At 35.5% G+C, this 72,089-nt stretch overlaps 1 pseudogene; it reads left to right on the top strand.

The window, feature by feature from the left end:
• The first annotated feature begins 36,900 nt into the window (after positions 1-36,900).
• LOC120270309 lies at positions 36,901-54,256 on the top strand (annotated as a pseudogene).
• The last annotated feature ends 17,833 nt before the right edge of the window (positions 54,257-72,089 follow it).

Genomic DNA, 72,089 nt, shown 5'->3' on the forward strand with positions numbered 1-72,089 from the left:
GGAATGGGATAGGTCTTATCCAGGTTTTGGTATAGGCCTAGCACCTAGAATTATTTTCACTTATAGATACCTACATAATCTTTGCAGGACAAATGAATTACATAGACAAGCAAAGGACTTTTCATTTTGCAGAAATATTGCAGTCCCTGGACAATACTCCAATAATTGTTATCTTATGTAAACACTTAGGAAATCAAAAAGATATAATGGGAAAAATGCTCGACCAAATCAAGTGAGAAAATTTTGGTCAAATAAAACAAACAATAGACCGAGATTGCAAGTAAGTCAAGATTCCAGCCATGATTGGCAGCATCATACAGAAATTGATTTATTTAAAATTATTTGTTACTTCTGTAACACCAGAACACCTAAGCATACTAGGACTAGGTGTAGTAAATGCTCAATAGTCTTATGCAGAAATTGTGCTAAAATAAAGAAAGTGGTAGACGTCCTATTAGGTCCAGAACCTCTACCGAAAACAATAGTGGACTACAGAACATTAATTCTGCAACTAGCCCAACACATAGTAGAGCTTGATAGAGAATTAGATCATTTCAAGGAAAAAGAGAATGAGGATTATATAAAAGAAATTACTCAACAATTAGATGGTACACATTTAAACTCAGGAGTAGAAGTAGAAACTCCACCACAACCTGCCTTTGTGGTAACACAGTCAGGAGATGTTATACATATAGAAGAATTTAGAATGATTATGCCTGACTATTATATTGATAACTGCCTAACAGCAGTACAAAATAACTTGTATAATTTTGTAGCAACAATAGAGGTAGATAAAATAAAAAGAGATCTAAAAGCAATTTTAGACATAGGAGCCCCTAAATGTTGCATACATAAAAATGCAATACCATTTGCAGCATATGAAAAAATGCTACAACCAGTAATGTTATATGGCCTAAATGGTGAAGACAAATCAATTTGGAAATTAAGGCTAGCAACTATAATCCTAGATACAGAAAGATATCATATGCCTCTGACTTATGTCACAAGTGCTATTTCAGGAGAAATACAGTTGATTGTAGGAAGAAACTTTATTGACTTCTTCAAAGGGGGCACAAGATAGAAGGAAATTCAATAACCTTCTACAAAAAAGGAGAAACTCTTCAGACCTCTCCTACAGTCACTAAGGTAAATGAAAAGCTGGGAAAACAAGTAGCTATTGTAATATCAGAAAGCATAAATTTCCAAATAGAATTTGATCGATTTTCTTCCAATACGTGCAGGTATGGCCCCTAGATCAAAGAAAGTAGCTGGTAAGCGTCCTCGAGAGCCTACACCTAAGCTGGAAAGTATGGAATTTACCCTTCCCAAACATCGAGCTCGATTTGAGCGGCTGGTGAAGCTTAAAGTTCAGACAGACGCGAGTCCCGGACGTGAGCTCACTTAGGGAGGTGCAGTTAGCACTTAGCATGGCCGATGAGGTCGAGGAGGTGCTATCGGTGGGTAGTTGGCGCAAGATGTTGATTATTCGTGACCCTATTATCCGCCTACTCACGTTGGAGGTGCTCGCCTCATTTGAGTTTGACCGCTCTTATTCTCATTTCGATAGCGTCGGCTCCATTCAGTTCAAAGCTTTCGGACATCATCAAAGTATGAGTGTCACGTAGTTCTCATTTGAGTTTGACCGCTCTTATTCTCATTTCGATAGCTACCGACTGACTATTCGGGAAGCTTAACCCCACAGAGAGGCTATAGAATATTATGTGGTCAGGGTCGGCATGAACCGGGAGTGTCCAAGGCTACATGAATTTCTTGACCTAGTTACAGATATCTTTACGCCATCCTGAGTAGATAAGTGAACGGTCGCGGCGATAGCACAGGAGTCCTTAGCAGACAGGAACTTCTATATTTATACTCCATGGTGCGGAGCGAGCCGATTCATGTGGGACACATCTTAGATAAGTACCTGAAGCATCAGGGATAATATCCCAGGCTTGGTGTCATTTTCTTAGGCCCATACAGCACTAGAATCATCCTGGGATGGGTCTACGAGACACAATCAGAGGGGCCAAGAAGATGATAGTACCAGCACACCTCGGGTTAAAGACGATGAGGCTCATGGGTGTGATCAGGAAATATCTGGACGGGGTTTATGTGCTGAACATTCCCCCACCAGAGCCATTTCTGTCCGAGGAAGCTGCAAGAGAGGGGCCTCAGCCAGCTTTAGAGTCACAGCCTGAGCGAGATCAGACAGAGGCAGCCCCTACAGCGCACGAGCCCCCACCAGTACGGATATTTTCTCTGACTCGAGCCCATGATCAATTTCAGAGGCTCGAGAGTACTGTAGGGATACTATAGGCAGATGTGGTTGAGGTTCACGCTACACAGGCCGCAAACCACATCGAGTTCATGTCACGTTTCGATATCATACAGTAGTTGCTAGAGCGAGACACAAGATCACCATTTGCGATGTGACCCCGGACACCTCAGGCATCCCCAACACCAGGCGATCCACCAGCCTCGTCCTCTTCACTCGTAGCACTAGCAGAGCCAACACCGGAGGACACCGACACTTGACTTTATTTTTCATTGTCTTTATTACTTTTGCATTTCATTTTGGACTTGTACACTCAGAAAGGATCTTCCTTCTGAGTTTATCTTTTATTTTGCCTCATGTTGTATTCATTGCCTTATCTTTTATATACTCGAGTTGTTTTTGTTTTATTAAGCTTCACTGAACCCCCTTGTGTATTCGTGCAGATGGTCTTCTCAGTATGGGAATTGAGAACTAGTCATGGACACGGCCAAGGTGCTTTTGCACTTGGCCGTGTGTGCTTCACAACCGTTGGAACAACACTCCCAAGGATTTAGCTCCATAAAATGCAACACTAAGACTCTGGGGAGTATTGTTTCGATTGCTTCTCCCACATATATTCTTGATTGATATACATTATTAGTGAGCTTGCATGTGTACATTGGGGACAATGTACAACTTAAGTGTGTGTGGGATGGGGAGTTTTCATAGTGCACATGCTTTTTTTATTTAAGTTTTGATTGACATACATGTCCACATAGCCAATGGCGGTTCACCTTAGTTGCAATGATTGTATTATTGAGTTTAGGAGAATTTTTAACATTGAATGTTTTCATGCTCTAGTTCTTTCTTGAATTTCTAGGAATTTTTACCCGATTGACACTTGTTGCACTACTCACTCATTAAACTCTTTTAGAAACTCAAGTTTGATGTTAAAAGTACTAGTTAGAGTTGTTTCTTTTGTTAATTGATAAAAAAATGATGAAAAAGAAAAAATAACAAAATAGTTTTATTATTTAGTTGTGCATGTTGGGTGGAAAAAGCTTCCAACTATGATGTATGTAGTTACTCTCATAAATCAGATACTAGTTATGCCCTAATAAGAGAAAGTGCTATCTCATGGGATGAGTGAAAGCTACCACCCCGGTAGAAAGAGCTACCACCTCGAAAGTGTGAAAGCCACCTTAGCGGCCGCTTCTGAAAGGGGTACCTTAGAGGATGTGTGAAGCTACTACCATCTTTTTAATTTTAATTGCTTTGTGTAGATAAATAAGTCCCTTTTACTTAGAACTTTGAGGAGTATACTTTGGGTTGACTTGAGTGAGTTTGAACACACTTACACGATTTGGAGTTTGTTGTCCTTTTTTATTCAAGTTTTTAGGTAGAGTATTGATTTTTCTTATTTAATGTTGAAATTTCCCTCACTTGTGAACCTAAGGCCAAGCACTTCTAATATTTTTTCTTCATCTATGATTCAGTGTTTTATTTTTTCTTTAGGACAAGCAAAAGCTTAAGTGTGGGGGAATTTGATAAGTGCTTGTGTGATAAGAATACGAAGTATTATTTCCTTATGATGAGCATTATTGTTATCAGGTTTTAGCGCTATTACTTATGCATTTGTGTTACTTTCATGCATGTAGGGTTGTGAACCTGAATGTTGAAGAAAGAAGCCAATGTAGATCGTGAATGCACTATTTGATGAAATATTGGAAGGAACAAACGCAAAGACATAAGTCGGGCTCAAGATACAAGAATTGTGTGCCATCCATGTATTCAAACTAATGCAATGACTTGGAGGGGCATAGAGGCAGTCACATTCGAGTATCCCGATTTGTGCATTGATAGCAAGATCTTCACCAATGAGGTCGTTTATTGAAGAAGCGTTTATGTTACCTCGATGAAAAGTGTGGAATTAGGAGTGTTTTGGTGAAGTATTATAGCAGTTCATGTTTACAGCTGGCCAGAAAACAGGTTTCTAGAGCATCCAGAAGGGCGTGTGGAATTGCATATGCCTGTGTGGAAATTCCACAGGCCCGTGGGAAGAATTTATAGGGCCGTGTGGAATCTCGATTCCAGCCCTATTTAAAGCCTATTTTCAGCCCGATTTCAGCATTCTTTTCTCCATTCTTTCCCCAACTTTCGAGAGGGTTGCGGCTAGGGTTTTGAGAGGTATTGGCAAGGCTTTCAGAGAGGTTCTATGGCTTTGACATCGCGCTCCACTTGGAAGAAGGTTATTGGGGGAGTTTTCGTCGGCACCAATCCGCCGAGGTGTGCCTTAGGCCGGACAAGGGGACATTTGGAGGAGACGAGGCTACTCCACAAGACCATCGACATGACTACCGAAGGGGTTTTCCTATGACTACTAGTTTTTACTTTCGATTTTACGATAGATTGTATCTTGCTCCATGGAGAGCTAAACCCCCTATTGGGTACTTGGATTTGTGAACCCTAGAATGTATTTGTTTCATTAAACCTTTTATTATGCTTTCCTTAATTGATGTTTTTATTGAGTCCCAATCTTAAATGCTTGATTTTTTGAATGCTCCCTTAGAGTGACATTAGGGTTGAGAGTTCATCTTGGTAACCCTTGTGAGTGAGTGACACACCACGAAGTTAGACAAAGCTAGATTGGAGAGGGTCGAGAGGGTGAGTTGAGAGGTAGCGGAGAGTCCCCTTTCTTCTCTGATGTGATTTATCCTACCACCATTTCCTAGAGTTCTTTTCGGTTATAGTAGAGTGAATGGGTTAAGGGATGACCTTCCACTGGGGCTTAGTTGCAAAGGCAATGGAGTGAAGCGTTGAAGTGATTTTAGCACCTAGGGCTTAATTTTTGCTAGAGACCTCTCACCTGCACCAAAGGGTTAGGTCTACATATAGAAATAGGGTTTATCACTTGGAATCCGTAGAACTCCATGTAACTCTATACAGTGTGAGGTGTTGAGACTGTTCGATTTCTCCGCTGAAGCATAGTATAGGGTTAGTCACGGTTGACCTTAGATTTGGGACCGTGTATTGTAGGATCTCCATGACTCATTCAATAATGCATTGGTTAGGAAGCATAATAGTTGGTTTTGCACTTGAAATGATTATCCTAGGCGGAACAATATCTGAGTACCCCACTTCTATCAATTGCCTTATCTCTCATTTACTTGTGCTTCTCTTTCTTATTTCTTTTATTCTTGCTTACATTACATCTTATCAACATAATCATTGCTCATATTCATTTGGTTAAGTAGTAACTCAAGTATTTTTATTCCCTACTTCCTGTGGATACGATACCCCACTTACCTGGGAATTTATTACTCGACAAACCTGTGCACTTACGGGTCACACGCAAGGGGCGTTGTCATATAGCTTTGAAGTATGTCTCCTTTTTTCAAACCATTCAAATACAAAATCAAATGGATATGCTCCTTCAAATACAATTGTAACCATTGAAATTTGACAAGGGATACCACTCTTATCCCATTTCCCACAGGGGCAAGTCTAGCTTCCTGATAAGTGCTTGTGTGATAAGAATGCGAAGTATTCTTTTTCTTATGATGAGCATTACTTTTATCAGGTTTTAGCGCTAATACATGTACATTTGTGTTTTTTATGCATGTAGGGTTGTGGAGCCGAATATGAAAGAAATAAGTCAATATGGATCGTGAATGCACTATTTGATGAAGTCTTCTAAGGAACAAACGCAAAAACACATGTTGGGCTCAATAATATGAGAATATGTGCCAACATCCATGTATTCAAGCAATTACAATGATTTGGAGGGGCAAGGAGGCAATCACATTCTCGTATCCTGACTTGTGCATTAAAAGCAATATCTTCACCAATGAACCCGTTTGTTGAAAAAGCGACGCGATCTACGACATACACATGTGCCCGTTTTTGTTGCCTCGATGAAATGTGTGAATCGGGAGTATTTTTGGTGGGTACGGTAGCAGGTAATGTAATAGTTACTGTTAAAAGCCGGCATAAAATCAGGATTCTAGAGAATCCACATGGGCATGTGGAAATTCCACAGGCCCATGTGGAAATTCCACAGGGACATGTGGAACATCTACAGGCCCATGTGGATACCCTATTCCAGCCCATTTAAAGTCACGATTCAGCCCGATTTCAGCATCCTTCTTTCCATCTCTTCTCCAACTTTTGAGAGGTTTGCGGCTAGGGTTTAGAGAGGCATTGACAAGGCTTTTGGAGTGGTTCTATGGCCTCGACACTGCGATTCTCTTTGAAGATAGTTATTGGGGGACCTTTCGACGGCACCGATCCGGCGAGGTGTGCCCTAGGCTTGACAAGAGGACCTTTGGAGAGGACGAGTGTACTCCACAAGACCATTGACACGACTATCAAGGAGGTTTTGCTAGGGATTACCTATTTTTACTTTCGATTTTACTATTGATTGTATCTTGCTTCATAGAGAGCTAAACCCCCTAGCGGTACCTTGATTTGTGAACCCTAAGATGTTTTTGTTTCATTAAACCTTTTATTATGCTTTCCTTAATTGATGTTTTAATTGAGTTCCAATCTTGAATGTTTGATTGATTGAATACTCACTTAGAGTGACACTAGGGTTGAGAGTTCACATTGGTTACCCTTGTGAGTGAGTGACACACCACGAGAGTTAGACAAAACTAGATTGGAGATGGTCGAGAGGGTGAGTCGAGAGGTAGCAGAGTGTCCCCTTTCCCCTCTGACATGATTTATCCTACTTCTATTTCCTCAAGTTATTTGCTGTCACATTAGAGTGAAGTACTAGAGGATGAACTCCGCTGGGGCTTAGTTGCGTGAGCGATAGAGTGAAACGTTGAGGTGAACTTTAGTATCTGGGGCTTAATTGTGACTAGGGGCCTTTCACCTGGAGTTTCTTACAACTATACACATTGTGAGGTGTTGAGATTGATCGATTTCTCCACTGGGGCATAGTGTAGAGTTAGTCACGGTTGACCTTAGGTTTGGGACCGTGTATCTTAGGGTATCCACGACTCATTAATGCATTAGTTAGGAAGCATAATAGTTGGTTTTGCACTTGAAAAGATAATCCTAGGCGGAACAATATCCGAGTACCCCATTTATTATCGATTGCCTTTCCTCTCACTTATTTGTGCTTCTCTTTCTTCTTTCTTTTATTCTTGTTTACTTTACATCTTATCAACACAATCATTGTTTCATCTTCGTTTGGATAAATAGTAATTTTGGTGTTTTTATTCCCTACTCCCTGTGGATACGATAACCACTCACCTGGGATTTATTAATTCGACAACTCGTGCACTTGCGGGTCACACGCAAGGGGGTGTGTCACTTCCTAAGAAGACAACATGACCCTCTCTAGATGTAACACCAAATTATCATATAACACCTCATGCTTTACACTCCCATTCCATTCTACTTGTCATTTGTCAATCTTCTTCCTTTATTTTTCAATAGTTTCCACTATCCTAGGCCTACATTCAACTTTCCACTTCAGTATATACCCCTTTTTTAGAGTTATTCTATTCATCACATAATGTCTAATGTCTTCAAATAATGTTATAATAGGTTTATTCGTAACTTACATCATCACTCCATTGAAAGTTTCACACATATTATTGTTAATAACATCACATTTCACTACATCTCACTAGACCAACCTTCTATGGCCCAATTAGCTAACAACTCCTCAACATCCTTGTCTCCTCCCTGAAGATTTATCATGTTTTTTAAATGGTTTTGCATTTAATGAGGTTTGTGGACTTGCCAACATTGCAAAAATGAAGTTGTAGCTCTTTTCCCGGTGTTTCTTCCCCAAGCACACATCTGATGTTCAATTAAAGGCAAAAGTGTCCTTCCAACATGAGCAAGGCCCTAGATAATAGACAATTACAATATTTAATTATAATTTCAGTCCAAGGCAAAATTGATTATTGGCAAATCAAGGCCATCTTTAATGCCTTAAACATACTTTAGGTTTTCTATAAATCATGCCCAATTTTTAGTAGTTCCCTTTTGAATAATTACCCATGCCATATGGAACATATGATTGTTCCAATCTCAGCCGATTGCCATCAATGACTGTCCTACACTACAACAAATTGTATTTTAAGTTATAACAAAAGTTATCACCAAAAACAATCATTTTAAGTAATAGTAGCAAATTTTAGAAGTTGTCACCTCCCGTCACAAATATCTCCAATGCTAAGACAAGAGTGACCATTCCAGATAAATGGTCACAGTTACTCCATAATTTTGTCACCAATTTTATGATTCTAACAAATTTAGCATTTATGACAAACCAATGTGATTGCAATAATCTTATTTATTTATGTCAATTTTGTTGACACAAAAAATTTTAAATGTGACGAATAAAGTGGCCAAAAGAATTTGTCCTACTATGTCAATTTTGTTGACACAAGAAAAATGCTAAATAGTGATAATTAGCCATCACAATAATCCATTTTATTGTGACAATATTGTTGACACAAAAAATACAATAGTGACAAAATATTTTTGTTAATAGTAATATTTTTATTAGCGACCAATAATTCCTCATTATTTTGAAATATTATCATGTGTTTATTATTTTCACAAATAAAAATAATGTTACGCTAATTTTGTCACTAATATAATAAATTATTTGTTTGTGATAAATATAAAGTTAGATACTTTTGTCAAGAAAAATTTTTAGTATCAAAAATATTACACAAGCAAATAAAGTATTTAATATTATATGAAAATAAATAAATATCACAAAAATATACAAATTTAAATTTTGAATATATAAAATAAAAAATTTTAATATCCAAAATACAATTATAAAATTATCCTCTTTAGAAAAAGAAAAAAGTTTATAAAATTATCCTAAATTTGGAGATGAAACTATGCATTTGAATCTTCTTTTTTTGCTTTTCCGACTCAACTTTTGCTATAATTTGATTTCCTTGTTGGGACTTAAATGCTATTCCTTTGTCTTGATGCTTATTTTGCATATTTAGAGAAAAAATAAGAATGAAATGAAATAATAAAAAATTCTAATTTTTGCAACTTACACACCATTATTTCTTCTCAATTGAGACAAGTTTCATGTTACATTTGGCTTTTGTTGTTTTCAACAGATAAAAAATCATAAAAAATAAAATAAAAATCACATAATCAAAATCTAAACAATATATTCCTATGATTAAACTGAACCTAAGATTGAAAGTATCGAAAAAGAAAATATTAACAAACAATCGTCATTGAAAAATTCAACAAACCTAACTTTGAAAATTAAAAAAACATTAAGCAAAAAAATAATTATCTCTTATCCATCACATAAACTAAACAAAAGAATTTAAGAAAAGGATAATAAACAAATCTTGTGACCATTAATAACATGTATCTCTACATCAAGAGCTAGTTGAGTTACTTTAATTCTCCTAATCAAATGAAGCCGAACCATTGCCATCGATATATACATAATTACTCAAGACTTCACCATCTTCATTTTTTTTATATCTTAAGTTCATTGAGGATATATATCTTCTTAAATATTAATTTTTTTAAAAAAATATATTATCTAGATTTTATTTTGTTAGATAGGTAAATCTCTATTTAATTTAAATTTAAATTTTTTTAAATTTTTCTCTAACACTATAAATCCTAGGTATGATCTAAATTTAAAACTTGTTTTCTATGCCTTAAAATATAAATTTTGAGGAATGGGTAAACAATAGCAACTTGCAAAACAATAAATTTGTAGAATATTTTTTTTACATCGATTTTTATCTTATATTTTTACAAATATTTCTAAAATTTGAATATTTTTCTTTTAAAAAAAATGTTTATACACACATATATTGAATTTGGTCCATAAAATATGTTAAACATACTTTACTTATTATTTTTTTATTCTTTTTTGTAACAACATTTAGTAGACATCAAATAGTTGATTTTTTTTTGTGAGAAAAGATATGATCACAAAAGAATAAAATGAGTGGTGGTGGAGAACACTTCAGTCATAACAAATAAAATATTATTTATGGCACTATTATTATATTAATAGTGACAGTGTAATTGTGAGAGATCCTAAATCATCACAATTATAATAGTTTTAGTGTAAAAAAAAATCATCACAATTAACTTAAACAATAGTGTTAAATTTTTTATTACAAAACAGTTTATATTTGTGATGAAATAATTGATAGTTATAGAAAAAATTATAATGCCATAACTCTTGTAGTATGAGCATAATCTACTTGTTTTTATTAAAACTAGATTAGATAAAGCTAGACCTATATTTATATTTAATGAATATATATATACATATGGAATATTCTTCTTCGCATTGAAAATATGGGCTATACCAATATGATGATGATGATTTAGTTTTTAGGAATAATTGCGTGTAAATGTTTTAATAGGTTAATATTGTGACTTAAATTTTTAGTTACTAATAGGTTATTTCGAAGTATTTATAAATAATAATTTTGTTTGATAAAATTATGTTAAATTTTATTTTTAAAAACCTTTTAAATTTTATCTATAATTACTTAAAATATCTAATAATTTTAAAAAAAAAATTCTATACATAACCTTTGAGATTATATAGGGAAAAAAATAAAATTTTTAATATTTTATTAAGAACATAATTTTACAGTTATGTAACTAATTTATAAAAGATTATATATGTTAATTTATAATTTTATGACGACATTTATTAGACACTAGGTGTTTGAATTTTTTTTTGTATCCAAAATTGTTGACACAAAAGATAAGATGTAAAATTGTGATGGATGCTAAATTGTGACAATTGAAATTATAATAGTGACAACATAATAATGTTACAACTAATCCAAACTATTGTGTTAATCAACTTTTTTAGTGCAAAAAACCTAATAACATGCTTAAAAAATTTAATTTTTCTAAAAATATTTAGTAGATATTAAATAGTTAATTTTTTGTAACAAAATTGTCATAACAAAAAATATATGTTAAGTAGCGAAGAATACTTATATCACAATAAATAAAAAATTATTATGACAACAGTATTTCTTGTCACAATTATACATCATTCTCATCAAGAAATTTTTAACATCAAATCTTATATGCTTATAGTAATGAACATTGCATACAAAAGAAATTTTTTGCCACAATTATCACTATAATAGTGGTAAAAACATAAGTTATCACAATTAATTTAAAATTAGTATATGTTATCTTTTTTTGATACAAAAAACCTAATATTTGTGGCAAAATAATAGGGTGACAAAAAAAAAAGTTATCACTAAAAATCGTAACTCTTGTAGTGTTATAAGGAGTCCTTTCAAGCAACACCCATTAAGCCTGATGACTCTTCTACAATCAACAATAAAGCCTTCTTTGATGCTGTCAAGCATATGTAAATTTTTTTGGAAAATAGGAATCCGTTACATATTTTGCCTTTCAAACACAACACAGACATTGTTAGTACAAATGCACTTTAATTGTCATAATTTGACATCAAGACAAGGTGGCGTGGCAACCTTTGTGACGTGGCATAATTGATGACATGCCAAGGCATAGTGATAAGGCACGGAGTCTTTGCTTGGAGGCAAATATCTTGGGAGATCTTGGTAGAGATATATGTTTGGTATGTGTTACAACTTGAACGCAAGATCATATCAAGATGATATTTAGAGAGATTTGATTGGAGACTAAATACGGATGGAGCTTAATTGAAGAGATACATATTGTTAGTATGATTGAAGATCTATTCTTGGGAAGATTTGACCACCAAACTTGGGTGAATTGAAGATCAAGTTTGGAAAATCTTTGTTGAAGGCCAAACTTGGGTGAATTAAAGATCAAGTTTGGATAGTTTCATAAAAATGCACAAAGACGTGTACCCCTTGTGAGGGGACAACGTGGTGAGGAATTGAGGAGGTAGGCTAGTTGTTGATAGTTAGGATAAGGAGATCGGGCTGCACCGACTCAGATTAAGTATGACCGGGAGGTTGATGAGTCTTGAGGTCATTCGGAACGTAACCAAAACTTAGTCAAGTCAGAAGTCAGGGCCATGTTGCAAGTTGTGTTACAACAGGAGTTGCAACAGCTAATTTTGGAAGGTTCTAAAGTTAGTAGCCGCAAAGACTATAAAAGAGATTGGATATGACACTTAAGTAGGAGAGTGTGTGGGCACTAGACAATCTAGAGAGGATAGTGATATTTATTTGTGAGAGTGAGTGACAAAGTGTTTGCACTTATGTATTTTCACCTCTTTTAGTGGATTGTTTATCTCCAGGCTTGGCCCCCCAAACATAGGCAAGTTGACGCTGAACTGGGTTACCAATCTTGTATGTCTCCTTTTTGTTTGGTTTGTGTGAAATTTCTATGAGCATTTGAGTGTTCTCTAAACTCACAAACCACACCGGTAGAACTAACAGACATTACTGCCAAGGTTTGTGTCCTTCAACTCTAAAACATAACTATTCAGGACCTTAAAATCTTTTATGAACTTCTTCTCAATTTTTTTAGCACCAATGCTTTTAAATTCTTGCAAACCTTATTGGAAACTAGCATACCCAACTCTTTTCTAACCAGTACCTTCAAATGCATAGGCCTAATGAATGGCATACCCCTTATTACCTCTCTAAATATTTTTGCAACAACGTTAGATATTACCCTTCTGTTAATAGTAACCCCAAGCAAGCATGAAATGATCTACCACACAATAGTTCACAATATATGTTTTTTGGTTACCGCACCATGAACACAAAATCAACCATTTGCATTCTTTAGTAGAACACTTGGCTCTCACACTAACTGCTACATTTTTAATGTAATTAAACTCAAATCCTCTTCTAGTTGAGAACTCAACAAGCTTATCCTTAAAACAATTTGAAATCTTGAACCTAAAGTCCTAGAAAGAAATTCTCTAACGAGACATTTGCTTCATACTAATTCTTCCTTGACATATGCCCCTTGCATCATCTGCATTTGATCCCGCTGCACATCCTATAGATTTTATTTTGATATGTTTACAAGCTAAGTCTAGTAGCCTAATAGTGCATGGCAAAATTTTACAAATTAAAATCATACACTAAACTTTAATATCATTGAATTGCTAAATTTATTTCTTAAGAAATGATGCATTGGATATATTATTACCAATGAAACTTAAAGAGGAGAAGACAACTAATTGCATAGTAGATTTTAACAAAGGATAATAATTTAAAATAGAAGTTATAGGAAAAATTACAGCTAAAAACATGTACTTAGAAACTTTAGTATGATCAAAATATATTTTCATTTCTTAATTGATGATGGCCTAGGGAACATTGTCCATGAAAAAAAGGAAGTTAAAAGGAACTAACTACTTGTGTTAATTTAGTCTGAACCAACTATAGGCAAACTCAATGGAAATTCAATCCAAGAGAAGATAAACTTCATGAATGCTATCTAAGAAAACAACACTATCAAGGCCCTGATAAAAATAAAAAAGGTGGAAGCTTCCCATAGGAATCCCCAAAGACCTTGAAATTGTCATTAGTCATATGGTTAAATGGCATCATGATGCCTTGCACTTGCATTATCAATAAATGAAAAAAATAATACCCTTACACATAAGGAAATATGTAAAGAAGCAAATTCATAAATAATCAAATATGAATATCCTCGGACATAAATGTAATAAAATATTTCTCCAGGCAGGGGCGGATGTATAGTGTAGTGGGGGCAATTTCCCCCACTGAATTTTTGAAAATTCAGGGACAGTTTTGTAATTTTCTCTTATTTTTGCAATTTGCCCCACTAAAACCTAGAAATTAAACATATATGAAAATAATTATAATTTTTTATGAATACTTATATGATATTTTTTTAATATACTTTAATTTTTAATTTGATTTTCCCGTTCCCAACTAAGAACCCCAAGTCCCTGACCCTATCTTCTGATTCTTCTTCATCTGAGACTCTGAGCATTTCTCCTTTCTCCGTCTAAGCGTGTCTCCCCGTCTCTCTTGTTATAGCCTCTCTTTTCTCGGTTTCTTTTCTATAAATCCCTATATTCATTCATATTGGTGAGTTGGTGATCAGATATGGACCATCCAGTCATCTTCTGGTCTTCAAGTCTTCAACATTCCACCAGTGAGCGGGTTGATGGCGCAATGCTCACAAAATGACAAATTTCCATCATTATCAAGTTGTGTTGTTTTTCACCATTATTGATATGTAACTTCAAGAACTCAACAATCGATTCAATGAGTTGAATATGGAGTTACGTCTTTGTGTGGCTTATTTAAGGCCTTATCATTCTTTTGTGGCTTTTGATAAAGAAAGATTGATTCTCCTTGCTCAATTTTATCCATCTGAGTTTTCTGAGGCAAACCTTCTTGTTCTTGACAATCAATTGAGACTTGTATTGTTAATTTAAGATCTTATGATGAGTTTAAAAGCCTAAAAGGTATCAATGACCTTTCTATAAAACTTGTTGAGACAAAAAAAGAACATTGTATATTCATTGTTGTACTTGCTTGTGAAGTTAGTTTTGATATTGCACGTTTCTACTACACTAGTTGAAAGAGTTTTTTCTGCCTTGAAGATTGTGAAAAATAACTTACGCAACCAATAAGAAATTCTTGGATGAATGATTGTTTGATTACATACTAGAAAAAAGATATATTTTGTACTATTGATAATGAAAAAAAATCTTTCTTTGTTTTCAAAACATGAAAACACGCAGAGATCAATTGTAATATGTTACTTTCATATGAAAATTTTTTAATGCACTTATGTCTTATTATTTAAATTTTTTATATTTAGTATTAATTTTCCCCTACTGAATGAAAAGTCTGGATCTGCCTAGTCTCCAGGTCCAATGATTGCAGGAACTCTCAATATATGAATTAGACTACATAATTCAACAAGTAGGTCATGCATAATGATGTGAACCACATAATGTATGGAGATTAAATCACAGATTGATTCAAAGAAGAAGGATTTCTCATAATTCTGCTTTTCAATCTTTTCTAGGATTTTTCTAAACTAGTTTTTCCACATAGTTTAGTAGCCTTTCAAGTTAATTTGAGCTAATCTTTACCCAAATCAACACAGAAGCAATTTGTAATATGGATATTAGGACATATGATAGATTTTCAAAATTAGATTAGAAAGAAGAAAACAAATTAGCAACATAACGACACCAACCAAATGCATGCACAAAGAGGAGCAAGATGACCAGCCCAATTAGAAAAGACTTGCAACACCAATAGAATTGACCTAGCTTAACATGTGCAGAATTAAACAAACAAGACAAATCCACTATCATAATACTAGCTAATTAATCTTATACTAATAGATTGAGCATATAGGAATAATAGAATCAATTTAGACATTTTTGCTTTTTGATAACATTTAATTAGACAAATAACAATGCATGAATGGGTACCAAAAGATATATGCGAACCCATAATATATCGAAATGCAGTTGTCGCAACCAAATATATATATATCGATACAAAGTTGTAAATTTACCTTATGGAGATACCTTCCATACTGTTAGCCAAGTGTGACACTTTTTCCATTTCTAGGACTAGCAATTCACTAGAAGGTGCACCTTTTGCAACAAATAGCTTAGGGTTTGTGAGGCTTGATATCTTTTGGCCAAGATCCCAGAGTCTTGAACCTTTTTCAAGTTGTATGATTTTCTATATACTTATCTTTTGAAGCTTCACTTGGAGATCACTGAGACCAACTAAAGGATATGAACAAACAATTCAAATAACAAAACAAGAAAAATCATAAAATAAATATAAAAAAGAACTTCTACTTGTCAACATGGAATTTTTTGAAATTTCATATTTTCAAGTTATACAAGAAATTAAGGTTCTACTCCATCTTCATGAAGGGCATGCTACCCTTAGTTTTCTTCAACTTGTCATTTCCTAAGAAACTAATATTAATTAATTAATGATAAGTGCTTGTGTGATAAGAATGCGAAGTGTTCTTTCCTTCTGATGAGCATTACTTTTATCAGGTTTTAGCGCTAATATGTGTGTATTTATATTAGTTTCATGCATATAGGGTTGTGAAGTCGAATGTTAAAGAAAGAAGCCAATGTAGATTGTGAATTCACCGTTTGGAGAAAATCTTAAGAAGAATCAAACGCTAAGACATAAGTCGGGTTCAAGATGCGAGAATGTGTGCCAACCTCCTTGTATTCAAGTTAGCACAATGATTTGGAGGGGCACAAAGGCAGTCACATTCAAATATTACGGCTTGTGCATGTATAGCAAGATCTCCACCAATGTGACCATTTATTGAAGAAGCAAAGCGATCTACAACGTAAACGTGTGTCCGTTTACGTTTCCTCGATGAGAACATGGATTCGGGAGTGTTTCAGGCAGGCACAGCAGCAAAGTAATGTAGCAAAAACACTATAGCAAAACACTATTCGCAGCCGGTCGAAGAAGGAGATTTCCAGAGAATCCACACGGGCGTGTGGAAATTCCACACGTCCGTGCATTAATTCCCAGGCCTGTGTGGTGAATTCACAAGGGCATGTGGATTCCCTATTCCAGCCTTATTTAAGGCCAATTTCAGCCCCGATTACAGAATGCTTTGATCCATCTTTTCTCCAACTTGAGAGAGGGTTGCGGCTAGGGTTTTGAGAGGTATTGGCTAGGGATTTAGAGAGATTCTACGGCTCTAACATCGCGCTACGTTTGGAAGAAGGTTAGTGGGAGAGCTTTCGTCAGCACCGATCCGGTGAGGTGTATCCTAGGCTGGACAAAGGGACCCTTGGACGAGTAGAGGCTTCTCCACAAGGCCATCGCCACGACTAACGAGGGGGTTTTCTATGGGTTACTTGCTTTTACATTCGATTTCATTGTTGATTGTAATTAGCTCCGTGGAGAGCTAAACTCCCTAGTGGGTACTTGGATTTGCGAACCCTAGGATGTATTCGTTTCATTAAACCTTTTTATTATGCTTTCATTAATTAATGTTTCAATTGAGTTCCAATATTGAATGCTTTATTGTATGAATGCTCCTTTAGAGTGACACTAGGGTTGAGAGTTCTTGTTGGTAACTCTTGTGAGTGAGTGACACACCACGAGAGTTAGACAAGGTTAGATTGGAGAGGGTTGAGAGGGTGAGTCGAGAGGTAGCGGAGCGTCCCCTTTCCCCTCCAGCGTGATTTATCCTACCTCCATTTCCTCGAGTTCTTTGCGGTCATAGTAGAGTGAATGGGCTAAGGGATGACCTTCCGCTAGGGTTTAGTTGCAGAGGCAACGGAGTGAAGCGTTGAAGTGATTTTAGCACCTAGGGCTTAATTGTGGCTAGGGACCTTCCACCTGGACCAAAGGGTTAGGTCTACATCTAGGAAGAGGATTTATCACTTGGAATCCCTAGAACTCATTGCGATTCTATACGAGTCCGAGGTTGAGAGATTGTTTAATTTCTCCTCCGAGAGATGTATAGAGTTAGGCATGGTTGACGTTAGATTTGGGACCATGTATTAAAGGAACTCCACGATTCATTAATGCATTACTTAGAAAGCATAATAGAGGGTTTTGTACTTGAAACGATTGTCCTAGGCGGAGCAATATCCGGGTACCCCATTTATATCGATTGCCTTACCTCCCCTTTACTTGTGCTCTCTTTCTTGTCTCTTTTACTTTTGTTACATTACATCCTGTCACACAAATCACTATTCATTTTTCACTTAATTAAGAATTAATTCAAGTATATTTACTCCCTACTCGCTGTGGATACGATACCCACTCATCTGGGATTTTATTACTCGACAAACCCGTGCACTTGCGGGATATACGCAAGGGGCATTGTCAAGTTATTGGCACCGTTACGAGGGAGTAGGAGTTTAGAGATACTTTGCACTTTGTTTTCTTAGTTATTCATTCATTCATTCTATTTCACATCTTCTTTTCTATCATCGTTCTGATTTGTTTTCTTTCTTTGGTGTAGCTCCTGGTTATGCCCCGAGGGAACTCTTCGATATTGTTGAAGGAGATCCAGCACTTGAATGTACACTCAAAACAAAGGGAAAAGAACCTGTGCAAGAACCATCTAATTAAGCTAAAATAGAAGTTGAAGGGTCAGATAATATGGCAGAACAAAATTAGCAACAGAGGACACTTTCTGATTATGCTAGACCCTCAGTTTTGGGCACACAATTGAGTATTGTGCGACTCTCAATTACAGCTTTAAACTTCAAGCTAAAGCCGGCATTCATCCAAATGATTCAGCAGTCAGCGCAGTTCAATGGTTTGGCCGATGAGAATCCTAACAACCATATAGAGAACTTGTTGGAAGTTTGTGATATGCTAAAGATTAACGGTGTATCGGATGATGCTATCAGATTGAGGGCTTTCCCATTCCCTCCCAAGGGACGAGCCAAGCAGTGGCTACATTCTTTGCCCAAGGCCTCCATCACGACGTGGAATGTGATGGTCAAAGCATTTCTTGCTAGATCCTTTCCTCTGGGGAAGTCGGCCAAGCTTCGAAATGAGATATCGTCATTTGTACCGATGGAGTTGGAGTCATTGTTTGAGACTTAAGAGCGCTTCAAGGATCTTTTGCGGAGGTGCCCATAGCACGGATTTCCCGAATGGATAATCATTCAAACTTTCTACAATGGGTTGAATCCGAGTACAAGGCAATTGTTAGATGCCGCCGCAAGGGTACGATGGGGAGTAAAACCCCGGAAGAACCCCGATAGTTAGTAGAAGACATGGCCATGAACAGTTATCAGTGGAATGCACCAGAAAGGAAAAAGGTTGCAGGGCTCTATGAAATAGATACAGTAACTTCATTGGCGGCTCAAGTGGAATCGTTGAGCAAGAAGTTAGACCTTTTAACTTCGAATAGAGTGGCGGCCGTGACTACTTGCACAGGGTGTGGTGGAGGACATGCTCTCTCCAATTGTCCGATCTCTATTGGTGATGCATCTTCGGTTGAGAAAGTCGATTTTGTGGGTAAGGCGATGAGGAATCAAGGGAATCCATATAGCAACACCTACAATCCGGGTTGGAAGTGTCATCCCAATTTCTCGTGGAGCAACTAAGGTCCACAAAAGGCCATGGCACCACCGGGTTTCCAACAACAACTAGCCCCAAACATGGAGAACCGAGTTTTAGGTTTGGAGACCCGAATGACCAATTTGGAGAAGGCCTTGACTAGATTTACGCAATCGTCGGATACGAGGTTTCAATCAGTCGAGGCTACACTTCACAACCACACCGCTTCTTTGCACAATCTTGAGAATCAAGTGGGACAAATTGCAAAGTCTCTATCGGAGAGACCACAAGGAAGCTAGCCAAGTAATAACTAGACCAATTGTAGAGAGCATGTGAAGGCGATCACTTTTGGAAGTGATCATGAGGTTGAAGGTAGGCTTCCGAGTGAGAAACCCAATGTAGACGCACCTGAGGTCATAGAGGTTGAGGAGGGAGCAAGCAAAGAGAAGGAGGTGGCACCCCCACCTTTCAAGCCAAGAATCCCTTATCCCTCTAGATTGAAGAATGACCAAGGAGATGAACAGTACAAGAAGTTCCTGAGTTTGTTCAAGCAACTCCACATCAATATTCCCTTTGTTGAGGCATTGGCCCAAATGCCTAAGTATGCAAAATTCTTGAAGGACTTGTTAACTAATGACATGTCCGAATATGCGTGTAAACCGCAAGTGCACGGGTGTAGAAGTAATAATTACCCCGGTGAGTGGGTAGTCGAATCCACAGGGAACGGAAGTATTAGTATTAACCAATTCTTAGTTATCTAGTCAAAATCAATGAATGTGATGAAATGAACTAATTGCAAGAGAATTAATAAGCAAGAAAACAGGCAAGAAAAACAAGTAAAGGAGATCTCAATCAATAATGATGAGGTACCCGGATAATGCTCCCCCTAGGATCTAACATGAAGCTCAAGATTCACTAAATGCTTCTAAACCGAGTCTAATGAGTCGAGGTAAACCAAGAACAATCGGCCCTTGTCTCCAAACCACCGGTACTAGTCCCCTACAAGGTCCCGGCGGAGAAATCGCTCAATCTCAACACCTCACACCCCATATGACCGCAATACGCTCTAGGGACACCTAAGAGTGAAACCGATTCCTAAAGATAGATCCAACCCTAATTCACTGCAAAGGATCCCTAATCCCCCTATAAGGTCCCGGCGGAGAAATCTCTCAATCTCACGCCTTACACCAAATATGGTTTCATAGAGTTTAGGGAATACGGAGATAGGAAATACTCAATCGGAAGGGAAAGGGGACACTCCACTATCTCGTGACACACCCTCTCAACCCTCTTTAACCTTGAAGTTCTAACTCTAATGGAGACCTCTTTCTCATCAAAGTAACAAATCATGCAAATCCAATCAACCACAAGGATTAATTAAACAAGCAAGCAATGGGAATACAAGATTAAAACTCAAATCAACTCGGATTTAATAGAAACATAAAGCAAAATCATTACAAAAACATAGATCCTATGGTTCACATGCCCAAATACCTACTAGGGTTTAGCCCTCCATGGAGCAAGTTACAAAACAATGATGAATACAATGAAAAGCAATGAAAACCATGAAGTAAAACCTCCTTAAATTCGTGATGATGGCCTTGATGGGTCGCCCAACGTCTTCAAGAATCTTTCTCCAAAGCTAGGTTGCGAAGGCTCCCTCTATGCTATGACGGAGAGAAGATCGATCAAAGTTGGTGATGGACGCCCCCAATATCGCCAAAGACCTCCTCCAAAACTCTAGATGCCTTTCCTTCAAAGTGCTCGCGAAAACCCTCGCCAAAAGTCTCTAAAGAATAGGGCAAATGGCCTATTTAAAGCCCAAAACCGCACCTGTCACGTGCCCCCACGCGCCCATGTGGGCTGTAGGAATTTCCACGCTGGGGGCTACAGTACTTATGATGAGCATTACTTTTGATAAGAATGCGAAGTGTTCTTTCCTTATGATGAGCATTACTTTTATCTGGTTTTAGTGCTAATATATGTGTATTTATGTTACTTTCATACATATAGGGTTGTGAAGCCGAATGTTAAAGAAAGAAGCCAATATAGATCGTGAATGCCGTTTCGCGGAAATCTTGAGAAGAATCAAACGCGAAGACATAAGTTGGGTTCAAGATGGGAGAATGTGTGCCAACCTCCTTGTCTTCAAGTTAGCACAATGATTTGGAGGGGCACAAAGGCAGTCACATTCAAGTATTGCGGCTTGTGTATGTATAGCAAGATCTCCACCAATGTACCATTTATTGAAGAAGCAAAGCGATCTACGACGTAAACGTGTGTCCATTTATGTTACCTCGATGAGAACATGGATTCGGGAGTGTTTCAGGCAGGTACTATAGCAGGGTAATGCAGCAAAACACTGTAGCAGATACTGCTCATAGCCGGCCGAAGAAGGAGATTTCCAAAGAATTGACACGGGCGTGTGGAAATTCCACACGCCCGTGCTTTAATTCCACAACCCATGTGGTGAATCCACAGGGGCGTGTGGATTCCCGATTCCAGCCCTATTTAAGGTCAATTTCAACCCCAATTTCAGAATGCTCTGATCCATCTTTTCCCCAACTTGATAAAGGGTTGTGGCTAGAGTTTTGAGAGGTATTTGCTAGGGATTTGGAGAGGTTCTACGTCTCTGTCATCGCGCTACGTTTGGAAGAAGGTTAGTAGGAGAGCTTTCGTCGGCACCGATCCGGCGAGGTGTATCTTAGGCCTGACAAAGGACCCTTGGATGAGTAGAGGCTTCTCCACAAGACCATCGCCACGACTAGTGAACCCTAGGATGTATTCGTTTCATTAAACCTTTTTATTTTTCTTTTACTAATTAATGTTTCTATTGAGTTTCAATATTGAATGCTTTCCCGATTCCAGCCCTATTTAAGGTCAATTTCAGCCCCGATTTCAGAATGCTCTGATCCATCTTTTCCCCAACTTGATAAAGGGTTGCGGCTAGAGTTTTGAGAGGTATTTGCTAGGGATTTGGAGAGGTTCTACGTCTCTGACATCGCGCTACATTTGGAAGAAGGTTAGTAGGAGAGCTTTCGTCGGCACCGATCCGGCGAGGTGTATCTTAGGTCTGACAAAGGACCCTTGGATGAGTAGAGGCTTCTCCACAAGACCATCGCCACGACTAGTGAACCCTAGGATGTATTCATTTCATTAAACATTTTTATTTTGCTTTTACTAATTAATGTTTCAATTGAGTTTCAATATTGAATGCTTGATTGTATGAATGCTCCCTTAGAGTGACACTAGGGTTGAGAGTTCTTGTTGGTAACCCTTGTGAGTGAGTGACACATCACGAGAGTTAGACAATGCTAGATTGGAGAGGGTTGAGTGGGTGAGTCGAGAGGTAACGGAGCGTCCCCTTTCCCCTTCGGCATGATTTATCCTCGAGTTCTTTACGGTCATAGTAGAGTGAATGGGCTAAGGGATGACCTTCCGCTGGGGCTTAGTTGTAGAGACAACGGAGTGAAGCGTTGAAGTGATTTTACCACCTAGAGCTTAATTGTGGCTAGGGACCTTCCACCTGGACGAAAGGGTTAGGTCTGCATCTAGGATGAGGATTTATCACTTTGAATCCCTAGAACTCATTGCTATTCTATACGAATGCGAGGTTGAGAGATTGTTTAATTTCTCCTCCGGGATATGTATAGAGTTAGGCATGGTGGACCTTAGATTTGGAACCATGTATTAAAGGATCTCCACGATTCATTAATACATTAGTTAGAAAGCATAATAGAGGGTTTTGCACTTGAAACGATGGTCCTAGGCGGAGCAATATCTGAGTACCCCATTTATATTGATTGCCTTACCTCCCCTTTACTTGTGCACTCTTTCTTGTCTCGTTTTAATTTTGTTACATTACATCTTGTCACACAAATCACTATTCATTTTTCGCTTAGTTAAGAAACAATTCAAGTATTTTTACTCCCTACTCCCAGTGGATACTATACCCATTCACCTGGGATTTTATTACTCGGCAAACCCGTGCACTTGCGGGATATACGCAAGGGGCGTTGTTAATTAAACAAAAGAGGGAAAACAAAATTGTCTAATTGGACTATATAACAACAAATAATTTTGTAATGATCAAAAACCATATAAATCAGAGAAACAACTGATCAAATGTAAAGTCACAGTAATCCTTGAATAATATAAGATATAGTAAATTGTAATTTATAAATCTCTTGATTAGCCAAAATAATAGTTCAACACTAGTTCAATTTTCCGTTAATGTGTTAAACGAAGAATGATGTCTAGCAAGTTAATATTATTAGCTAAAGAAGAAAAATTAAAATAGCGGACACAGATAAAATTTATTTTCTCAACAGATATGTAGTGAAAAGTTAGAGGTGCATGTTTGAATAATCTCCGCCATGCAAAGACAAATGTAGTGACAACATTACAACCTACTAAACATTTTGAAAAAGATGTTGCCAACAAATGGCGATTCTTTGCAATTTTTTTGCATAGATATAAAAAAAAAGTTATAGATCTAATTAGAATACAAAATATTTTTTGAGTAATGCTATATTTACGTATAGGTATTACTAATAATTTTCCCAAATGACATGTATGCCGAATTGGTATTCACTTCAGCATCCATATCATTCTCATTCTTGTGTCAACATAATATCAGAAAATTAAAATAAATCAACATCTAAAGTACAAGTCTTTCTTGAATTCATTAATAAAATGGTTATTGTTATTATTATTTAGTAATAAAAATGACCTGCTGATTTTGAAAATACTAAGAAGTCAATTTGCAAGATCAATTCTTTCTTAATCTATTAGCTTGAACTCGAACCTAAAAACTTGAATTTTTGATAAGCCCAATTTGAATCCGATGAAAGTGGTTTAGTTTACTAAAAAAATTTTATTTGATATTTACAATCAAGTTTTTTGAGTTTTTCATGCCCATATCAAGAATTAGAGGAATTATGGGTTCTGATTGTTTTACCATAATATGAAAAATAGTAAAGTAACTAGAAATCTCCCAAACTTTATCATATCCCCAAATCATCTTTTATTTTCCTTTATTTTCAATCCACCCTTTCTTAAAAAAAAAACACTTTATTTTTCAGTACAACTTTGGTCTAACGGCGTTAAAATCTGTGTGAAAGGTGTGTGGGTTTTTTTTCTGTTAATATTAGTTCCATTTTTATCAACTTTGATTCTTCAAGAAAAACACAAATTCATGAGACTTCCCTTATTTCTAGTTTCAAACTTATCAACACTCCCTCAATACATATAAAACTAATAAAATCATTAAAAATCTTGAATTGCTAATTCAAGGTAATTATACAAGCTGTTAACAGAATCCAACCTCACACCTTCAACATCTCCATATTTTTGAAACCTAATGGCAAGTATATTAAAAAATAGGCAAAGTGAAGGACACCAAAAAATAGAGTTAAAAAAAAAATAGAAAAAGGAGATGTTCATCAAATATGCTTCTTAAATGCAAACCTAAAATCTTTAAAGCCAGTGAGCTCGCCATCTTTAGTGATGCCAAGCTAGAGGTTATCACCTTCATTATGTCTAGTAGGGACTTTTTCTTTGGCCATCCCAACAAAAATGAAAAAGAAGAAGATGAACTAAAAATAGTAGAAGAAAATTAAGAGATATAACAAGAAGGAAGAGGAGGCGAGGCGGAGGAAGTTGTTTCTCTTACAAGTAACCTTGTATAACCTCTATTAAAATGGATGTGAGTGACTACTATACTAAGGGTATTTCTAATATTTCAAAAAATTAAACAGTCTATGTTAACAGGAAGGACTTAAGAATATTGCAACTGGAAAAAAAGAGAGACTAAAAAATACATTGGATTGTCTGAGTAACTATTGGGAAAGGAAGAAAAATAACAAAGACCTACCAGCAATGTTCCCTATAAAAAAAAAAAAATCAAAGTTAATCTTTTTAAATTTAAAGTTCAATTTTATAATTAATTTCATTATTTTTATAATTAATTGTTGTTATTCAAATATATTTTTAAATGGTGGAAAGTATTTAATAGTGCCCGAGAAGTTTACACTTTCCTTATTAGTCCCTTCTAGTTTCCCATTTCCTTGAAAGTCCCTCTTTTATTGAGCTTTTTTTTCAGTCCAGATTCCAGAAATGGTGTAAAATATGGGGTTAAGTGGCAGTAGAAATTACCAGAGTCCCTCTATGAATATAGAAAATTCTCCAGCCGTGCGAAATAATGAGATTACCCTTCATCTTCTTTTTATTCTTCTTATTTATTATTTATTCTTCTTCTTCTTTATTATTTATTATATATTCTTCTTATTTTTTATTTATTATTTATTAATGTTATTCTTATTTATTATTATCATTTATTATATATATATATATATTATTTATTATTTATTCTTTTGTGGGTAAAATCTTTATTTGAGTATGTAAACATTTCCATAAATACAAATCCATAACACTAAAAACACACACACACACACACACACATATATATATATATACACAAGACAGTATAATAATAAACTGAAAAATCATATAGTACATAAGTACAACTATAATTACACGAGAACAAACATAATTACACAGAAAGAAACATACTTACATAGGAACACTATATACTACACAAGAACATCTAACATTATACAGAAACACATAAAGTATAAATACACCTACATGTAAACATACACGTAGACTGTACAAAACTTCAAAATAGGTAAAATAGCTTCATAAATTATTTTTTATTGTTAGTCCACAATACTACATTACAGGATCAACGATTATGTCCCATCTCCTCCAAGAGCACTTCCGAACTTGCTCGTAGGTTGACGACATTGTTGAGGTCATTAACCACTTCGTAAGTGTGATCGATTGATCTGTCCACCAGTAAAAACTGACTATCTTTGACAATTTGTTCAAGCTTCTTGCATATCTCAAGGCAGAGAAGTATATATCCCACCTGACTGACACTTCGCACCGCTCAGCTAGCATGTTCATAAGTTTAAATATGCGCATTAATATGCGAGAAGCTAATCAAAAGACCTAAAATAATACATAAGAATATACTATTTTACACATTAATGTTAGGTAGTATATAGGTATGAAAAGTATTACACATTAACAGTTTTATCTACACATGACCGTTTAGTACTATATAGGAACGAATAGATTTACACACTAACATTTACTAATACACAGAAAAGCGCTAAATTGTAGATTTAATCTAACTTTATAGAACCGACCATACTCGATACCTGTAGATGTCTTGCCTCTATGATCATTGAAAGACTCCGCTACATTCTAACTACATCTTGCACCACCGTATACCCTTGAACAAATAATTAGACCAATGATTGATGTTGGACTTTTGTAACAACCAAGCTTGTATATCGGTTAAAGTAGATGCAAGTTGACTGACTACATTGTCGACCTCCTTAGATGTGTACACGTACGCATTTTGACAATTAGTACCCAACATTATTCTTTCAATGCTTTCCTAAGTCTGCTATTGGCCTTCATGAAGTTGGCCTCCAAACGGCACAGACAATAACCATATGGCGATGAGAGGAAGACTCTTGCAACTACGTTCACAAGACCCTTGGATCGATTCGAGATGAATGTAATAACTTCTACATAGTCGTCTTGACCGTACAATGCCTCCCCAAGAGTAGCAAGAAACCAAGTCTAATCCTCATTTGTTTCATTGTCAACCATCGCAAATGCTACATGGAAGATACCCTCATTATCATCTTTACAGATTGCACCCAATGTTGTTAAGAGTGCAAGGTGCACCCGAGGCACTAAGACCCTTATATTGCTCGAGGCTCAAGGCGCAAAAAAAGAGCGTGCCTGATTGAAGTAAGGTGCACACGCATAAAGAATATATATATATGGTATATGATAGACAAATAGAAAGTTTAAAGCCTTAAACTCTAATATTAACAAACTTGTCTTATCTTAAAGTCAAAATTCTATACCTAAAATCATAAGACATAAGCAACTAGTAATAATCATCATTAATGTCAAACTCTAAATTCATGTTTTCATTTTCTTTTCCTTATTTAGAATCATAACCATCTACATTATGCTCTACTTCATTGTCATCTTCCTCTTCAACAGCTAAAATTATTTTTCTAGATTTTGATTGCAATCTAATTCGTTTTGATGGTTCTCCAAGACTAGCAATACTTACCACTACACCCCAAGTCAATTCATCATCTTGAAACACCAAATCATCTTCTCTTCATCTAAATTTGCACCCGTCTTTCCTGTCAACCACTCATTACTATCATCAATGTCATCTAATGAAATAGGATCAACAACTTTCTTCCTATCATTATCTTTCTTTTAGCTTTTGGTTATACTTTACATAAACTAGATCATTAGTCATTTTTGTTCTAGTTTATTCCTCCTCTTTGTGTGAATCTGCAAAATTGATTGTTTAGTGTAGTTAATATTTATTTCAAATACTTTTCAAGTAATTCAGTAACTCAAGAATAGGTAGAAATTGGAAAACTTGCATGCTGAAAAATACACCAATTATGTTCATAACCAGAAGCACTACAAGTGAAACTTAAAATTTTAATTGCTAGTTGTTGTAAGTTTGGTGTCGAGCTCCCGTGCAAGTTCCACCATTCAGCTATATAGTTGAATACAAATAAGATAACAATCAACATAAAAAACAAAAAATATGAATACCTTAGTAAACTAAAAAACATAAACTATGAATAAGTTAGTAAACTTTAAGTTACCTGGTGCTTTTGTTTTCCATGATCTAATTGCAGATGGAATCCCAAAAAGTCCACTTGCATTTTTTTTTGTAAATGTGCAATTCATTCATAATTTTATCTTGCACCTCTTGGCTTGAAACTAGTTTCTCTATGCAAGCATATAATCCCAAAGTTATTTCTTCATCAAACTCGATGTTTTAATTATCATAAAAGAACTCCGGATTCAAAAAGTATCCAGCTGCGTGCAATGGGTGATGTAGCTGCCATTCCCATCTTTTATCAATGATTTTAAAAATCTTCTTGTACTTCTCTTCATTTTCATCTAAAGCTTCTCTAATAGCTTCCTTAGCTCTATCCATAGGCTCATATATATATATCCCATGGTTGGTTTCTTTTCATTATCAACAAGTCAAAGAACTCAAAGAAGGGAACCCATAGCCTTAAGAGTAAAAGCCACACCATTCCAAAATGAAGGCATTAGAACAGTTTCAGCAACACTTTTAGCCTTCTAATTCTTTGTCCATTTGCTTGTCATCCATTTTTGAGAAGTAAACATAGTTCTTAAATTTACCTTTTTGCTTATGATCACTTTTAATGTGAGATAACATATGCAAAAGCGAGTTTTACTAGGCCTAACTAGATCTTTTTGCTTTGTGAACTGTCTCATCATGTTCAAAACATTAGTGTGGTTGTATATGAATCCAATAAGTGCAATTTCCCTTTCTAAAGTCTTGCTAATCATAGGAAGCTTGCCAATATCTTCTAGCATAAGGTCAATGCAATGTGCTGCACATGGTGTCCAATAGAGGTGTGGTCTTTTTCGCTTGCAATAGCTTTCCTATTTAAAAAAAATAGATTATAAATTAGTGAATTTATTGAATTTACTTTTGAAATTTTGGAATTGTAATTTATGAAGGAATTGAAAAATGCTAGTTTAGAATAAAAGAAAAGAATTACCAGCCATGACAAAGTTACTTGCATTGTCAGTGATTACTTGGACAACATTAGCCTCTCCTATATAGTCCACAAAAAAAACCAGCAACTCAAACATTTTCTCACCAGCTTTCACATAGGCAGAAGCATTAATGGACTTGACAAACATAGTTCTAGCTGGACAATTTACTAAAAAATTCATAAAACTTATACCCCTTATATCAGTACATCCATCTGACATGACAGAACAACCATGCTTAACCCAAGTCTCCTTGTAATTCTTAAATAGTTCATTTGTATAGTCCATCTCTTTTTGAAGTAGTGAAACTCTCAATTCATGGTAACTTGAAGGTTTCAAGTTTGGGCCATATTGTCCAATAGCTTCAATTGCCCATTTAAATGAATCTAACTTTGTAACATTAAATTGAATCCCTGCTTGATAGAAAAAACGAGCAATATATTGGCATGCTTCTTCTCTTTGCCTTTTGTTACATGAATCTTTGATATTTACTTGCTTCAATTTACCATGATTTCTCAATTCAATCACTTTCTCTGGCTTTTGTTTTACAAACACATCCATGGGACCCTTTTGCCTTGGTCTTTTGGCATTATCCCTAGATTCTTTATCAATTTCCACCATATGACCCCTAGATTCTTTATCAATTGTTGTGATAATTGTTTCCACTTAGTGTTGCCTTCATCTTCTTCTTCATCAATTTCCACCATATTACAAAAATCATCAGGTAAGTTGTAGTTTTCTTTTTGCATTTTTTTCACCTTCATATAAGAAAAAAAGCTCATCTTTGACATGATATGGAACCTTCAAACAAGGTTTGGCATTTTTGAAATTACCAATATGGTGTTTTTTGGCCCGAAAGATCCCTCCTTTTGTTATCTTTTAACAAAACATACAGGTGACTGCGTTTGGGTCATTGGGATTACTTAGAAAATTATACTTCCATGCAAGGTCTTTTTGTTGCTTACATGTCCACTTGATGCACCCACATCATTCGACATTTTCTACATAGTTTAAAGGAGAAAATATTGTGAGTGAAAAGTAAACAAATAAATGTAAAAACATAAACTTATGCTTTGTTTTGAAGATCATTGAAAACATGAATATGGATGGTTAATTATATTCTTATAACATGTTTTACGTTTTCTAAAAAGAAACCAAAAAAGGAATGAAAATGAATAGTTTCAAAGATATTTGTTTATCTCTATATTTATAAAAACAAAAAAAATAATTTGATGGCAAAACTCTTGTAAATAGATGGAAAAGAAGAAATAATATGAAGATGAAAAATCAACTGTATATTTATTAGAATGAGATAGCTACTGCAATGTTGTACTTTGTTGATCTTTGAAGTGTAGTGGTTGTTGCTTAGTTGCTCTCCCTCTTCAAACCAAGAAGACTACTAGACTTCTATTTTTAATATATTTATTGCTTAGTTATTAGATTCTATATTTTTAATAGAGTTAGAGACTTTTCAAATACCAAGGCATAGCAAACTGTGGCTCTTTTAAACAATAGAATACCAATAGTTTTTTCAATAAGACGTGCCTTTTTTGCACCTTGGGCTTCAAGAAAAGTCGCAAAAAAGCACAAAAAAACCCTCACTTGATTAAAAGCGCCTTGCCTTAGACCCTCAGAGCCACTAAGGAGGTTTAGCCTAGGTGTGCGCCTTAACAACATTGGTTGCACCTAATAGAATCTCGATGTACTAACCAAGCAAATGCGTTCTATTAACAAAAGGTATTGGCCTGTATATACCCCTACTTGAACCCCAACAAAGAAGCCCGAAATGAGAAGAACGCTTGTTTAAATTGCTCACCATCATTCTCATGGGGTACCACTGTATTACTTGTGTGTGACCTGTGCACTTGCGGAGAGCACATCACAACAAAAGAGGGACGTTTTTTGAAAATGAAAAAGTTGGAGGTACTGAACAGAAAGAATGAAACTTCATAGGTGCTAAAAAGTAATTTTCTCTATTAAATAATTAAGGCCCCGTTTGGATGGCACTAAATTCCATAGGAATGGTGTTCATTCCTATGGAATTTAATATTACATAGGAAACTTTACAAATGGGTGTTTGGACATACTTTTTATAGGGTAAAATTACAATGGAAACATAGGATTTCATAGTAATTTTTTAAAGTGGTGGGAACCAAAATATTTTGGTTCCTTTATTTTTCGGGCTAGGGGTTGGGGTTGCCATCCTATGCTTGGGCCATTAGGAGAAAGGAAAGGGGCTGGCTGCCACACCTCCGGTCGCCTCCATCACCACACCTCCAGTCACCTCCGGACTGGTATGGTTTCCTTTGCTTCTCCAAATCTACTCTCTAATCCATTTCTTCCTTTTTCTCTATTAAAGATCTCAACTTTGAATTTCAAATTTGTAAAAAATCCCAACCATTTTATATATTGATGAATGTTCTTCTTAGTCAGTCAGCCATTCTAGATATTGATGATGAATTATTTGATTTATTTACTGAGTGAACCTGAAGTTAAGAAAAATCACACAAGTTTTATATCCTTTTTTTTTATTGTTTCTTTTAATGATTTTGCCTTCTATAAGTATTCCATTGCCAGTGCTAAAGGATGTATGATGAGTTGATGAGCCTTTATGTGGGTTTCTACTCTCTGGTTATGAATTATAGTGTGTCAAATGATTGGTTTAGTTCTTAGTTTTATCATTCTTTGTTTGTTGGAGATGAAGGCTCCTAGAATATCATTAGTGGTCCGGTCCCTCCTTAGTTTGTGATGTATTTTGAGATAATTTGTTTGTATGCAAGAGTCTATTCTAAAAGATGACTTCAATGCTTATTTAAATGGATGAGAATATCAATTGGATGATAACATCAGCATCATTTTGATAATCTTTTTATGGTGATGTAGATATAATTAAATCTTTGAATTAGCCATCCACTCCTTTAGAAATTGTTCTATGGAATACTACTATATGTTGTTCCTTCTTAGATGTTCTTTTATACAAGATATTTGAGTTGTTTAAGTTTTGTCCACTTGTTTTGTTGATGGAGTTAATATCAATATGTTACTTGATTAACTGAGATTAATGTTTAAACATGTGATGTTAACTATTAAGAAATAGCAAATTTTGTTTTTGAGATCTTTTTAGTGAAACAGTTAAAAAAACAACCAGAAGATAAATAATCAGTAAAATATAATATAATAAATTTGAATTTATTTAGATGTTTTTCGGTCTAGCCAACCATCCATTATTGATACTGATGATTGTTCTTCAGAAAGTTTATTGTGAAACATTTATTTTTAGAATATGGGATTGTGTTTCAAGTTAAGAAAGTGTCATTTTATTTATTTGGAGTTATGTCTTTCATAGTATTTGGATATAATTCTTATTGCATGTGTTATCTTTGGACAATAATCCTACTTCCTAACAAGAAAGCATTGATTTTGGGAAGCTCAATTAGCTGTCGTCATAATTGGTTTGACTTTCCCTAGATTTGTTCTATTTTCAAATATGAGCCACAAAGATTGATGAGAATATGATCTACTAATGGATGTTTAGTAATTAATAAAGTGTATCACTTCTTCATCCCAAACTTTGTCTAAAATTCCAGGTTAGTTGGCTCCATCCTAATCTTTTCTTTAATGCATGATCGGAATTTGTTTCTAATATTAATATATAAAAGATCCAATTTCATGTCAAGTATACTTATATTATTCATGTTAGTCTGCCAATAATTAAGAATACATGTTCATTTATATGATTAGAGATATGTTTACATCTATCATACATAGTATATGTTGCCTTCATATATACCTCCTTAATGAATTTGTTGGCTTTGAATAGATGGCAAATCAAGAGAAGATCGATACAAGGGCCAAATGGAATGAAAATTCATAGGGCTCAACTAGTGAAAATATTAGGCGATTATAACGTTCCAGCGTACCGCTCACAAAATGGATGGACTAAAGAAGCATGGAATAGAATATTGTGTGACATGGTAATGAAATTCCCTAATTTAAAATGCACTGTTGTACAAGTTAAAGCATTAAAACAAGTGATAAAAAAAATTTACAAGCTTCTGAAGGGGTTTACCGAATTAAGTGGATTTGTATGGGATTATGAAAAAAAATATGGTAGAAGCCACTGAAGAAGTTTGGGCACCACTACTTGAGGTATATATTTTTATCACATAATTTGCAAACTTTATGAAATAATTTCTTTTAAACATTTTCATCAAAATATGCAAAGAAATAAAGAAGCAAGAAGATGGCATTAAAAACCTTTTCCATATTTCACAGTATTACAAGAGATTTATGAAGGTAAAAAAATGTTGTTTACTAATGTTTGCTTTAAAGATTTGTAATAAATTTTCTAATCATTTGTACATTTATTACACAAGGAGATATGCAGAAGGAAGATGCTCTCGTGATGTAGATTATTATGCAAACGTGCCAATGGACACTCCATCTCCAAGCATTCCGGGTCCAAATGATCCCTTCCAATCATTGTCTACACCTAAAATAGAGACAGAGGATTGTGATTTTGCACAAGCTAAACCACCATGCATTCAACCATATATTTCACAACCACAAAGTTCATGTAGTGCAAGATGACAATGGTTAGGAGATGATATGCAAAGAAGGAAAAAGGACCGAAAGCGAAAAAATATTCAAGAGGCATTCTGAGAACAATATATAGATATGCGTCGAGCTGAGACTGATAGATATATTGATGCAATGAAAAAGAACCAAGTAGAGGAGAAGTACACCATAGGAGAATGCATGGTGGCATTTAATGTGGTGTGTGATCTATTTTCAGATGAAGAGTTTGTTAAAGTTACAACATTGTTTAAAGATGAGGATAATCGTGAAATTTTCTTGAGTATCATCAAGGAAGATTGGAAACTGTTGTGGCTTCAACAAATGATTAATTAAAACAATGTTATGTCATATGTTTTTTATATTTACTTACGTACAATTTATGTTTGAGGATGTTTATTATTGTCACAATGACTTCAATTTTTTATATAAGACATTATGTTTGTGAGATATATTTATTTATTTGAGATATACTTGTTTATTTGTGGGTAGGTTTTTGAATTATTTGTGGATATTCTATTATTTAATAAAAAAAAGTTTTATAAATAATAATCTTATACATCATTGATAATCTTACATAGGGACAACATTCTATTACTTAATAACAAAACAAGGTAACATTGATAATCTTACACATCATTTATATTACATTTCTACGATAGTTACGGTAATCATTCCACATTTGCATTGCTATTTCATCTCTTTTGCGAGCACCTGCAATACGTTCAGAGTTCATTACATTAACATCATTTTCATATGTGTCATCTCCATTTGGGACAATAACTTTGCCAGCTCCATTACTGATTTCCTCAATCTCATCCATGTCGTTGTGTATCCTTATGAAATTATGCAAGACGCATGCGGAAACTACTATATCAGTTTGAGAATCTATTGGATGAAAGGTTACAACTTTAGGTATAGGAAATCTCATTTTCAAGACACCAATAATGCGTTCAATATGTCTCAAATTAAATAGTTCTTTGTAATTGCTTGGTCTACATCCTACCCGTCCTTGTTCCTATAAGTGATAATGCACACCTTGGTATGGAGCAATAAAATTTGGAGTATTTGCATATCCTGCATCCACTAGGTAATATTTACTGGGCAGGATATGAAAGGCTTGGTCGATTGAATCCTAAAGTACTCTAGCATTAGAAGTAAAACCTTCCCAACCAGCTCGAACATATACAAAACGTTGGTTAAAATGGCATGCGACCATAATGTTATGAGACAATGTTTGTTTTCTATTTCTATAAGTATCATCCAAGGCCAGAGAAATAGTGATTGGAATATGTGTTCCATCAATAGCGCCAATACAATCCTAAAATAAGAAACCCAGAACATTTGTTAAGAAAAAAAATAAAAAAACATAAATAATAAATAAAAATACAGTATAAAGATTTCTAACCTTGAAATATGGGAAAAAAGTCTACTGTTCTGGATAACAGATGATGTTGTTGTTGGTGGCAATTATATATATATATATATATATACTAGCACGAGTAGTAATAGCTTTAAGCACTTTACTAAAAATAACGGCCAACCGTTTCTGCTAAATTTTGAAAGCATTCTTACACGTCACTATTACTAGCGTTGTGCGCAAGAGTATACAAAAACATTGCTAGTTGTTCCTCGATTGTAATTCTTTTCGAGTTGCGAAGAAGAGATCTTTCCCTCAAACAATTAGCAAGTGCTTCAAATATACGATGCTCCATAAGAAATTCACTATTACTACGTGCCTCATGACCTTGAAGAATTTCTTGTACATATGTAGCACCTGTTAGTATTGATGTATGACAAGGCCTACTTTGAACTTATAGGAAATAAACTTGGTAAAATGATGAACATGAATTTGTCATCATCTTCATTAATCGTTCTCCATTGATCTAGATCTATATTGAAACAAAAGACTTTGAGACGTAAAAATTTAAGCTGAAAAAAGATAAGTTTACAAATGGCATAAGAGTGTTGGCTTTAAATAGAGAGAAATTATTAACAGTTAGTTCTTAAAAAACTCTAACGACCAGTTTCATTTTCAAAATTAAAAATTCTTATGAAAAAATTCCTGCGCACATCCAAACACTGATTCCATAGGAATTTTTCTGTAGTAAATTCCATAGGAATTATTTTTGAATCCTAAGGAATAAAATTTCTACAAAAAAAAAAAATTACTATGCATCCAAAAACTTAGGAGAAATAACTTTGGACCAATCGTGCACACCATGTTTCACGTTGATATTAGCTGTGTACATACATCGATCTGCCATCCATAACCCACACTAGATCCTTGAAACCCCCAATATAAGTTTTCTCATTGTCCTTGCGCCCGAGCTTTCTTAGATCCTAATCTCTCTTCATTGTCTCTCTTTCTCGGAGGTCGGCATTCATGGCATCCTCCTAGAGCTTTCCCTCCGAGCCCCTTCACCCCTACCCCACCTCCTTCCCCCCTAACACTATTCCCCCTCCTCCCTCCTTTGCCTCCGCTTCCCTCCTTGATGCCATGCAAAACCTCCAGATCACCGACCCCCATGGCCCTCCTCCTTAAACCATCCCCGTCCTCCCTGCGGTACCGCCTCAGCCCTCCTTTGCCTCCCGCCCGCCGCCACCGCCTTTCACCCCCCCCTCGCGCCCACCATTAACGGTCCTCCGGCATTCGGCCTTGGTGCTACGGGCTCCCCTTGGGACCTCTGGCCACACCACCGGTTTCTCAAGCCGTGCCACCTTTCTCTGCCAATCGGTCTACTGGGCTGCCGATGGGAGTTCCTTACGGGACTCCTTCAATATCATTGCAGCCTCGTGAGGGACCTTCTCCGTCCTCTCAGCAATTTGGGGGGCTTCCGGCATCTTCATAACCTTATGGTGTTCCACCCACTGGCCCCCAACTTTACACGTTAATACCCTCGCAGCAATTTGTTGGCCTACTACAGCCCTTCACTATTTCTCTGGCGACCAGCCCTCCTTTTGGGCCCTAGATGTGGTAGACTCATCCAAAGGTGAGTTTTATCTGTTCCGGAATTTGAGCATCCCTTTGCTTTTATTGTTAAATTGTATTTTAAAAATGAGTGTCTTTTTTTCAACTTTTCTTTAAATTTTGTTTGTTGACGTGTTTCACTGAGGCATTTAGATTATTGTAGTGTCTAGTTGAGAACAATTACTTGGAATACAAATCAGAATTTGCATGCTGATTGATTCTGTTGTATAGGGTTATTTTCTTTGAATTTTATGTAAAGCTTAATTGGTGAAATGACTTTTAAATAAATAATTGGTAGAAACATTTTTCTCTGTATATTATGAAAGAATATTTAATGTGTCATTTAGTTATGTGCAACTTTATGAAATTCATCTATTAGGGTGCCCCTCTAACATATGGTCCTATGCAAAAACCACCCGCACACAACAAACCAGCAGTTACCATTAGCCCCTCCAGTGATGAACTTCATGCCTTTAGCTGGTGCACAAGTCTCTACACCGTCAAAAATAGATCCTAATCAAATACCATGCTCTATGCCGAGCTCCTCAGTGGTGTTCTTCGAGACCCGTCTTTGCAATCAAGTAACCATTCCCCTGGTATGTTCCTTGACTTGTGAAGGTTTTTTTTTTATCATGAGCCTTTTTGGCTATTTGGCAATGTTGGGGGTATATATTTTTTTGTCTATCATATATGTTCACTAGCCTTGTTTGGATTACATTTTGAATGTGTAGCTTGCAACAAGTGAGTTTATTGTCTGTGACACTTGCAATTGCAGCCCTCGTCTTATGAGATGCACCATGAATCAGCCATGTTGTATTAGTTTTTGGTTTGCATGTTCAAATCATAGGTATGTTTTATTTACCCAAGGAATATTGTTTACTTGAAGATCCCATGCACTGGAGATCTTTTGTCAACATCGAGGATGCCATTAGCTTTGATGATTCAACCCTTGGCACTGCCACATCCAGCAGAGGAGCTTATCCAAGTAGTATATCTTTTGCCCTATAATTAAAATTTTTCCTTGTGCCTTAGTTTTTCATTGTCAATGATGAGACTTCATGATGAAGTTATTACATTTTAAGGTAGCCATATTACTTGCAATAGATGCTTTTTTTTTATAGTTCTTTTATGTAGAAATGTTTAAATTTCATATTCTTTTCTTGTGATTAGCTATTGTCAATCTTAATTATTTTTTGGTGGGTTTGAGAGCATTCTACAGCAGATGGTTCTAAAAGAATATCACATATAGTTATCATCATCTTGGCTTCCTTTGTTCTTTAAAGTTTAAAATGTTACCGATGAAGAAGGATTTAACCTAGGCATCTAGTTCCGTTATGGACGCTTAGTTTGAGCCATTTAATATGGAATTCCAACTTGTCTGTTGAATTCAGGGCCTCAAAGTAAGTGATTAGATCTCATCTAACGCTATACTTGAGAGTGGGATATAAATTCCTGATAGAGAAAAGGAAAGAGTATGTTGGAAGTGGCATTCTATGTGTCTTTGCCACATGGTAGTTTCTTACGTTGTTAGTTCTTGATAACCACTCACAGTTACGTAAAAGGCGACAAATGCAGTCTTAGCCTTCCTTTGTCATTTTTTTTCTTTTCTTCCTATCTTAATTCTGTGGAGTAATATTATATTAGACATTTTTGTGAGTTTGGCTTTTATCCATCCATTGAGTGTTGAGGCATATTTAATGGCTATTTGCTTTGATTTGATAACTTTATTTTATAATGTTTTCCTATATTAATTAATACATACTAAATGGTAAATCACCATTCCTAGATCATGATGCTACCTACCTCGATTCTTAGGTGCCACCTATTGCTTGGATTTCTAATGCCTAGACGTTGCCTGGTTGTAAAAACAACCTAGGGATGATGTATTGGGACCCTTAACTAAGGGTTGATGTAGGTGTCTTGGTATGTTTATTTACAAGCTTTTAATTAAGTAATTAATTTAGTTATATTTTCTCTTTTGTTTTTGTGAGTGGTATAGTGGATTTAGAATCATTTAGGGTGATTTTATATGCCTGTTAATTATGTACTATAGACGGATTTCATTTTGAAGTTGAAGTCTATGGAAATATTGTACAAGTCTAAATATTGAATCATGTTTTAAAGTGGCAATAGAAATTTAAATTTCAGTTGGAATACAATTTCTCACATGCTTGGTTAGGCTTTTAATAAATCTTCTTCTAGTATTATTCTTGGAACAGTTTCTCAAGGTTATTAAGCACAGTTCCTAGGTGGCAGGATACCTGATTTCATATGCAGACTGCCTAGTGATCCCGGTGAAAATGAAATAACAGATAAAATATGAGATTGAACTGCTATAGCTGAATTTGGTAAAGCAATTATTTATAAGGATTTCCAATTAAATTCAAGCCAAGGCCCAAAAATCTACTTGAAAAATCTACTAGCAAAACCAAGAACTTTGAATCATTGATAAAATGACACTGATATAACAAATAAAATAAAAGATTAAATTGTTGTGAGTTTGTTGAAGCAATTGTTTTTAAAGATTAACTGAAGTCAAGACCCAAAAATTTATTGAAAGTGAATCACTGAGAAAAGTATGCATGGTCAATGCTTTCATTAAAAACACCACAATGTAAGTTTTGCTAAAAGTATTGGTTTTACTTTAGTTGTTGGAATTGTATTTATGTTTTGCAAATTTGTAACTTCTTACTCTTGTTGTTAATTTGAATTTTGTTATGTGATAAATATGGATTGGGTTAGATTCAGTTAAATTGATTTGAAGTTGGCCAAGTTGGCCAAATCGGGACAGTGCTTGATTTAGCTTATCATTTAATTTTGCTTGATCTGGGCTTTTCATGAATTCTTATTTGTTCTTCTCACCACATCAGATTGTTTATTTAATTGCACTTATGGGAAATTTATTCTTATTTTCTATTGGGGAATGCATTTGTTAGATAATGCCAATTGAAAATTTTTGTAATCATTACTGCATATGGGTTCAAAAGCTCTTTTGGTGGGATCTTTTCCAAAAGCAAAGCTACAAGCATCCTAAAACTTAAAACTTGTAAAAGATCTGAGTTTCTATGTGTTGTCTTCTTCTTGATCCATGTACTATGTAGATTAGCTACCAACATGCTAGCCTTATCTTGTTTGGCTTGAAATCCTGCCATAAATATTAAGGTTTGGTCATGATTTTTTGGATAAGCCTACTATTTTTGGTGTTATTTATTATGGGCAGCGATCAAGAGTGTATGATATATTTTATTTTTTACCAATAATATTAAAATATATTCTATATGGGTGGAGGCGTAGTCCCTAATTAGAGGGATAGTTATGTATCTAAGCTAATTGTATGTGTATGTAAGCTCATGCTCAACCTAATCCACATAGTTACTTTTTTTATTATACTTTTTAGATCTAAGTTAAGCTTTATAATTAAAGTGCCAGCTCGCATACTAAAAATGAATTTTCTCCCATTTTTTACTTATAGAAAATTCTCAAGATAATCTCTTCTATATTATGTTCTACACGTTACTCTTTCATATAATATTTATCATTATCTAATGCTTATATGTGTGTGTACTAATTCCCAATTGTTGTTTTTTTGGGTAGGTTGTGAATTTTGGGGAAAGTGGACCTCTAAGATGTTCTTGTTTATATCATGTTTCTATTTGCTATGATAAGAATTTCTTACTCAAGTGAACTTTTATTTTTTAATTTGAAACTTCAACCTAGAGGTCTAATCACTAAAGGCATAAGATCTACCAAGCTTGGTCAGTGCAATCGAAATTTTTTTTCATAATCCCAACTTCTAAAATAGGCATGTCTAAACCTGCTATTGAACTTACATATCATGAGACCTTGATGCTTTATGATATATATGGCTGATTTTGTGGCCCATGCCAATGTGGTATGGAAGTGATCACCTTGGCAAACTGGTCAGGTTGTTCCACATTACATTTTTCTCTGTACAGGCACCTTAGATCATTTTATGTGGACACCGAAGTTCTTGCATAAGTTTGATATCTCTTTGCTAGTTCCAGTGTTACATATTTATTATTTTAATAACGTGGTAACCTGTGTTCTTCCTTGACATATCTTATTTTCATGTGATTTGTTTTTGAATTTTTCTATGGTAATGTTGTTAGATGTATGTATGTATGTTTGTATATATGTACAATTGTTGTTGGGTATACTTATACCATTATCTTCTATATGTACCCAAGGTCATACTTGTTTACACACACATTGAATGAGAATCTATGCTTCCCTATCTTCCATCTTCTAACATGGTATCAGACTAGGTTAGATTTCTCTGGCCATCTTCCGGCCATCCTCTTCGGTCATCCTCATCAGTCCTCCTCCTCTACAGGCCATCCTCTCTGCATTGTTATTTTCTGGGTATCGAGATCACATCTCATCCTGATGGTTATCGACTATCTTAGGAGCGTTACACTCTAGATCTACTTCCTCGAACTGGTTTAATAGATACCCGTACTGCCGCTACACTGATGGAGTTATATCTGCAGCTTCGCCCTTCAAACTGGATTCCCTTATCCGATCCTTCTCGCTATCAACATCTTGTTGGTAGCTTGGTATATTTGACCGTTACACGCCCTGACATCTCTCACGCTGTGCATATTCTCAGTCAGTTCGTTGTGGCCCCTATCTTTATTCATTATGGGCATCTTCTTTGAGTGTTCCGATATCTTCGTGGCACTGCCTCACATGGTCTGTTCTAATCTCACCAGTCCACACTTCAGCTACTGGCCTATTTCGATGCTATTTGGGCCAGTTCTTTTGATGATCGGGTCTCTAACACTGGCTATTGTATTTTTCTTGGGTCTTCACTTGTTATTTGGAAGACTAAGAAATAGTAGACTGCTGCCAAGTCTAGTGCTGAGGCTCATGTTCATGCTTTAGCTTCTGCAGTACAGGAGGTACTTTGGATTCGTTCGATTTTATGGGATTTTGGTGCACCGCTTCCTTCTCCTATTCCTATTTACTATGATAGTACGGGAGACCTTCAGATTATTGTTGATCCAGTCAAGCATGAGCTGACCAAACACATTGGTGTGGATGCTCATTTCACCCGCTATCATGTACGTGCCCATACAATGTTCCTTCATTATCTTCTTACAGATGTACAGGTGGCTGATATTTTTACTAAGACACAGACACATGATCAACATCTATTCATGTTATCCAAACTCAAGATGCATGATCCGCCTTGAGTTTGAGGGGGTGTTAGATGTATGTACATATGTCTGTATATATGTACAGTTATTGTTGGATATACTTATACCATTATCTTCTATATGTACCCAAGGTCATACTTGTTTACACACACATTGCATGAGAATCTATGCTTCCCTAGGTTACTCCAGCTCTATCTGAGCCTGCTGCAATATATTTTGCAGGATTCACGAATGAGGCTACTTAGGATTATTACTGTAATCTAGGCCCGGATGGCAAACACAGTGATGTTAATGAAAGAGGAACTCTGGGAACAGTTGAATTTGTTACTACTAAAGAATACATGGTCTACTATCCATTGCTCTTTAACTTTGTTATAATACTTCTCAAATTTTGTAGTCTACCATACTTTTCTTCATTTGATTACTCAATTCTCAATTTATAGGTGTTTTAGATAGATGTGTCACCTGTTCTACATTTTACCATAATTTTCTTCATTACTTTGGTCAATTCTCAATATATAGATATTTGAGATGGGCGTGCCACCTATTTTGTTTTAAAATAATTCCCTTGGTTAAATAAGGATAGATGATTCTCCTTCCTACTTTCTGTTTTGTTTGTATGCATCTGCTTTAGTTTCTTTCTCTGATTGGACTACCTGGATCATAGTTTGCCTTGCTGCTATTGCTTTTGTAGCTACCCTAACTAGCCAACTTACCTTCCCTATTGGTAGAGGCTCGTTTGTTGTTCAAATTAAATGTTCTCACTATCTTAGGCATTTTGATTGTCTTTACTACTGCTATCTTAGTTATTTTGATTAGCTCAACTACATAGAGAGTAATTTTCAACCAGAATTTATTTCCTTCAAGTTTAACACTTGCACCTTTCAAACTACTGTCTAAAACACTGCCATGTTCATTTGATTATATTTGAAATATTTTGGCTATGTATTTGTTTGGTTCGGGTATATCTGTGTTCCCTTTTTGCTATGGTTGGGCTTCTTTGCTGTTTAAATTAATTTTTCTACTAACTTCCTTTTCTCTATTTTTGGTGGATTTGTTCTCTAATATCTTAGGCATTACTTTATGCATCTTTTTATGATGATTAGTTTGACTACAAACATAATTGGATAATCAGAATTTATTTCTTTCAAGTTAAACACTTGCAATTTTCAGGCTGTTGACTGAAACACTGTTATGTTCATTTGACTATACTAGAAATTTTTTGGCTACCCTTTCTTTAGTTTGGGTATGTGTCTCCGGACATTCAAACATGTTCAGATGTTGATTGAAAACTGAGACTTGAAAGCTTAAAATGTCAATCTCTTGAGAAGTTTCTAAGTTTTATAATTTGTTTGCTATTCAAGGTTTTTGGTTAATTATGCAATCCATCTGCAAGTTCATGATCTGATGCATGTTGTGTTTTTCTTTCTCATTGATGTCTTAATGAATGGCATTTAGACTGGGGCAATAGCAGCTACTTGCAGTGTGATGAGCCAAGCTATTTTTGATCTTCTGGTAAGCTTCAAATTTCAATGTAATTTGCATATTGCTTTATATATAGCATATGTAAAATGAAGCAAACATGAGCTCCATCTACCAAAAAATATTCTCTTTGGAGATAGCTTGTTATATAAGAAAAATGAGTCTCCTAGTGGTTTCCATTGCAAATTTGGAAAGTATCCATGGACCAGATTGATATTCCGTATAGGAGTACCTCTTTTTCTAACAAATCTAATACCCCTTATACGGGTTTAGTGGAATATTAATAACCGTCCATTTTCAGTATGTTGTTTTTTCCTTGCAAAATATGCTTGGGGACATTCTCAAGTTTTCCAAGAGCTCATCTGCCAAAGTATATATTTCCATCATGTTTAGACTGTTTCAAAGATTTACTAGTATTTGCCTCATATGGATGTTCACAACCTTTTTTTTTTTGGGTTTCGTTGAGAAAATCTTACGCTTGCAAGTTTGGTTTTGAATGATTGAATGAGGAAACACCATTAGTCACTGCTATGATTTATTCATTGGCAATTTTACTCTGAATTTTTTTGTGACAACTTTTTTCTGTTAAGCTTTTAGCTAGTCTGATTTATTGCTACTCTTACAAGTGTATCCTCAAAAAAGCCATACAATGTAAATTTTGAAAGATTCAAAAAATTTTATATAAAAGATCTATTTGTTTGGACTTTTACAGTATGCTCACAAATCATCTCACCCTCAATGTTAAAGCCTATTCCAAGGAATATTGGAGGAGGCAGAACATGCCCTCAGTTTTGAAGAGACTAATAGAACTTATTTCTCGGCAGTGAAACCCCACTAAGCCTATGGCTATGTCATTGCTATGAAGATGTTCAAACTTTTAATCTACTGAGAGCTTAACATCAATATTTCGACTTTAGCTGCCAAAAAACAGGTTTCTTATTAAGTAATTTTTTGCTGCAGAACTCATGATAATTTAGATCTACTGATTGAGTGGAATGCTAAGTGTCCCTTAAAGATGTGACTTCATATGTGCTTTGATCATATGATTTAATGTTTAATCTTTCACGCTTAAAGCATGCAGTAATTTTGGTATTTAATGGATATCTTGGCTAGAATTATCAGTTACCTTAATCAAATAATCTGTCAATTTGTAGGAAGGCCCTTGAACAATGGTGGGTGTTGCAACTTTTGATTCCACAATTCATTTCTACAATCTCAAACATTCTTCACAACAGGTACTTCTCTTTAAATGCTAGATATGCAATAACCAGCATATACCATTCGCAAATGTTTGTTCATACAAGTGGAAATCATGCTGATTCCCAATGGGTCTTGACTATTTTGATGACTGAGAGCTGCTAGAAGAAGAAAGAATGAGAAAGTGGAACAAGTCTACCTTCATGAACACATTACAAGAGTGACCCTTTAGGTCTACATATAGAACATCATAAGTATACATATACGTCTATACATACATATACATGCATACATATATATACAATACAATAGTACATCTAACACCCCCCCCTCAAACTAAAGGCGGATCATGCATCTAAGTTTGGATGACATGAATAGATGGTGATCACATGTCTACGCCTTGGTGAAAAAATCAGCCACCTGGAACTCTGTAGGAAGATAGTGAAGTGACACAGTCTGGGCACGTACATGGCATCGTGTGAAGTGTGCATCCACACTAATATGTTTGGTCAGCTCATGCTTGACAGGATTTGCAACAATCTGAAGGGCTCCAATACTGTCACAGTGAATAGGAATGGGAGATGTGATCGGTACACCAAAGTGGTATAGAATCGAATGCAGCCAAAGCACCTCCTGGATGGTAGAAACCAACGCACGAACCTCAGCCTCAGCACTAGACTTGGTAACAGTAGGCTGTTTCTTGGTCTTCCAAACAACAAGAGAAGAGCTAAGAAAGGTACAGTAACCAGTGATAGAGACCCGATCATTGGGACAACTGGCCCAGGTAGCATCAGAATAGGCCTACAACTGAAGAGTGGACTGACATGAGTAGAACAAACCATGAGATACAGTGCCACATAGATATCACAATACCTGAATAAGATGAGCATAATGAACAAAAGTGGGTGTCGCAACGAACTTACTGAGGATGTGAACTGCATGGGAAATGTCTGGACGGGTGACGGCTAAGTAAACCAAACTACCAACCAGATGGCGATAACGGGAAGGATCAAATAAAAGAATCCCATCAGAGGCACGGTGCTGCAAATGTAACTCCATTCGTGTAGCAGCAATACGGGTATCAGTCAAACCAGAGCGAGCAAGTAGGTCGTGAGTATAACGCTACTGAGAGAGATAGTAACCATCAGGATGAGAATTAATCTCGTTACCCAAGAAGTAACGAAGCGGACCTAAATCAATAATCAAGAAAGTCTCACATAACCTCTGCTTCACAAAGGTAATGTGAGAAGAGTCATCACCGATAAGGATCATATCATCGACATAAAAAATAAGAATGGTCTACCCAAGAGAGGAAGAGTGAATAAAGACTACCGGGTCATGTATGCTCGGAGTGAAACTAGCAGCCTCAACTACTGTACTAAATAGTCAAACCAGGCCCGTGGAGCCTGTTTGAGACCATAAAGAGCGCGGAGAAAATGACAAACAAACCACGGAGGCACTTGAAGGCCGGGGGGAGGAGTCATATAAACCTCCTCCTTCAAGTCCCCATGAAAAAACACGTTCTTCACATCAAGCTAATGAAGAACCCAACTATGAACATTAGCAACAGCAACCAAAGTGTGCACAGTGTGCATGTGGGCTATTACGGCAAAAGTCTCCTCATAGTCGCGGCCATACTCCTGCTGAAAACCACGAACAACCAAACATGCTTTATAGCGCTCGTGAGGCCCGTAAGAATGAGTCTTCACACTGTAGATCCAACGACAGGTGATGGAAACGATATGAGAAGGAAGGGGAACGAGATCCCACGTATGAGTCTGAGTCAAAGCATCAAGCTCTTCTGCCATGGTAGTCCTTTACTCAGGTAATCGAACTACTTCCCGGTAGGTACCTGGCTCAAAGACATCTGAAATACTGGTGCTAGCAGAAGTGTAACGAACAGGGGGATGTAAAGTAGAGCGATCGCGTAAAGAATAAGTGTGAGAGTGTACCTCAGGAGCTGGATCAATAGTAGGAGAGATATCATAAATGACCGACCGAGACGGAGGCTTTGCGGGATCCTAACGGTGGTATGTGAAATGAACAGGTGGGTGAGCAAGAGGAAGCGAGGATGGAGGGGAAGACACTATAGGAGACTCAACCGATAAAGGAGAAGAAGACACTGCAGGAGACTCAACAGATAATGGAGGAGAAGGGTCAAGAAAGGAGTGAGAAAGAAACTCGGTAGGAGGGTTGAATGATGGAGGATAGGAAGACACAGAAGGAGTATGCTCAGCCGAAGAGGTAGGAAAAGGGAAGGACAGAGGGACAAAGGGAGATGGGGACTCAATGGAAGAATGAGAAGCATAGAAAGGTATGGACTCATCAAACATGACATCACGGGGGATGCGAATACGACGAATGACCGGATAATAACAACGATAACCTTTATGCTCAAGGCTATATCCTAGAAAAACACATGAAACAGCCTAGGATGTTATCTTTGTTCTCTCCTGTGGTGAAAGCAAAACAAAGCAGTGACAACCAAAAAACACAAAGATGAGAGGAGGATTGTAGGTTAATGAGATAAACAGTAGTGCTGATAGCTTCAGCCCAAAAATGAGGGGGAAGAAAAGCACCTAAAAGAAGAGCATGTGTCGTCTCTAAGATGTGACGATGCTTATGTTCAGTAACCCCATTCTAAGGATGAGCCCGAGGACAAGATAACTGAGGCAAGGTGCCATCAAAAGACAAAAAGGCACGAAAGGCGTGAGAGGTGTACTCATCGCCATAGTTAGACCGAAAGGTCTTAATAGAGGCAGAGAACTGAGTGTGGATCATAGCAGAAAAAGAGTGATAAATAGATAATAACTAACTATGGTGAGGCATAAGATAAAACCAGGTGAATCGAGTGTAGTCATCTATAAAAAGAACATAATAGCGATGACCACCTTTAGAGACAAAGGGAGCGGGATCCCAAACATTAGAGTGAATAAGTTCGAAAGTAGCAGTAGTATGAGATACACTCAAAGGGTAAGGACGTTGGAGTTGCTTACCAAGTTTACAGCCAAGAAAGACTATATCAAAAGGAAGAGAGACAACTCCTAAAATGCCATGCCGAACAAGGGACGACATACGAGACTGACATAAGTGGCCAAGACGATGATGCCACTTATGATGAGACTGAACATCAGTATAACAGTGATGAACGGGTTCAGGTGAAGATGGAAGATGAAGGGAATCCAGCGCATAAACTCCATTTTAACGATGTCCAATTCCAATCACCGTCCCACTGTGATCATGCACACGACATGAAATACGATCAAAGATAACCTGACAATCATGATCAGTAAGCTGGATAACAGATATAAGATTCATGGATAAATGAGGAACATGAGAGACTGAAGGAATTGAGAAATCACTAGAAGAGAAATGACCAGTAGAGGAAACAGAAAGAAGTGTGCCATCATGAGATGGTGAATGGGAATAGTGCAGATGAGTGGTATCATGGGTCATGTGAAGAGAAGCACCAGAGTCAAGAAGCCAAAGAGGATAAAAACTACCTAAAGCAGATGGAGCAATCTGAGTGGAACTCACATGTCTAATAGAGGATGTAGAGTCTGCTAGATAGAACTGCTGGAACTGCAAAAACATGGCTAAACACTGCTGATCTGTAGGAGACAATGGAGTAGGAGAAGCCCGTGTAAAGTGAGTTATTGGAAGAAAAGGTGGAGTCGGTGAAGAAACATCAGTGTGAGTGACGTGCTGAACCATAGAAGAAAATCGGGAGTCAACGAGAGTATTGACCCCCCTGTGAAGGACCCCCAGATGTAGATTTCTTCAGCATAAGCAACAACATATCCATAAACATCCTTTTTTTTTGGTTTTTTTTTTGGTAAAATCACTATCAATGTTTTGTCATTTGAAGACAAAGCTTCACATGAGTACAGTAATGACCATGATAGATATATAATATAGTATAATGACCATGATTAAATATATAATATAAAGGAGATGATGGGTGGGGTTGGTAGATGAATATATATACATATATATTATATATCAATCACGACCAGCCACTATGCAGCAAAAGGGCATTCTTGGGACTTCAATGGCCATGTGATGATGCTGAGGTTTTTTTTAAGGCTCAGTTATTGAGAAGAGAATAAAACACATGGCGCGAGATCCGATGCTTGGTCAGGAAATTGAAATGTCACTTAAACCAAGGCTAAAATAATGCAAGAGAGGGATTTGCTGGCAGTTTTTTTTTAGTGGAGTCAAGGGAAAAGAAGGGGGAGATGTGGAGGTTTGATGGTCTGTGAGGAAGAGGAAGTCGGTTAGTGATAGAAGGCTAAAGTAATGCAAGTCAGGGATGGAGTGGAATCAAAAGAAAAGAAGGTTGAGATGTGGAGACTTGGTGGTCTGTAATGGGGAGGAAGTCGGCGAGTGATAAAGGGCTGACGAGGAAAGAGAGCCGACAAAGAGGGAGAACTGGCGTGGATGGTGAGCAAGGAGACCAGCGCAAAGATCCGACATTTTTTTTATATAATAAGGAATAAAGAAGCAAGAGGAAAGAAAGGGATGGGGTCGGTGATGGTGGCCGGTGGCAGTGGTCGGAGGAGGAGAACATTACAACAATATGTTGACAAAGGGAGGCTCGGCTTGAGAAGGAGGCCGGAGAGAGAGAGAGAGAGAGAGAGAGAGAGAGAGAGAGACGACTGTGCGCGTTGTGAGAGAGAGAAGGGTGGTGGTGACGGTCGGCGGTGGCCGGAGGAATCTAGGCATCTAATACCATGTTAGAAGAAGAGAGAATGATAAAGTGGAACAAGTCTATATTCATGAACACATTACATGAGTGACCCTTTCGGTCTACATACAGAACATGATAAGTATACATATATGTGCATACATATATATACAATACAACAATACATCTAACAAGAACCTCCTAACTATGCTGGAGTGGTTTGTATCATTTTTTTTGTTGGCATAAATAACAGTATATTTTGTTAAATGATCTATTATTATTGGTTATGTGGTGAAAATTGAAACTCAACTGAATTTCCTTTCCTTTCTTTTTGATAATTAGATAATTCGTGGACAGGGCACCGTTAAAATGACTGTCACACCACTTCTAAAAATTGGCTTAAAGTGTATGCTTTACGGTCTCCTCATCTCTGGTGAGGACTCCAGTATGGTATTTACTTTCAGTCTTTTCTTGTTCGTTGTTTCCCGTGTTGTACTCTTTTGTTCTACCTTTTTTAATAAATTGGTGGTTTATCCACTTTATTCCAAAAAAAAAAAAAGTGTATGCTTTACCTTTAATGTGTTAATCTGACGTATCAAATGCATTACATCTGATTGAGTCCTTGTATGTACATTAAATGTTGTATGTCTCTTCAGGTTATATTGAGAGTATTATTCTACTATTGTTCATTTCTTTATTGTGTGCAGCCTCTCATGCTTATTATTCCTGACATACAAGATGTTTATACCCACCTCTATACGGATCTAATTGTTGCACTTTCTGAGGTTTGCTCTCCTGAGTTCATTTGATTTCATCTCATATATTTATCATCCACATGTGCAACAGGCTTAATCAATTTCTTGATTTATGATTTATTTATTTGGTTTTTTATTTTTGCGAGGATTTAGTGCCGCCATCATCTGGAACTGCTTCTAAACCTTATTCCTTCAATGTTTGAAAAAAATGTTGTTGTTGATGCCTTTATCTTGGTTATTATGTTGCCACTGTCAATGGAAATTAACCTATGCTTCACTTCCTAAATGAATCTCCAGTGTTCTAGATAGTTATGAGATGATAATTTATCATATCTTTTTATCCAATGTTCTGAAGTACAACTTCTTCAGTTTTCCAAAATTTCTCAAGTTTTTCATAAAAATATTTTCATATCAAGCTCTTAGGTGAATGTTGGCCTTCTTTTTAAAGACACAAAGACAATAATCTTGTATTATTGAAATTGTTTTAGTATAATTTAAAGCAGTTTGGAACTATGATGACATATACACTAATGTTATACTTCTGCTGCATTTTTCTAATTATATTATATTTTCAGGCTGCTTGTTTAGCAATGAAGCCCACTGGTGGAAAGCTTCTGGTGTTTTAATCAAGCAAGCGTGCCCATTTACGCAATCGGATGCCTTTATAAAACAACAGAAGGATTCCATTTTCTTATAATTTTTCGTATAGCTTTTCTTTTATTGTGACATGTGCTGTGTGTGTAAATATTTGGATACAATTCTATTTTTCCCTTTTTCCAACCTGTAGGGAATCCTTTTGTTTTGGATTTTTTTTTACTTGATTTCTTGTCAATCTACTGGCTTGTCTTAAAACTATTTCGCATTTGGGCATCTTGCTATAGTGTATGTGCTGGAAAATATTGATTTAGATTTGACTGTTCTTGTATATCTTCACCTAGAAGAAACTGTACATAGTGTGTTTTCACAATGTGCTAGCAACACCGAAGTAATTGGTAGAGTTAGGCGAGTAAGGGGAAGATGCCATCAGAAAATTAGTGTGTCTTTATAAAAATTAGGTTCCAATTTGTTATGAAGTTGGTCAGATCTACATGGAATTATGTAATATTGCAGTGTCCAATTAATTTACTCATGAAAAGTAACAAACTATACTATTTGGTGAAAGTTCAACTTTTGACAGAATCATTAGGAAAAAAGATTTCTTGATATTGTTGAATATAAATGAAGTTTGCAGAGGAAATGATACAGCTGGGCTATTTATGGTATATTATAACTAGAAAACGAATCTTGCATTACTCAGAATAATTCATGGTAGTAGTATTGATAATCTGACGGTTGCTTATCAGCTAATAATTTTAACAATTGTCAGTTACTCGTGATTTTGAATGTTATTCTATGTAATATGTTTGCAGTTTCGCCATCAGCTGGAGTTGGGTCTCTCTCTTCACAAGAAGCTGAAGAGCAAATGTTTCTTCTGGGGATAAGGCATGCACATTGATATTTATGTTGTTGGTCTTATTATCTTAACCTTTGTGTTTTCCAGAATCTTCTACTTTGTTGTTATGCTTCTTGTTCTTATTGCTAACATTGGAAAACTAATTTAATTAACAAATGAGATCATAGAGGATATTGCTTTAGCATAATTATTAATCTAATATTTTTCTAATTCTCTCACTTGAGTTTTAGGAGGTACATAAACTTCTCCAGCCTGCAGACAAGACTTTTAAAACAATGGCCATTGTATATACCAAATTTCAAGTGAGATAATCATACACATATGCTTCTGAAGTTTTTCAGTAAAACCCATACTTATGAACTAGATCTTTAAATACTTATTTCCATTTAGCCCTGGCAAAAACTTTAATTGCATGCCATCTTGAATTATGTTAAAGACATTATCTTTATGTCCTCTTGCAGGTTTGTGTGGATATATTCCTTACAACTCAGTCTTTTGTAGGCATTGCTTCTATATCTGTTCTTCCACGAACTACCGGAGGGCAGGTAACCCATTTTGTCTTTGTCATATGATATTTGATTTTTTTTTTTTAAGCTAGAATGGTTGCTGGTGATGTTGAATATTTATTAATGGGTAAGGATCAAGGATGTTCGTCTTTTAAGAAAGGGCTTCCAATTTATTTCTGTAAATATCTAATGCTGAATTTTTGATGTTTAATATCTAGATAAATGCCACCCATTAAGAAAGCAAATTGCAAAAGTCAGCTTTACTTCTTCTTTTTTTTTTTTAAGCTTTGGATTCAGTCATTTTGTGCTTACATAAATCATTTTTTCTAAATGCATGACCATATGATGTTAACATGAGAACAGTAAAACTTTTCCTAGAGTTACTTATTGCCTTTTCATGCCTCATTGCTTTCGAGAAAAGTTTGCATACTGTTACATCCTTGCTGTCTTTATTTATCTGCTTTTCCTGGGAAATTTATTTTTTTTGGCTGTTCATTATTGCTTTGTTTATGTTAAAGAACCTTGATCTCCCAACATTGATGTGGGCCAAAATACAGAGAATATTGCCAACGACCTTCAAGTCTATTGGTACACGGGTCGCCGATAAAGCTCTCACCGAGTGGTGAGAGTTTGATTCTCGGCTGAGGGCACATTTTTGGGAGTTGCGAATAGTGATTGTGTATGGGTGGTTCCAGCGCCCACGTGAGCACGGCCCCGTCCCCACTTGTTCCACCGAGGCTTGTGCACGTCCCTGGGGTCTCTAGTGGGTTCACCCTGCTCCTCTTCCCCCAAAAAAATACAAAGAATATCATTTTATATTCTACTTGCAAATAATGTTGATCATTGAATTGTTAGGTGAGAGAGTTTCTTTTTAGTTTTTTTATGCCGTGTTTGTTATAGATCTTGTACTTGAATTTAGCTTGTGAAATTTCAACTGTACAACAATGGAAGAGCACATAGCTCTTTGCGAATTTCTCCTCTAAATGACAATTAATCCATTTTATTACCTCGGAAATTGTATATCTATTTCTAAAGAAGGGAAACTACCAAGTCAAGTTTGTTGTCTTTCTTGTATTGGCCAGAAAAGCGGTTGATATGGGCTTGCCATTGCTTTAATTCAGTTCATGTAAATCCCTGTTATATTAGTAGGGGAAAAAATGGAAAAGATTCTATTTTGGTTTAGTGAAGGCCTTTTGCATTGTTGGTTCATGAAATAACATTTATTAATTTATTTTTAATTTTTTACTTGTTTGTTTGTTGTTGTTGTGATTACAGGTATATTATTACTATCCATTTTCTGCTCTTTCTGATTTGGGCCAGCTATACAATGGCCTTAGTGGAACATCAGTAGGTCCCAAGGCTTTGAGGTTGTGATGCGTGTAAGATGCAGTGAGGTAAATTTTTTGCGGTTCTTCTTGTTTGGAGTATCCTCACATGTTTGCTAGAGAAATCTATTTTATTAATTCTTTGTTTTCTTACAGGGTCTTCAAATACAAGAATACTCTGGAAATTTTGTAAGCGCCTTCCAACTGATGTTGATCTTCCTGGGTGAGTGCTATTATCTTTTACCTTGCATCCTACCCTTGAAAATTTAGTTCACTACTAGCAGACTTTTAAATTGCAGTATGTTTATGCTGAGCATTTCTTGAATTTGCATATTTTGGTTGGAATTATACTCATGGAGGCCTTCTTCGTATAGAATTTGATGCTCTTTTCCTAGTAGCAAGATGATGGGGCTTGTATTGGAGATAAACTGCAAATTTTGTTTATGGAAAACTTGATAATTGACATGGCATGAATTGTGATTACATATTAATTCTTTTATTCTTGAGGTCAAACATTTTCGAAATTTGAAGATTATTTTCGTGCCAATAGAAATTTTTACTCACGGATTGATTCAAGATAGGACATTCATTTGAGAATGCCCATCCTACATGAATCATGGGTATCATATACAAACCTTTCCTCAATGCCAAACTTTCTCATTGTGGGCCAGAGAACAACCAGCAATAACATCCATGATAGTTTGATTTGATCTAATAGAGTAGTTTATGAATGAAAAATTGGAGGCTTTCTCTATTGGGTAACGGGTAATTTCATTCTAGAATGTTTTCTACTTATACCCAAATAAATGCAGAAAAGTTCCTCAATTTAGATTCTTCTTGGCTGATGAATATCAATATCTAAGAATATCATCTATCCTTCATTGTACAATTCATTTCTTTATCTGAACTAATTCGGTGTTTTACTCTATCCAATTTGATGATTTTTTTTTGAAGTTGTGTGAGGTTTAGATATGCAAGATACTGGTTTTATTTAATAAGATATGGTACTAGTTTATAAACGTTTGGAGAGTTTCAATGCTTCTTTTTGTATTGTTTTTTATTGTTTGATTAATGTGAAATTTGGTTATAATTGCATGGTCTGAGCTGACTTATTTTTAACCAAAAACCATTTACAGATCGATTCTGACAAGACCATTATGGTGATTTTCAAACAGGATGATCAATTTCAAGGAGGTGCAAAGTCACGTATACTGCATATTTTTATTTGAGATATTTTCTTCTTAACATTGAGGTATGTATCATAGTAGAAAAAGAGTGATAGATAGATAATAACTAGCTACAATGAGGCATTAGATAAACCCAAGTGAATCGAGTATAGTCATCTATAAAAATAACAAAATATCGATAACCACCTTTAGAGACAAAGGGAGCGGGACCCAAAACATCAGAGTGAATAAGTTCAAAAGGAGCAGTATTACGAGACACACTCAAAGGATAAGGACGTTGGAGTTGCTTACGGAGTATACAGCCAAAACAGACGACATCAAAGTGAGGAGAGATAGCTCCTAAAACACCATAACGAACAAGGGACGACGTACGAGAATGACATAAGTAGCCAAGACGATGATGTCACTTATGATGATACTGAATGATAGTATAACAGTGATGAACGAGTCCAGGTGAAAATGGAAGACGATGGGAATCCAACGCATAAACTCTATTTTGATGACAGCCAATTCCAATCACCGTCCTACTGCGATCTGCACATGACACTAGGTACTATCAAAGATAACCTGACAATCATGATTAGTAAGCTGGATAACAGATATAAGATTCATGGATAAACGAGGAACATGAGAGACTGAAGGATTGAGAAATCACTAGAAGAGAAATGACCAATAGAGGAAACAGGAAGAAGTGTGCCATCAGCAGTATGAACACGGATGATGTGAGATGGTGAATGTGAATGGTGAAGATGAGTGGCATCAGGGGTCAAGTGAAGAGAAGCACCAGAGTCAAGAAGCCAGAGAGGACAGAAACTACCTGAAGCAGATGGAGCAACCTGAGTTGAACTCACAAGTCAAGTGGAGGAGGTGGAGTTCGCGGTGCCAAGAGGGAGGAGGAGTCGTCGAGAGGTGAGGACCTCGGAGCCGAGAGGGAGGAGTGGTCGCCGAGAGGAAGGCAGGCGGGTAGCGGGATCGGAAATTTTTTTTAAATCAAAGCAAGAATGAATGAAAAAACACAAGGATCAATGAAAGAGAGAAGGAATAGGCTGGAAGTTGTAGAAGTGCTAAAGCTAGATAGGAGAAAGGATGGGGAGAGGAGATGGTCGGAAGTTGATGGCCGGAGAAAAGACAGGGAGAGGAGAGATGGGCGAAGGTAACCGGAAGATGGCCGGAGGAGAAACCTAGTATGATACCATGATAGAAGAGAGAAGTGGATCAAATCCTCAATCATTGAACATCTTATAATGTGTGACCTTAGGTCTACATATAAGAAATATTAATACATTTCTACATATACATACATATATACACACACAAGTATATCTCTATACATACATATATCTAACAGTTAGATGGCTAGAGAAAGCTGCTTCTATCATGTGAGGATTTTATCATTATTTGTTTTCATCTTTCCAGCATTGTCTAAAAGCATTTCTTTACGCCATGATGACCGATTGGATGATCGATCTTATTGGGCCTGTCATGTGGCATCACTTCGCATTTCATTGGTTGTTCCTTTGGTGTATCTTAGAATGATAGCCAATTAGCCATACATGATCTCACATTGAAGGTATGCAATAATCTCTTGAATTCTATGTGAGTTAGGTTGTATGCATAACTACTGTGAATAAGATTTGTGAGTTATTGGAACAGGATGAAGATGAATATGAAGATGAAGATGAGAATAAGTCTCTTGTCTCCTCTATCATTCCTCTTTCGAATGAGCATGTAACTGATGATGGAATTTATCTCTTAGATAATGAGGAAGATGCCTACGTTTACGTAGGAAATACTGTGAATCCAGATATTCTCCAGCAGTTATTTGGGGTTTCAACTGCAGATGCGATTCCTACACAGGTAAAGTTTTTTCCTTTCTAAAACGCAGTTAGGAAAGAATAATGAGTGAATATATGTTTGTTAATACATTACTACAAGGATGGCCAAATTAACAATAAATTTGAGCATCAAATGCATAAGATATAAGACCAACTTGTCAAAGAAAACTTTGATTCAGAATAAGTGTAGAATGCAGTAGGGTAAGCACCTATAGGGTAAGAACCTATACCTTAGTGTTCGTGATGATAATATCTTCGAGGCATCAAAGTAGATGTCCTCCAATGATAATCCACACCAAAGTGGGTGGTTCCATGCACGCAAAACCCTAGCACATTCTTCCACCTTTTGTCTTTCTCGATTTTTAGACTATTTGAGAGAAATGGCAACTAGTTAGAAAGGAGTATTATGAGAGAATTAACCCTAATAGCTAGTGTATATATTTATATTAAGGCTTATTTTTTTTCTCATATAAGCTCTCCTTTATGTTATATTTACAACTAAACATTTAAGTTACAAATATTATTTTAAAGTGCTTAATGGGCCCTAGGCCTAACCCAACTTTGTTTTTAGTGTGTGATTTATTGGGTTTTTATCTATCCCATTCTAATTTATCTTTGAAATTATATGAAAATAATAAATTAGAACCCGTTCTAATTAATTCGGTGAGTGTTTGGTTGTCAGGAGTGGATTGGGGGAGGAGTGAAATAGGAGTGAGATGAGGGGGAGTGGAGTAGGAGTGAGAATGAAAAATGTGTTTGGCTAATAAGGTTTGGAGAGTGTAATTTCTTGATAATGGGAAAAGTAAAGAAAGTAAATATGATAAAATGACACTTATGCCTTTATTCAAATGAATATTATATAAATTGAAAAAAATAAATTAACTGTTATAAATAAATTTTTCAAAATTTTTTGTTAATATCATTAGTAATTAATTAACTATAATAAATAAATAATTACAAGTTTAAAGATATTTCAAATAAATAATTAATGATATTTTGTTAATATAATTAATTACTAATTAATTAACTATAATAAATAATTAATTAATGAATAAATATACCTATTTAATTATTATAAATAAATATTTAACTATAATTATTAGTTATTATTATTTCATTTAATTATTAATTATTTTTAAAATTATCAACTTAATTATTATATTTAATTAAATTATTATTATTTAATTAAATTTTTTTTAAAATTATTTATTTATTTATTATTTAAATTAAATTGTTATTTTAATTATTAAATAAAAGGGTAAATTGGTCATTTCTCCCTAAGGAGTGAGGGAGTGGAGCAATCCCCCATTTTGGGAGGATTGCTCACTCCCCATTCACTCTCACTCACCCCATCCACTCCTCTCTCACTCTCACTCATGACCATCCAAACAAAGGTTTGGATTTACTCCCCTCCCACTCATATTCCAATCATGTCAACCAAACAACCCCTCTATGTATTCATGCCTGTACATGGATAACACATATTACTTTGCTCTCGTATGCATGTCTCTACATCATATTGTATGGCTAATTCATAAATCATGATCAACAACACCTAGATGCCAGTAGATTAGAACTTTGGTAGAATAACCAACAAGCAGCAACTTCTCATAGAAGTTGTTATACAATAAAACCTTCTAACATGGAGAGATGATCCTACGGACCTAGTTCCATGGTAATTATTGTGGACCTCACTGCCTGATTAAATCCTAGCCATTGATGAAATTTTTTTTAATCATAGCCATCGATTTGTTTTAAATTTTTTAACCCTTGTTCTTATCCCTAGAGGTTACCAAATATCACGACCTAACTATATCTCCACTGTCCATGATCTTCTATTGTCGTAGAAAAAAAAACTCCCAATCTCCCTTCTGTTTCCTTCATGGTGGTGCCGCCGACAAGCATTAGTGGATCTTCTTTTCGAGAGTTTGTTCGCTTCTTTCAAGGTAGGATCCTAGAGCTTTGTGCATAATTTTAATGATTATTATAGATGCTTGTTGGCTCTTGATTTCTTCCTTTTTGAAACCCTGAAATTTGTTCCTATTTGTGATTTACTTTTAAACCTTAGATTTAGCCTTTGAGTTCCTAGGGTTTGTTCCCAATTTGTAGTTGAGGGAATATTATTCCTCTTTTGATGTGTGCACCTAAACATATTCTTAGGATCTTTGACCGTGATGTTTTTATGGATTTAATCACATCTCAAGGATGAGATTTTGCATGATATATTTGATGTAATGTGAAGTATAGTTGATTGAGGTATAATCTTTTGCCATGAGAAAGGAATTGTTAGTTGATTTAATTTGATAGGTTTCAGATTTTCGTTTTTGACAATAGCAGAAATCTTTCTCTAGTTTTAGGGATTTTAGATGAAGAATTTGGAGGAGAGTAAAATATGAAGTTGTAGATTTTGATGTTACCTAAATACCTGCAAAATTTCAGATTTATTGCATCGAGATATAGCCTTTTTAGTATAATTGTCTTGGATGATATTTCTGTGCAGAACTTGAAGAATCATGGCCAATTCTTATGCTCAGGGAGATTGAATTAGATAAGGTGAAAAATAAGAAAGTTGTTCATTTTTGAGTTGTCTGATTATCAGTAAAGTTTCATTACGTTTGGAGTTGTAGGTTAAGAGATATGCATATTTTAAAAGTATATATCTGAATAATAATTTTGCAGAAATAGTTAGAGATTCAATTGAATGTTAGAAATTGAGTAGTACTCTAAATTATGTGAATTTCGGCTATGTCATAGTGTTAGGTGTCTATTATTCCCAAAATTTTTAAATTTGTGATTTGGAAAAGTATAAGTGAAGTTATGAGGGTTTTGGTACTCATTGATTATGTTGGAATTATTTATATGGCTTTTAGAGTGTGTAATTGCTATTGTACCCTCACAATAATCAATATTTGGGAGTGTAGAATAATAGTTTGAAATTTTTGCATTTGTACCCTTCTAAATTTATATATACTATTGCTTGTTAGCCTCGATTTTGTTAGTTAAAGCTAATAGGATCTCTTCCCAAATATAGAACATGCCAAAGGTGTAAGGTTTGAGAGTATTTTTGGGCGTTAATCAGGTAAGTATCCCATATATAAACCCTATTATATGTATATACTTGAAAATTCAAATTTTGTAAACTTTTGGAATTTTTAAAGAAAATTACTGATTATTTTGACATATAAATTTTGAATTATTTATTTATTATTATTTTTTAAATCACTTTAAATTATTTGAAATTTTGAGTTAATGATATTTTATTTTGGATTAGAATTATCTGAAAGGTTTAAATATTTATTTTATATTCGGATTATTTAATTTCTAAAATTTTAGATAGTTTATCTAAATATGTATTATTCCAATTATGAATTTCAGATATGTTTTAGTTAATTTCCGATTAATTATTATTAATTTTTTTTAAAATTATCTATTCGTGTTTGGATTCAAGTAACTGGTTTATTTTGCTATGATAAAATGGGATCATGCGACTGCTAAAAATTTTGTTTGGCAAATTATTCGTATTATGCCCAATGCAAATTTTCTATGTTTATTGTTTTGTGAACATGCAGTATTTTGACTTAGAAACTAGTCCCCAAACTAACTTTGCAATAACCCTGTCACTAGGGGTTAAACACTGACCGTGTCGACATGTACTCTGATATAGAAACTATAGTTTCCCACCGCTTTCCGTCTGTGACGAATAACGGCCTCTGATAAATCTGGCTAGGGTCACCGAGGGTAAAAATATGAGTTCTGATAATTCTAGCTCGGGTCACCGAGGGTAAATATATGAGTTCTGTTATTTTGTTTTGCCAATAGTTGTTTGGGGGACCTATATGCTCAGTTTTGACATCTTTGTTTACTTGAAATAATTCTGATTTCCGATTTTCTCATTTTGACAAATTATGATTTTGTGTAAATGATCCCAATATTTTTAGTGGGTGCTTACTGAGCTGTCAAGCTCATAATTTGTTGTTTAATATCTTTTCAGATCAAGAGTAGAGTTGAGTGGCTGATAGCTTAGCAGAGATCGTTAGGCAATCGTCGAGCATTAGCATGTAATAAGTCCCCTTTTTGTGGGCCTATGTTTTATTTGAATAAGTTTATATTGTTTTTTTTGTAATCCACTGAGTTTGATTCTTTGTTCTGTTTTGGATTAGGTTTTGAGGCCTTGTATGCCTACTTGGTTTCGGCCTTGTAGGTGTATGGCCGTTTGTCGGCGTCCCGGGTCCATAGAGCTGGGTTCGGGGCGTGACAGTTATGATGGAACCAAGATGTGGCTTATCATCACCCATTGGATTGCCTCAGTTTAGCAACTTTTAAAATAAAATATAGCAATCTTTTAAGATAATTACCAATATATCCCTATATTATATAATAAATAAATAATAAAATTTATAAACTCATGGCTAAGAATGAACCACGTCTTGGTTCTGTGATAGTCACCACAGAATCGAGTCTACTGGATTATAGTTCTCTAAACATGCTACATCCCATGTGAGTTATAAACATGGATATTTATCAGCTTATTAGACTCATCTTGGTCAATACGGTCTATTGATGAAATGCTTCCTTTTCTTATGATTTGGCTAAAGCTTTTTCCCAGATATTTGGAATGTTCTTATCTCTTGCTAGGCATATTAGATTCTTTGTTGATCACTCACCATTTTCATATATATTTTCTTAAGTACAATTCATATTTTCCAAGATCTTTTATGTATTTTGGTTGGATTTGCACCAGGACATAGTTCCATACTTATGATTTCCTAATGATCTCAGGTCTAATGTGCATTCTTGTCTTTTCATATGAGAATGGGCCACTGATATAGATGTTAGATTCCATTGGTCATTCTCATTGCAGATCAGTCCATGAACTCATCCTTCTGGATGAGCACCACATTTGTATAACAGCGTCATCACACAAATGACTATGAGATCAATCATTTTCTTATATAAGCATCTAAAGAATGTGCATGCCTACAATTTCATTAATCCCTCATAATATTTCATCGACTGGGGATGTTTTGGAGTTTGAGTTTCAATAAATTGAGGTCTCACTGCCTTGATCTCATCATGGCCCTCAATCACTACCTAGGTTCATGGGATTCTTTTGTTCAACCATGCTTCTCAAGCATGAATAAGAATTGGCATGTATAAAAGGTGTAAAATAATAATAATGTTGTATAAGACGTCAAGGATAACATGCAAGTGATTGGTTTCCAGGACACAAAATATCTAAATATGTGGACATGTAAGCTTTTTCTTTAGATCTCACTCAGTTTTTTCATTAGTGTGGTGTAGCCAGCTTTTATGGAGCCTGCTCTTTCCAGAAAGAATATAATGATAATCACTATTTAGATAGATAATCACAAGAGGAACAACTTTTGTATTGATGTCAAGGATCAAAAACAACTCAGTTTCACAGGAAAATGCATACAAGAGCGATGATCCATAAGAACATTAGAAAAAAAACTCAACTTTAAACAAGACCAAACATCAATACATAGAACAAACTTGAGTGACTAAAATGAAACGAGCTAGCCGAGCCATGTTGCTACGTGTTGTAATCTGATCAACTTGACTGCTTAACCTCTTTCTTGCCTCGAACTTAAAGCTTTTCCTTGATGCTTTAATCAAAGCCGTCCATCCAAAGCACAAACCTTGCCTTCTTCTTCTGCCTAGAACTTATGCACTTCTCTTGATTAAACCAATCTCAGCCCTTGATTCATTTCCTACCCAAATTCAACTAACATAACAACCTTTTGAATACTGGAAATGACTATATTGTCCTCTACTCACTCAGAACAAAACATCTGCAGATTGAATTCTCCTGCACACTGATTGCATCTATTCAGAAACCAATTCCAGCTCCAGCCTTCAATCAATACTCAACAATTCCCCCTGTGATTGAAGCTTGCATACTCCTAAACCTTCCCTAAACTGCAAATGCTTATGCACACTCAAACATTTTGTGAAAATATCAGCTATTTGCGAATCAGTATGATAATACCTGATGTTAACTTCTTTCTTTGCCACCAAATCTCGAACATAATGTAGCTTCACATCCAGATGCTTTGTTCTTCCATGCAGTGTTGGATTTTTGGCTATGGCAATGCATGATTTGTTATCACACCTCAATTCAAATAGACCTTCACTTCTCACTCCAAAATCAAATAGAATCTTTTTCATCCATACACCATAACAACAGCCTGCACACATGCCATTATATTCTGCTTCAGTTGTTGACAGTGCCACTGTAGTTTGCTTCTTTGATGACCAACACACAGCACCTGGACCCAAATTAAAAACAAACCCAGAAGTACTCTTTCTATTTTGCTTATCTCCACACCAATCACTATCTGTATAGCCTTCTAATTGTAATTCTCTACTACTGCTGTACTAAATTCCATACTCTTTTGTGCCTGCCACATATCTTAACACTTGCTTAGCTGCCCAAAACTGCATCCTTGTAGGATTAGCCATATACCAAGAAAACAAATTCACTGAAAACACTATGTCAGGTGTTGTGTGAGACAAATACAATAACTTACCAATCAGACTCCTATACATTGTTGCATCTGTCCATTCAGATTCTGCATTCAATTGCAAATTGGTGCCTTGACTCATAGGTACAGACACTACCTTACATCCTTGCATTCTAAACTTTTTCAATACATCTTCAACATGCTTTTTTTGAGATATATGAATCCCCATCTCACTTTGCTTTATTTCAAAGCCTAGAAAATAGCACATCAAGCCCAAATCATTCATCTCAAATTCTTTTTTCATCTCATCCCTGAATTTACTGACTATCTTCCATGAAGATCCCATATAAATCAAGTCATCTACGTATCACATACTAGCAACATTCCTTCATTCTTCTCAAGCTTCTTGTACAAAGTAAATTCAGTAACACTTCTCTGAAACCCTTGAACCTGAAACCAAGTATCCAACCTACCATACCAAGCTCTTGGAGTTTGTTTAAGCCCATATAAGGCTTTCTTTAGCTTATAAACCATGTCTCCTTTACCTTCAACTTCAAAGCCTCTTGGTTGATTCACATACACTTCTTCTTCAATTCTTCCATTCAAAAAAGCTGATTTCACATCAAGTTGAAAAATTGGCCATCTTCTGTGAGCTGCCAATGCTACAAACATTCTAACAGTGTCTATTCTTGCTACCGGAGAAAAAATCTCTTCATAATCAATCCCAAATTCTTGAGTATAACCCTTTGCCACAAGCCTAGCTTTGAGTTTATCCACTTCTCCATTAGGTTTATACTTAATTTTATAAACCCATTTTACTCCAATGACCTTTTTCCCATGAGGTAACTGATATAATTCCCATATATTATTTTTCTGAATTGCATTGATCTCTTCTGCCATTGCTTGCCTCTAAGCTTCTGATTTTTCTGTATCTTCAAAATTCACTGGATCTGACATTGTGAGAGCAAAAGAATTACTCTCATAAATATCGCTGCGAGTTCTCACTCTCTGAATTGGTGAATCATCAACCTCACCTTCAGTTACAAATTCTTGAGACTAACCACTAGGTGAACCATTTCCATTAGAAGTTTGAACATCTGTGCTATTCTCACCATTCTCTTCATTTTGTACTTGCCTCTTCTTCACATCATGAAAAATAATTTTTTTTCATATATGTTTTCTGCTCATCAGTCTTCTGTTTTCCTTTCCAATCCCAACTTTGATTCTCAAGACACACCACATCTCTACTTACAACAATCTTTTCAGAATCAAGCATATAAACTCTATAAGCTTTAGCATCTATACTGTACCCCATGAAAATACCCTTCTCTGCCTTCTTATCTAGCTTCTATAATTTTTGAGATGGAACAAGAACATATGTAATACATCTAGATATCCTCAGATGTGAAACTTTGGGCTTCACTCCAAACCACACCTCATGTGGAGTTTTTTTTGTGATACAACAAATGTGGGTGAAATATTAGATAAATACACTATAGTCATGTCACGCCCCGAACCTGGTGCGCTGACAAACGGCCGCAAACCCACGGGGCGGGGCCCAGTGAACCTGCAAGGCCTCAAAACCTAAACACATTCTAGGAGTAGAAAATAACTTGACAAAATACGAAATAAGAGTACAACTTAAGGTTTACAACCAAACTCGAATACAAGGCAAATGAAATACAACATGACCTATAAGGAGGTTCTTAAACAATAATACAACCGATACAAAGCCATAAACCATAAGACATAATTCCAAAGAAGACATCTACTGGAAGCCTTCTAAGATCCCTAGGTCTACTGCTCCTGATCTGAAAAGGATTTAAAATAAATTCATGAGCTCACTAGCCCAGTAAGTAATCCAAAACAACTAAAAACAAAAAGTTTAATTATCAAAATTGTACAAAAATCAATAGCACCAATAAGTATTATCAAAACCAAAGGATGAAACGTAGATAACAAAATCCAGAGTATGTCTCCAAATTCATTGTAAGTGCCAAAGGTCATTTGTTTATCCTCGGTGATATACCCGAGCCAAAATAACAGAAATAATTTATTTACCCTCGGTGACCCGAGACTGAATGCCAGGTGGCCGTTGATTATTTCACCGAACGGACACGGTGCGAAACTACAGATCTCATTTTTCCCAAAAATTACTTATCAACAAGGTCGGGGTTTAACCCCCCCACCCCCACCCCACCCGATCGTGGGTTGCATATCGCTCATTTGGAGACCAAAATATTCAGACGGATTCCAAAATCAAGTATACAAAAATTTCACATGTATCTTCCAAAAATTCAGGTAATATTATAAAGTAAATAAATAAATAAACAATAAATGATAAAAACAATTAAATAATTAAAATAATTGCTAAATACACAAAAGATTCCCAACTTCCAAATCCTGCCAAACTCTCACATTAAGAGGCAATGAAAGGTAAATTCCCACTAAAATATCTCATAAAGAGAATGATAAAAATAATAATAAATAAATAATTATTCAAAATCTACCAACCCTCTAATTCTATTTGAATGACTAAGATTTCAATTCCAAATCATCATGTTGTATGATTGGATGGTAAGGAAAATATTATTATAAAAATTTTATAGATAAGGGAAAACAAATAAGCATAAAGATTGGTAAGATAAAAAAATACTATGTTCCAACTAAGTCTAGGGGTTATTTATCTAAGATATAAGCAATAAAATATGATGGCATTTCCCAACATAAATTTCAATGAATAATCACAAATAATTTTCAAAAAAAATTTCAAAGAAATGAAATAACAATAAATAAATAAATAATAATTTTAAAATTAACAAAATTTTAAATACAAGGGTTCAAGGGATTACTTACTTGGTGATCCCCTAATTCAAAAGAAATCCAAGATGATGCTCAAGGTGGTCCTAAAATCCAAGGGAAAGCCAACCAAATATACATGAATACTTGGAAGAGTTCAAGCACAAAGGTTAAAGATAAGGTAGTCTAAAATACCAACACTGTACTACAAAGCATGGTCTTTCTAAACACAACTTAGAACTCAAGGATTCAAAGGAAGCAACAAAACATCAATTGCTATAAACAAAAGAACACAACTCATGCTCTACCAACATAGTGGTTTGATATGCCAATACATATATATCTCATATTAACAAAACCGAGATGCATGTCACTTAAACACAATTGTAAAGCACACAAAGTAAATAAGTAGAATCTATATACATGTATATAAGGGCAGGTGTATGCATGAAAAACTCATACACCAAGGCATGGATCATGCAAGCTAACATTCAAGGGTGTAAACATAAGTTTTTATGAAAATGAGAACATGGTTTCTTGCACATGTATGAGTGATTTCAAATATATATATATATATATATATATATATATACATATCGAGGTGGTTTCATGTATGCAAAAATAAATCTATATCTCCATGCAAGGATAAGCCTTTCCACAAAAGCAAGAAAATTTTGAAAAAAATTTTGAAAATTTTGAAACACATTCTAGAGAAATCATCAACAAATAATAAGAAGTACCTGCTGCCTCCACACGATTCTGTTTGCATAGGTCCACACACATCTGCATGAACAAGTTGCAATTTATACTTTGCTCTCCATGACTTCCCTGACTGAAATGGGAATCTTGTCAACTTGCCAAAGATACAACCATCACATTGCTGCATTTTGTTCATTCTTGGTAATCCTAAAACCATACTCCTCCTTTGTAAGAACTGCAAACCTTGAAAATTCAGATGCCTATATCTCCTATGCCACAAATAAGCCACTTCCTTATTACTGCCTACCAGTGTATTCACCACCTCTGAGTGAGACAATCCAAGAGGAAACAAATTATGTTGATCCTTGAACACTTCCATAAACAGTTCTCTAGTTCTAGTATCATGTATACAACATCTCCTTTTTTCAAACACAATTCTATACCCATTATTAATTAATTAACCCACACTTAACAAGTTATATGCAAGATTAGGAACATACTTCACATCATCAATCAATCTTCTTCCTCCATTAGGCATTTAAACTGCAATGCACCCTTTTCCTTGAACTTCAAGTGCATTGTCATCACCCATTATCACTCTTTGTCTTACTAATTCATTAAGCTAATGAAAAAAATTCCTTTCTACCTGTCATATGCCTTGAACATCCACTATCAATTAACCATATAACCTTTCCTTCTGATGCAACATTCTGAGCCATCATAAATAAATTCCCATATCCAGTACCATCATTCATAGTCTTAGATCCAACTGAATTAACACATCCATCACCCTGAGACAACTTAGACCAACAATGTGATTGCATATGTCCATATCTGCCATAATGATAACACTGAGTATTCTGCAAATTACCTCTCCTTGAATTTCTAGAAAACCTTTGACCAACAAATTGAATTCTACCATAACCTCTACCTCTTTTATTACCTCTGGAATTTCCACTCCTGCCACTATCATAATCATTCCTACCTCCTTCAAAACCAGCTTTTCCTCGGCCTCTAAAATACTTGACACCTCTTCCGCTTCTTTGAAAAAGGTCTGCCACCTCTTCTTTGCTAGGTGGACTGATTACCACTTGTACCACAATGCTCAACATACTGACCCTTTTATTTGAAAAGTTTTATCTTCAACTTTTTTTGCAAATTTGTTCAATCTGGCCTCATGAGCTTGCAAATTGCCACTTAGTTCATTCAAAGACAATTTCTCCACATCTCTGGCCTCTTCTATTGAAGTAATTATGTGTTCATACTACTGTGTTAGACTTCTCATTACTTTAGAAACCACTTCCTTGTCTTCAATATCAAAACCAAGCCCTTTAATTAATTCTATTTATGAGTGCCACAACTCTTGAGGCATAATCTTGTACATCTTCATCTTCTCTCATATGTAATAATTCAAATTGCTACCTCAAAGTCTGCCTTCTCACAAAAACAATTTTGGAACTTCTATGATATTCAATCTTGATATAATCCCAAGCTTCTTTAGCTGTCTTCAACCTAATAATTCTATCAAAAATAGCTTCCTCCAAAGCTTGTTGGATCACAGACAAAGCCTTAGCATTACCCTTGGCACTTTCCATCTTCTGAACTTCAGTACCTTCAGACAAGGACGTTTCTTCAACTATTTTCCACAAATTTTGGCTTCTAAACAAAGTCTCCATTTTCACACTCCACCGATCATAACCTTCACCTTTAAACAAGGGAAGAAAAGTAGTGATTACTTCAACAGATGAACCTGTAGACATCTTCACACAAACACCAATTCCTCTATCAGATCACACTTTAAACACACACACACACAACCAAGAGCAACATCAAATGACACCCATAATGCTTGTCAACAGCTTCATGCCTCAACCGTAGCTCTGATACCACTGATAATCACTATTTAGATAGATAATCACAAGAGGAACAACTTTTGTATTAATGTCAAGGATAAAAAACAACTCAGTTTCACAGGAAAATTTATACAAGAGCGATGATCCATAAGAACATCAGAAAAAAAAAAACTCAACTTTAACAAGTCCAAACATTAATACATAGAACAAACTTGAGTGACTAAAACGAAACGGTCTAGCTGAGTCATGTTGCTACGTGTTGTGTTCTGATCAACTTGACCTCTTAACCTCTTTCTTGCCTCGAACTTAAAGCTTTTCCTTGATGCTTTGATCATAGCCGTCCATCCAAAGCAAGAATTTGGCGGATGATTGATCTCTTTTCAACTGTAAGCTTATTTTTTAAAATGCTGTGGATTCTGGTGAGTGGCTTGATTTTAATGCTCAGGGTAATTCTAAATCTTTAGCTTCTATTACTGCTGCTACTCTTTGGCAGATTTGGATAAGCAGGTGTAATATGATCTTCCGGCAAGACTCTCCCGATATTGTTAAAATTGCTAACTTGATCATTATCCATGTTAAAGATTTCTTTACTTGTTCTGCTAACCTTTTGATGAGAAATTATATGATGAACAACCGGCCTCGTCCTGGATTCTTGGGGGTTTTTTCTGCAACTGCGTGGAACAATGTATGCGAGGGAGAAATGCTCCAATATTTACACCAGTTCTGAGGAGTTGTGGAGGATGCTTATTCTCAAGGAAGATTTAATCTCTTGGCATCAGTGTGCATCAAAGGCCTTACTTCTCCAACTGCTTAATTGCTTATATCAGCCTCATCTTGAATCCATACCCCAGCGCTGGAATCATGTTGCTGCTGCGCTGGCCGTTCGTGGTATTCATGCTCCCCAGCTTTCTTTGTTTCATCGTGGAATGGAGACTCCAAAGTGGCTCATGAAGCTATTCAACCAGTCTGGTTTTTCTTTTTTAAGTTGCTGTGTTTGTCTGTTTGGTTTGTGGTCTATTGGTTTTTTTGTTTGTTGTTTAGTTTGAGGTTTGTTGTATTTGCTTATCTGTTTTGACTGTCAGTTTGTTTGAACCTTTTTTTATTATTAATAAATTAGCTACTCTGTGGCTCTTTCCCTCAAAAAAAAAAAACAACCTTTTGAATACTAGAAATAACTATATTGTCGTCTGCTCACTCACAACAGAACATCTGCAGATTGAATTCTCCTGCACACTGATTGCATCTATTCAGAAACCAATTCCAGCTCCAATCTTCAATCAATACTCAACATATAATACTGACATTTAAAATATCTAGCTAAATAGGGAATGCTGTTGTTTTAAGACCTGATCATACATGACTATCATAACTTTCAAAGCATCTCTTGGAAGTGTTCTTTTCAATTTTTTTCTATGCAGGTAACATATGACTACATGAACCTGCAAGCTGCATTTATTGAAAGTAAAGCAAATAAAAAAAGTTAGAACATGTGAGACTTTATATATGATTTGGTTCATAAAGTGAAAGTTGATTGAACTACTGGATAAACTATCAGGAAGTATTTGACTCTATTATATTTTTGGTGAAACATGAACTTCCTACAACACGATTTGATGCGGCTTTATAATCTAACGAAGTCTCAATATGCTGGGATGAACTTGGTATTTAGTGAGCTAAACAAATCTGGTTTCAGGAAGTGCTTCTGATCTTTCTCCTGATGCAAAAAATTTTGGTTGAACAAAAGTTACTGCTGAATCCTTGTTCCTTCTGACAAGTTATGATAAGATGCTTGTGTAACTTGTTTTCTAGTAGAGTTTGATGATTGCACTTCATATTTTCTTAATTCCAGGAATTTTTAAGCTCTTATTTCGCTATGTTTAGAAGCTAGCCCGTTGGTATACCATGTGTTCGCAACCCTTGGTTGCATACTTTTATCAACTTTTGATGTGTTATCACTACAAGAAAGTTATTTTTTAAAAACGGAATATTACAAACGGAATTTATTTCGTTTCTACTTGCAACCGATTAGCAACGGACAAGCAATCGTTTTAAATATAATCTAAATAGCAACGGCTTACAAACAACCCATTTAAAATATCATTGATTTAAATATTAGAAAATATCCGTTTCTAATCCATTTCAAATAGAAAGGGGACCAAAAACGGAATTAAAAATTAATATTTTATTTGAATATTATTATATATTACAAAATATCCGTTTCTAATCCGTTTCTAATAGAAAGAGAATAGAAACGGATCTAAATATTAATATTTTATTTAAATATTGTTAAATATTAAAAAAATATCCGTTCCTAATCCGTTCCTAATAGAAAGGGTCTAGAAACGGATCTAAAAATTAATATTTTATTTTAATATTAGAAAATATTAAAAAATATCCGTTTCTAATCCGTTTTTACTAGAAAGGGACTAGAAACGGATCTAAATATTAATATTTTATTTAAATATTATTAAATATTAGAAAATATCCGTTTCTAATCCGTTTCTAATAGAAAGGGACTTGAAACGGATGAAAATATTAATATGTTATTTATATATTAAAAAATATTAGATAATATCCGTTTCTAATCCGTTTCTAATAGCAAGGGACTAGAAACGGATCAAAATATTAATATTTTATTTACATATTATTATATATTAAAAAATTTCCGTTCCTAATCCGTTTATAATGGAAACGGACTAGAAACGAATATAAAATTAATATTTTATTTAAATATTGCAAGAAAATTTTATATGACAAGAAAATTTTATTTATTTTTAATATTTTAAAAAGTTATTTTTATGTTTATTGATGATAATAAATACCATGTGTGTTAAGATAACAATAATTTATACTCAAAGACATGATATGGAAAGTGTGCAATGAATAAAAAAATAACCGTCTCATGTGAGCATTTAATTTAATTTATTTTATTTTTACTAATTTTTTCAGAAGAAATTCAAGTATTAGTACTAATAATAACAATCCCTAGTGATCCTCTCCCTTAGCCCTAACCTTAAGATCAAACCTTGACACCTCATGCTCCAACCCCAGCGATCGTCTCCCTTAGCGCCTCCTTCGACGTCACCGTTGCCGGCGAAGCCACTGCCGGCACCGACGACGACATCCCTCTCGGCCTTCTTGTTGATCGAGGCTTCCCATCGCCGATCCCTTGAGCTTCCCATCACCGACAATCTCAAAGCCCTTCGCGAAGAGAACGCCGAGCTCCGTCATCGTTAAGAATGACTTCGCCAAACTCCTCTCCAAAATCACCATCACTGGAGGTACACCTCAATTTATGCCTTTGATTTCAACTTTGCCCTTATCTTGCATCTCTTTCTTTGTTCGATCTATGTATGATATCATGGAAATAACTTTGCAATTCGATATTTGTGCTTCAATTATGCATGATTTTGCAGCGGTATGTGTATGAATGGAATAATTTTTTTTTAAACTTGGTTGCTTCTTTACCTGCTTTGCTATTTCGTTGCCTTATCCCAAATGCAAGATGTGGAACATAGCTATTAAGGTGATTATAAAATGGGAAACAAGATCAAATGCAATTATAGTTTAATGGGAGGAGATAGAGAACCAAATTGAGATTTAGATATATATATTTTTTGGTTTTTTTTTACCCCTCGGGCTAATCTAGAGTAAGAGACTAGAGATAAGAGTTACAGAAATGTCACCTGCCAACAAGAAATGGACCCAAAACTGAGCTTGTTTGCATGCATGGCTTAGCTCATGATCATCAGCTTCTTCTTTGTTTGGCTTCAATTAGCTTCCCTTTGCATGCATGGCTTGGCTCATGATCACTGGAGCTTTTTTTAATTATTTATGGTATGAGGGGAATTTTAGATTCAGAAATAAATTAATCATGTTGTAGTTATAACGAGATAGAAGAATTATCCTGGTTATTGCAATTATTAGTGTCACAGGTTGGGCTTTCTTACAGTCTCCGGTTAATTATAATGCAAGCTAACAATAAGAATCCCAAGAGATCTCCACGAGGCCACATACTTGAGGCAAAGCAGAATTTGTCCCTCCATTAGTTTAAGGTTTTTTCCTGTTAAAATGGCCAAATTTGTTTTAGGTTTTTTCCTCTCTCATATCTTCATATTCATTAGTTTAAAATAATGTCCTGATTCAAGAGCATATTTATTTCTGAATCAAAAAATTTATTTATCATGTTACAGAGTGAATTTTA

The sequence above is a fragment of the Dioscorea cayenensis genome, chromosome 10 (assembly GCF_009730915.1).
Source record: "Dioscorea cayenensis subsp. rotundata cultivar TDr96_F1 chromosome 10, TDr96_F1_v2_PseudoChromosome.rev07_lg8_w22 25.fasta, whole genome shotgun sequence".
In the NCBI taxonomy this organism is placed as follows: domain Eukaryota; kingdom Viridiplantae; phylum Streptophyta; class Magnoliopsida; order Dioscoreales; family Dioscoreaceae; genus Dioscorea; species Dioscorea cayenensis.